The sequence below is a fragment of the Argentina silus genome, assembly GCF_951799395.1.
Source record: "Argentina silus genome assembly, chromosome: 6".
In the NCBI taxonomy this organism is placed as follows: domain Eukaryota; kingdom Metazoa; phylum Chordata; class Actinopteri; order Argentiniformes; family Argentinidae; genus Argentina; species Argentina silus.
This window is the reverse complement of record NC_139660.1, coordinates 13,328,506-13,393,952: the sequence shown is the minus strand read 5'-3', so window position 1 is coordinate 13,393,952 and position 65,447 is coordinate 13,328,506. Positions and strand designations below refer to the sequence as shown.

The 65,447-nt window shown below is 40.5% G+C and overlaps 7 protein-coding genes across 14 annotated transcripts in view; 1 reads left to right on the top strand and 6 right to left on the bottom strand.

Moving 5' to 3' along the window:
* The window catches only part of LOC310805384 (N-acetyllactosaminide beta-1,3-N-acetylglucosaminyltransferase 3-like), a 6,313-nt gene extending 4,590 nt beyond the window's left edge, over positions 1-1,723 (bottom strand). The window contains exon 1 of one of the 3 annotated variants that reach the window (XM_083671049.1): positions 1,667-1,723. In XM_083671049.1, the coding sequence (XP_083527175.1) occupies positions 1,667-1,669 (3 nt within the window). In that variant the 5' untranslated portion in view covers positions 1,670-1,723. Of the gene's footprint in view, positions 102-300; positions 500-1,666 lie in introns of those variants that run through there. The other 2 variants (XM_083671048.1, XM_083671047.1) reach the window with 2 other exon arrangements.
* A 4,228-nt stretch (positions 1,724-5,951) lies between these two features.
* Positions 5,952-8,445, bottom strand: LOC310805819 (potassium voltage-gated channel subfamily V member 2-like; the record flags this gene model as incomplete). The annotated part of the gene is made up of 2 exons (XM_083671626.1): positions 5,952-6,242; positions 7,189-8,445. The coding sequence occupies 2 exons, from the start codon at positions 8,443-8,445 to the stop codon at positions 5,952-5,954; spliced, it is 1,548 nt and encodes a 515-aa protein (XP_083527752.1).
* Positions 8,446-13,926: 5,481 nt separating this feature from the next.
* LOC310805365 (low-density lipoprotein receptor-like) lies at positions 13,927-25,328 on the bottom strand. Of its 2 annotated transcripts, XM_083671020.1 has the most exons (14): positions 25,264-25,328; positions 23,949-24,071; positions 22,319-22,690; positions 21,606-21,725; positions 20,783-20,908; positions 19,908-20,079; positions 19,320-19,535; positions 17,833-17,951; positions 17,496-17,635; positions 17,176-17,317; positions 16,922-17,047; positions 16,099-16,182; positions 15,547-15,704; positions 13,927-15,226 (listed from the first exon to the last, which is right to left on the bottom strand). In XM_083671020.1, the coding sequence occupies exons 1-14, from the start codon at positions 25,319-25,321 to the stop codon at positions 15,191-15,193; spliced, it is 1,992 nt and encodes a 663-aa protein (XP_083527146.1). In that variant the 5' UTR covers positions 25,322-25,328; the 3' UTR covers positions 13,927-15,190. The 2 variants fall into 2 exon arrangements, with proteins under 2 accessions (XP_083527146.1, XP_083527145.1); XM_083671019.1 differs by lacking the exon at positions 13,927-15,226 and having other exon boundaries at positions 15,240-15,704.
* A 3,354-nt stretch (positions 25,329-28,682) lies between these two features.
* On the bottom strand, positions 28,683-30,648 carry ndufa7 (NADH:ubiquinone oxidoreductase subunit A7). Its single transcript, XM_083672500.1, has 4 exons — positions 30,572-30,648; positions 30,295-30,344; positions 29,688-29,825; positions 28,683-29,495 (listed from the first exon to the last, which is right to left on the bottom strand). The coding sequence occupies exons 1-4, from the start codon at positions 30,620-30,622 to the stop codon at positions 29,405-29,407; spliced, it is 330 nt and encodes a 109-aa protein (XP_083528626.1). The 5' UTR covers positions 30,623-30,648; the 3' UTR covers positions 28,683-29,404.
* Positions 30,649-32,162: 1,514 nt separating this feature from the next.
* On the bottom strand, positions 32,163-40,299 carry kank3 (KN motif and ankyrin repeat domains 3). Of its 2 annotated transcripts, none has more exons than XM_083671487.1 (11): positions 40,246-40,299; positions 39,365-39,451; positions 37,175-39,046; positions 36,788-36,890; positions 36,495-36,698; positions 36,092-36,182; positions 35,544-35,763; positions 35,041-35,183; positions 34,055-34,255; positions 32,911-33,009; positions 32,163-32,601 (listed from the first exon to the last, which is right to left on the bottom strand). In XM_083671487.1, the coding sequence occupies exons 1-11, from the start codon at positions 40,250-40,252 to the stop codon at positions 32,539-32,541; spliced, it is 3,090 nt and encodes a 1,029-aa protein (XP_083527613.1). In that variant the 5' UTR covers positions 40,253-40,299; the 3' UTR covers positions 32,163-32,538. The 2 variants fall into 2 exon arrangements, with proteins under 2 accessions (XP_083527613.1, XP_083527614.1); XM_083671488.1 differs by having other exon boundaries at positions 39,365-39,447; positions 40,246-40,295.
* Positions 40,300-57,421: 17,122 nt separating this feature from the next.
* Positions 57,422-60,170, top strand: LOC310805817 (angiopoietin-related protein 4-like; the record flags this gene model as incomplete). The annotated part of the gene is made up of 7 exons (XM_083671623.1): positions 57,422-57,928; positions 58,104-58,214; positions 58,319-58,409; positions 59,042-59,155; positions 59,363-59,458; positions 59,547-59,825; positions 59,960-60,170. The coding sequence occupies 7 exons, from the start codon at positions 57,422-57,424 to the stop codon at positions 60,139-60,141; spliced, it is 1,380 nt and encodes a 459-aa protein (XP_083527749.1). The 3' UTR covers positions 60,142-60,170.
* Positions 60,171-62,304: 2,134 nt separating this feature from the next.
* The window catches only part of dpp9 (dipeptidyl-peptidase 9), a 12,019-nt gene continuing 8,876 nt past the window's right edge, over positions 62,305-65,447 (bottom strand). For all 4 annotated transcript variants that reach the window (XM_083671699.1, XM_083671700.1, XM_083671702.1 and 1 more), the window contains 6 exons: positions 65,206-65,351; positions 64,794-64,940; positions 64,350-64,502; positions 63,837-63,979; positions 63,584-63,695; positions 62,305-63,127 (listed from right to left, as the gene is read on the bottom strand). In XM_083671699.1, coding sequence (XP_083527825.1) covers positions 63,035-63,127; positions 63,584-63,695; positions 63,837-63,979; positions 64,350-64,502; positions 64,794-64,940; positions 65,206-65,351 — 794 coding nt within the window. In that variant the 3' untranslated portion in view covers positions 62,305-63,034. The remainder of the gene's footprint in view (positions 63,128-63,583; positions 63,696-63,836; positions 63,980-64,349; positions 64,503-64,793; positions 64,941-65,205; positions 65,352-65,447) is intronic.

Below are 65,447 nucleotides of genomic sequence, written 5' to 3'. Positions count from 1 at the left end.
TCCTTCTGATAGATATAACGAATTGCTGGAACAGGTTTTGTTGCCTGGGCCAAGGCCACTGGATATAAGTTACATATAAACTCAACAGCAGCGTAGCCTATTGTTGTGTACTGTAGCCTCGTGGGCGTTGCAGTTACTCATTAAAGTTCCTGCTCGGACGACTCTGGCGTCACCACCGCATGGAAAAAAAGAGCTGTCGATTAAATTACCCAATTCAGTGATTTAGTGATACAAAAATTATAACTATATTTTTCCTTTATTTTCAAACATGGTCAAAAGTCTTCATATCAGTGTGCGCACCTGTTGCATGATATGCAGCCATGTAGGTGGGCAACTGGTCCTGGGTTGTGATATCTTCCTCTGTGTGCCATTCTAGCTTTTCGCAACTACTGTATGTCGGGTTGTCGCAGATAAGACCAATGCAGAGTTGTGTTTCTACCATGCACCACATCTGATTTTAATCATCTCACCAATTCAGTGTCTTCGCTAAATGCTTTGACCGAATATTTACTATCAGCATTAACTCCTATTTCTACTGCCAAACTTTGTATCTTTAATTTTAGATGCAATATTTACACTGAAGCATTGAATCATGTTGTCAAACGTTTATATTACATTGTATGGCATTTAGTAGACTCCCTTATCCAAAGTAAGTGAACATTTGTTTAAGTAAGTGAATCATCTATCCAACAGTCATCATAAAACAAAGTGTTGGGGTTAGGATTAGTACAGGGAGGGTAGTGGGGGTGACAGGGACAAACGCACATCATTGCTCAGGGTGCAACAGGAAATTAAGTTATACTAAATATTAAAAGCTGGAAAAACGCAAACAAATAGCGTATCCTACTGTATAGGGTAATTACGTATGGTAACAAGATAAGATCAGAATGCCACATTGTAATCTGTTGCGACATGACCTTTGGTGCTGTTGACAGAAGGAACACTTTGCAAGGTATTACCGTGAAGCAAAAGGAATCGAGCTCTACTGGAAATGAAAGGCTGCAAAATGTAGTACCAGTTTCCATGTCATTCCTGTATTGCAATCCCTTTATAGTATAAAGAGTGTGGTGTATTACCCAATTGTATTATCCTAAAGACATGGTAATACAGTGCCCTCCATAAGTATTGGAAAGAGGAAGAATTTTGTCTTTCAGCTCAATATGCCAACAATTTGGATTTGAAATCAAACAATTACTTTGAGGTTAAAGTAAAGATTCTCAGTTTTAATTCAATGTTTCCTTTTTTTCAGATTGGTTTCACCATTTAGAAATTACAACCCTTTTTATACATAGTCCCCTGATTTCGGGGAACCAGAAGTATTGGAAAATTGGCTTGACAGGTGTTTCTGGTTAGTCAGGTGTGTTCCGTCATATCATTTGTGCAGGTATAAGACAGCTGTATATGTCTATTATTAATTCTAGCCTTTACGTTTTCCTTTGGAGTCTGCTATTGGTATCTGTCAACATAACACCAAAGAGTTGTCACTGCAAGTCAAGGAAGCCATTATTGGGCTGATAAATCAGAAACTATCATAAACATATCCAAAACCTTAGGCTTGCCAACAACAATAGTTTGGAACATCATCCAACAGAAGAAAAACACTGGTGAGCAAAAGGCTTGGTAAGCCAAGGAAGACTTCCCCAGTGGATAACGGAAGAATGCTCACCATAATTAAGAAAAACTCCAAAACGACTGTCCCACAGATCAGGAACACCAGGAGGTAGTCATGAATGTGTCATAGACTAACTATTATAGAGGCTAGACTGCAAGGTGTAAACCACTAGTAATCAACAGAAACTGTATGACCAGATTGCAGTACCTAAAAGAGCCTGCAGAGTTCTGGAAAAAGGTATTGTGGACAGATGAGACAAATGTACCAGAGTGATGGCAAATGTAATGTGTGGAGAAAAAAAAGGAACTGCCCAAAATCTCTGGCATACCACCTCATCTGTGAAATATGGTGGAGGGAGTGTTATGGCTTGGGCGTGTATGGCTGCCACTGGAACTGGCTCAACTTGTCTTCTTTGATGATGTAACTGCTGACAGCAACAGCAGAATGAATTCTGAAGTGTACAGAAACATCTTGTCTGCTGAAGTACAATTAAATGCTTTCAATCTCATTATGCGTTTCATCATACAGCAACACAATGATCCCAAATGTACTGCCAACTAGCGAGTTTTTCAATGCCAAAAAGTGGAAAGTGGAAAGTGACCAACTCAATCTCCAGATTTAAATCCAATTGAACATTTCATTTCATTTGCTGAAGAGGGAACTTAAGGCAAAAAGACCTAAAACAAACACAATAACTGAAGATGGCTGCAGTACAGAGCATCATCAGATAATATATCCAGTGACTAGTGGGGTCAATGGGTCGCAGACTTCAGGCAGTTATTGCATGCAAAGGATTGTCTACCAAATACTAAATATGAGTGCTGTATTTGGACATTATATGATTTTTATGTATGTTTAAAACATGTTGCACTTTCTAAATGGTGCATCTGAGAGAAAAAATAATAATTTAATTGAGTTCATCTTAATGCAAGGATAATAGTTCATGTAATTTTGGAATTAATATCTTTGTTTTTATAGGGTCTCTGATTTGCATAGGAATCAATTACACACTGTGTAGATTAGGATGTCACTACCACAACTACAACTCTGCAAATTTCATAATTTTCTCTTGATCCTGACAAAGTCCCCAGTCCCTGCCAGTGATAAACATACCCATAACTTGATGCGTCTACCACTATTTTTCACACAAGAGATGGTGCAGAAACTGCATGGCATGTGCTGGATTTGCACCAGACTTAATGCTTTGTAGTAAAACCAAATAAACACATTTCCAACCACTTTCTTTGCTGTATCACTTGAATTCATTGTTGCAAACACAAATATGGATATGAGGTTATTTTCCATTAAGGTATTATTTTTGGCCACTTGGTTATAAACCAATTTTGTAGAGTGACTGAGATGATGTTGTCCCATCGACTGTGCTTTTTCCTCTGAACCATTCAACTTTGGAGATTTTTGTAAGTCTCCCCAGGCCTCAGGGTCGGATTCCTGAGCTGTTTTGTTCCTCTCCATTTGCTCAGTTTGTAATGACAACCTGATCCACATAGTGTGTAATTGATTCCTATGCAAATCAGAGACCCTATAAAAACAAAGATATTAATTCCAAAATTACATGAACTATATTCTTTGCATTAAGATGGACTCAATTCAACTTATTGAGTGATTTGTTGATGACATTTTTGCATTTTAGCTCATTTTAAGAGTGTAGCAAAGGTCTGAATACTTATGTACATGAGGTATTTCTGTATTTCACTTTTAATACATTTACAGAAATTTCTAAAAATGTGTTTTCGCTTTGTCATTCTGGGGTATTGTGTGTGGATTGATGGCAAATTATTTTAATTGAATCCATTTTAAACAAAATGTGGAAAAAGTGAAGGGGTCTGAATACTTTCCGAAGGCACTGTATATTTGTATCACAAATAAATATGTTTTCAAAATTCCAACTGTTTTATTTTGTCTCTGAAATTATTCTATATAGACATATACAAGGCTGGGATACATATGCGTACTAAATGTCTTTACAATGAAAGCAATGTCCATTGAACCAAACTGTTGATTGATTTTTAAAATAAATATTTCACATACAGTATCAGGGTGGTTGTCTGGCATTTGAAATTTCCAACAATGGTAATATCAAACAATAAGAATACTGCTGCTAATCTTTGATGACACCTTTAAGGTTTGTTCATTGTTCATTGTGTCATCCACCCACATCTTCAAACAATCATTAGCAACATCACTTATTATATCACATATTTTTAATATGTCAGTTATATTAACATAACCCACAAGTGAGCCAACACATACAGTGCCTGTTAACATAATCACTTCTGGATAAAAGATAATCTAATGTATGCTCATCCTATTGTGAAATTTGGCCTGGTTGTAATCGCCTGGTTGTCAAATACATTAGTATCACTGATTCTCTCTCCAGGACATAATCAAGCTCTTATCTTAGTTAAAAACCCTCAATAGACCTTTCTAAAGTGAAATAGTTTGAATCAGAGATTTGGATTGGTGTCCTTCAGGTCTTAAAATCTTTATGGAAAATGCTAGATTCTCTTATGTACTTAACATTTTCAATCATTAACAATATTTGAAACGGATAAGATCAATCATTCACTTGTATGTACTGTATTGTATCTTTATGTTTTTGCCACAGGCACCATTTGCACTCAAAGCATTGTGTCAAATTGATCATATTCTACAGTACAGTGATCACTAGCCACCTGGTGTGTAGGTTACATTGATGCATTTACAGACCTGTGTCAATGACGTGTTTGCGGAGAAAAACCTAATAACATGTTTTAAGAAGTGGGGAACAACCTGCAGAATCATGTACATTCTGGACTAATATACTGTAACATTTAGCAGCTTTGTCTGTACTGTGTGCAAACAGATTGAGCAAAGATTGTTACATGATACACTTTGTTAGTGTTGCAATGTGGTTCATGACCATCTGTTCGGTAGAGTTTAAACAATGACACAACTATACTTAAAACTGTGTCTCGTGGACTTATACAGGAACTGCTCTATCGTAACAGGAAGTATCTACAGATGGCCCTATCTGTCCCTGACCTCAGGGGCCACGCACATCCTCCACTGTACATCCTCTCATAGCGGTCTATTGCAATTTCCTTGCGCTCTGCGCCTTTTACGCACTTCTGGCTCTGCACTTTCCAAGATTTGGTATTCCCATTTTGAAATGGTGCGCGCATATCTCGCCAAATAGTTCCAGATTTTACGCACGTGGAAAATCACACCCTCTGGTCATAAATTAGTTCAATTCAAGATAGTTTTGTCTGAGGAATGCCTGTCCTATGTCTATAAAACCTTTCTTTTGATGTCTATAAAACCTTTCTTTCTTTGGTAAAATACAAAAACTGGAATCACATAATTATCATTAGGCTAACTAAATATCCTGTGTTTTGCCATAGCCCACCTGGTTTGGAGTGGAATTGAATTGTGGAGAATAATGCGCCTCGTTTGCCACGTGAAACTTCTAATGTGGGGATTAATTGTGCTTGAGGGGGATCTTCAAAGCAGTACAACATGTGTCCTCTCTATCGTTTCAATATATATCGTTTCAATATATATCGATTTCACTGAAATTATCTAAACCAGGCACAGAAAGATGTATATGCTAACAAAATAATGTTTCGTCCATAGTGCTACCAATCAATCATTCATCACCGCTGTCCATGGTGCTTATATTGTGTCGCGAAATCAGTGGTGGAAACATTGCCAAGGTAAGTCTTCAACTGTCTGTTAGAATTGTTGTGGAGCACTCAAGTGTTTGCAAAGATTGTAACATTTGTTCCCAAAAGTAGCTTTGGTAAAACAGTCATCAAACATGTTCAAAATGTACATAACACAACACAGCAGTTCCAATATCCATGGATAGAGCACACCCTTCGTCATCCATAAAATACTAAAAGCAAAAGATACAATTTCGAACCCTGCTAATAGTGTTGCTGGACTTAATACAGCCTCTCCAGCGCGCAGGGAACATGGAGATTTTGCTCATAAAATATCAGATGAGAATGCGCGTATCTATGAAATTCATGAGACACACCCCTCAAATGCGAGTTTCTCCGCCCCAAGTGCACAGGTGGCCCGCTGGCGCATACTGGACTGACATTGGAATACGCGCTGGAGCTCCGCACACACATTTGGCGCTCAAAGCACAGATCTGCGTGCGTAATGTGGTGCACAAGAAACTAATCACTGCTTAGTGTCCATTGTCCCTCATACGACCCCTCCCCATTGTGATGAGATCAGGAGCTCCATTTCACTCCCATTGATCAAATCTCTCTTTACCTGCAGAGGGGGTTCTTGAGATGTCATGTCAGAAACAGTAGAACCTTCCTGAAGCTCAGTGGGTGCACTCCTGCCGATTGTGTTCTTCCGAGTTATCCTCAGAAGGATTGAAGCACACGTCCAGTTTGCCTCGGAGACGAGCTTTGAGCTTGAATCTGCGCTGCACACCGGTGTTGATGTACTCCTGGGCCTTCAGCTTGGCGTAGTAGTCCGAGAACTTGTTGAAGAGAATAGAGATGGGCATGCCGTTTAAGATGATGCCAAAAGAGATGCAGGCGAATGCGACCACACGACCCAGCAGGGACACGGGCACCACATCCCCATATCCCACAGTGGAGATGCTCACCTTGGGTAGAAGAAAGAGACACTCTCAGGGAGACAAATTCACAAAGAAAGCACAGACTTCATTTCTAAACTTCCTCTGTTGTTATTGTATGTTATTATTATTATGTTTGTAATAATCACCACGTGACACAGTCTGAGCATTAACTCAACGTGCGTTTACTTTTTCTAGCTAGTCACAGAACAGAGCAATACATCACAAATCATCACTCAAGCGTCACACAACAATCGCAGCACAATCCAACACTGCTATTCGAACTCTGATGCATCACTGCTAACTCAGTGTGCAGACATAACAATTATGGTTTTTTTGTCGTCACTGACACAGTGATGGAAATGGCTGACATTGTAAAGATAGTGTTTTTCATGAAAAGGGGCTTGTCCGCTGTCTTCATTTGGTCTTATCCTTTGGAAACAATTTTTATTCTTGATGAGAAAAATGCTCCGTGTGAGTACTGTAGCCTGCTGTACTAGAAGGAACTACTGGCCAAATATACTCCAATGGAGATACACACATACTATAGAACAAAGTGAAAGTGAAAAAAATGAGAAGTAGCAATTACCAAAGGACATCTGAGAATCAAGGAAATAATTCACATTTACCTTTCCCACATTCCCAAATCCAAAATGCTGTGACTACAACAGCATCACAAAAATTCAGATTGTATTTCACATGTCCTCGGATTACAATCGAGACAGGACTAATCCCTGAAGTATTTAATTCTGAATCTAAATTTAATGTATGTTGGAGCAACATGCAAACGTAATATAATCCAATATGGTCACAAAAGATAAATACTTGATATGTGACATATATTAGGAGAATTGTATTTAATGGGGCAATCTGGGATTCAAACAACAAAGCAGTCACCCCGCCACTTATTTTGGTAAACAAAGACAAAGGTGGGAGGCAAACCAACTCTGTGTAATGATTAAGTATTGGTACTCACCGCAGCCCACCACCAGGCATCGGGAATGCTGCTGAAGGGCGAGCCCTCTGTGTCTCGCTCTGCAGAATGCAGAAGGGCAGAGAAGGTGAAGATGCCCATGGCGATGAAGAGGAAAAGGCAACACACCTGATGATAGCACTGACGCAGTGTGAACCCAAACGCCCTCATGCCAGTGGAGTGGCGAGCCAGCTTCAGGATCCGGAAGATCCTCATCAGCTTCATCATTTTGAGCACCTTGCTGACACCAGCCGTGGCCTTGGGGTCCTCCTGGGTGCTTTGGTCCTCCGCTTCAGCAAATACTTCAAATATCAGCTGGATAAAGTAGGGCATGACAGCCGCCAGGTCCACAAAGTTGAGGGTGCCCTTTACAAACTGTTTGATGTCACACGTGGTGAGCAGACGCAGGAAGTACTCAAGGGTGAAGAAGAGGATGGAGAAAATCTCCACCCATTCCATATAGGTTTTGTCATAGAGGGTGTGGGTCTTCAGCTCCTTCACTGTGTTGAGTGTCATGGCCACGATGGAGATGATCACCAGCAGGTTGGAGAAAATAGCAAATGCTTTAGCAGACAGTGAGGAGTAAGGGTTTTCCATGAGGTCCCAGAGGTCCTTGCGGATCCCACCTAGGAACAGGTTCTTGTAGCCCTCGTCGTCATGATTCACCTCAATCTCTGCCATCAGCTCCTTCTCCACCTTCATGTAATCCTTCAGCTCGTCCACTTTCTCTTCAAACAGAATCCTGCAGCAGCGCTGGGTGTGCTTCAGGTTCAGGCCCCAGTATTGCATCTCCTCCTCAAAGCTGATGGGGCACAATTCCTGCATGACCCACAGCACTCCGCTGTTATAGAAATTGAAGATGTAGTGAAAGAAGGCAGGGTCACGGTCAAAGAAGAACTCGTCTGTGAGCACTGAGTAGTCATCACACAGGATGAGCTGCTTGACACGGTCGGTGCACAGGACCAAGGAGCCTATCCGAGTGCAAGGGTATCTGATGGCCATTTGCTTGGCGATGTGGAACACTTTGCCCCCTACATTGATGTTGATGGTTAGTTTTTTCTGTCTTAGTATCTTCTTTGCTTTGGAACTTTCTACCACAGGAGGACTGTCCAGGTTGTCCATAGAGTTCCATGCCTTGACAGTACTCCCCTGGGAAAAAGGGAAGGCTTTTTCCTCCTTGACACTCTCTGAAAAACGGACACCAAGACAATTTATGGTTGAGCGGCGCTTCTTAAGTTGCGGAACACGATCAGAATCCATAATGATAAATTTACAAGGCAAGAAGTCTTTATCACAGAACTGAAGAAATATATCGAAAACGCCTAGGAAAAAGGCTTTATCAACCCAGTGTACCAAAGGTGCTGAATCACCTAAAATAGCTCAGCAATCCTCCAGGCATAGACATCCCATTCAGTAGTCAGTCCTCCTGCCATACTCAATCAGCAGTGGCCTCTCTGAGAGGAATAAATCCTCCTCTCCTTGTTGAAGAGAATAGAGAATGGCATGAGAATAGAGATGTGCAGTCAATGACCCGTGTGGGAAAGAGAGCGAGAAGCCATTTGATTCATGAGACCAGAAGATCAAGCGGATGCATAAAGGATTTCCTCCTCCTCTGATCTAATCCCCTGCTCTTTCTTAAGCAGTTATAAATAAAGGAGGTCGGATTACTGCCCAACGTTGATCAGAGATTTGGAAGAGGGAAGGGGATGGTGGCTGACTGCTACCATTTGGTGGCATGGCTCATCAACTGAATGAATCTTTTCTCTTTGCACCCATGACATTCTTCTCACATCCTGTAGAGACCACAGCCTCTCTGAGTTTACTTTCTTTTTCTCCATACATTTCTATCATTCTGACTTGGTAGTTACACCCCCTTTCAAAAGGTTCACCTTTTGTTGCACCAGAGCCTGCAATGGAAATACATTAAATGAGGATGTTTTCCCACTGATCTAGACAGCCTACTGGACACTTTCAAAGTGAAAGAAACATTCTAAAAAAATTATTAAAAATTAAAAACAGAGAAGACCTGTTTGCAAAAGCCTTGCTATGGCTCTCTAAAAAATAGCGTGTGTTCGATGTCACATGTGGTGAGCAGACGGAGGAAGTACTGTACAATACAATAAAGAAAAAGGAACAGATTAAAAAACAAGAACAACCAAAACATTAACAAAGTGCTGTAGAATACAGTGCAAGAGCAGATTAAAAACAAAAACAACTATAACATAATTAATCAATACAATAAAATCACTCAATCTAGTTACATAGATAGTTGATCAATACAATAAAATCAGCAGAGATAGCAGCATAGATAAAATGCTAATTGAAAGCTAAATTGAAAAGATTTAGATTTGATTTCTTGAGGTACCGTATTCCACAGTTTAGGGGCATAGTTAATAAATGCTGCATCACCAACTTTCTTTTCGGTTTTGATAGTAACCTTCAATAAGCCAGCAGCAGAGGATCTGAGTGCTCCTGAGGGTGTATAGATTGTCTGCGAATCAGTAAGGTAGGATGGTCCCAGCCCATTTAGTGCTTTAAATACGAGTAGAAGGACTTTTAAGTCAATTCTAAATGATATAGGGAGCCAGTGCAGAGCAGTTAAGACTGGAGTGATATGCTCTCTCCTCTTAGTTTTTATCAGTAGCCTAGCAGCAGAGTTTTGAATTAGTTGGGGCCTGTCTATAGACTTCTTGGAGGGGCCAGTAAAAAGTGTATTACAGTAGTCAAGTCTACATGAAATAAAAGCATGAATCAGTTTTTCAGCATCCCGCTGAGTTAAAAAAACGGCCGTACCTTGGCAATGTTTCTCAGATGAAAAAAGGGCGTCTTGATCACCTTGCTAATGTGGGAATTAAAACTCAGATCAGAGTCTAAGATAACACCAAGACTTGTAACCTCTGACTTAATCAAGGGAGTTAGATTCCCAGGGCTGTTTAAAAGCATAGCCTGTTTGTCTTTGGGGCCAAGTAAGAGGATTTCAGTTTTGTCCTCATTTAGCTTTAAAAAGTTATTGTTCATCCGTTTATTGACAATTGCAACACTGTCAAAGACTTGCTTAAAGAATGCAGTGGGGACAGGGTCAAGATGAGAGGTGGACGAGTTGCTCTCGGCTACAGTTTTCTAAAGTTTTGCTGCAGAAATGCTCATGAATCTTTCCATTGTCACATGCTTATTACGTGTTTTATTATACCATTTGGTGCCATGGCTCATCAACTGAGTGAATCTTTTCTCTTTGCACCCATGACATTCTTCTCACATCCTGTAGAGACCACATCCTCTCTGAGTTGACTTTCTTTTTCTCCATTTCCCCATTTTCCTTTTTCTATCATTCTGACTTGGTAGTTACACCCGTTTTCAAAAGGTTCACCTACATTAAATGAGGATGTTTTCCCACTGATCTATACAGCCTACTGGACACTTTCAAAGTGAAAGAAACATTCTAAAAAATGTATTAAAAATTAAAAACAGAGAAGACCTGTTTGCAAAAGCCTTGCTATGGCTCTCTTAAAAATAGCTTGTGTTCGTTGTCACATGTGTGTGGCAAACTCTTCAAATTTCGAAGCAGAGGCTTGTGAGAGAAAGTCAGTAGAAGGGGCAGGATTTAGCAGCTGGTTAATAGTTGAAAACAATATTCTAGCGTTGCCAGCATTGTCACTAATCATCTGAGACAAATCTGTTTTTCTTGTTGCGCATGCTGCCTTATTATAGTCAGCTATTGCTTCCTTATAAATGCCACAGTGAACCTGTAATTTGCTTTTTCTCCACTGCCTTTCCGCCAACATGCACCTTCTCTTAAGCTCTTTAACAGAGTTGTTTAACCATGGAGATGTTTTCTCACGTGACCTCTTTTTAAACCTTGAGTGGAGTTTAGAGCACTAGACATGATATTGTTAAAGGCATCCACCATTTCATTCAGTGAATAGGTTTGAATACATGGATCAAAAGAAGAATAGGATTTGAATGCAGTCCACAGTTTCAGCCTCATAGCTCATAACAGAAAGAGCTGCAGACCACTCGTGGAGCAGCCAGCGAGCGTAGTTAGGTGCCCTCCTGCTTCACTTTGCACATTGACAATGGACCACAAACATAGAACTACAGTAACAAGTTTAAAAGTGCCCAGAGGTCTTGGCATGCAAAACAAAAAAACGTTTTTAAAACATTTTTACATAAATCGGTGAGTAGCTTGATTTAATGTGGGGCATACTATTCAGAAAAGAAAATGCAGCTTATTTTTACAGCTTAAAGACTACATTTTGAATAACGCGCTTTGTGTAGGAACATTAACGCATCACCGTTCTTTGCGATAACGAAGCCATTGTTGTTATAATAAACAAAGGACGCTCTACTGCCCTAGAAATCATGCCCCTCGTCAGGCACTCCACCTGGCTGCCACTCGAAATTGTATTATTAAAGCTGAACACACCCGGGCACTTTAACACTGTAGCTGACGCTGTCCCCATTTCAAAGTTGATTAGAGATTTTGAACAGGGAAGGGGATGGTGGCTGACTGCTACCATTTGGTGACATGTATTCCCACTGATCTACATAGCCTACTTGACACTTTCAAAATGAAAGAAACATTCCAAAAAATGACGTGCTTTGTGTAGGAACATAAACGCATCACCGTTCATTGCGATAACGAAGCCACTGTTGTTATAGTAAACAAAGGACGCTCCTCTACCGCAGAAATCATGCCCCTCGTCAGGCACCTTACTTGGCTGTCACTAGAACACTTTTTTAGAATGTTTCCTTCACATCCCGGGGACATTAACACTGTAGCTGACGCACTGTCCCATTTCTATTTCCAGGAGTTGCCCCACCTGTGCACCACAGCCAGCAGTGTTCCAGTGCCCCTTCTACCGCACTCGGAAATGCATCGGAACACAATCGATACTGCAAAAAGCTACATAAGTGATGACCTAGTCTCGCGTACCCATACCTCCAAATCACATTGTTCTAACGCCTCCTTTGGTGGTCTGGAGAATTTTAGATTAACCGATCTGTCTTGGATTGAACTGATCAAACATTACCAACAATAATTAGCAAATAATCCATAGCGCGATTCGAATCAGCACCGTGCGGGTTGCAAAACAAGCTGTTAATTGCACGGCGGTTAGGCAGTATTACGCATTAACTCTGAGTGGTTAAGGCATGTCACTGTTGATCCCGAGGGCAAACAATATCCCACTACATAAAGCAATTATAAAGACACATTGCAATAATCCTGAAAGCAGGATAGAGGCCCTTATCAACAAAAGCGCTTAGATGAAGATGTGAAGGTGTGACCAAGCAAGGTTGCATGGCAGTCAATGAAAAAGCTCATGTATATGGAGGACTATATACAGTGCCTATAGAAAGTCATCATACTCCTTTGAAATAGTTACTATATTAGTCGTACAGCCTGAAATCAAAACCCATTTTCCAGCTTTATGTACAAATTTAGCCATACAACATCAAACTAATGAAAAAAAGGTTCTGAAAATTTATAAAAAATGAAAAACAAGAATAACAGGGTTGGAAAAGTCATCAGTCCCCTGATTTAATACTTTGTAGAGCCACCTTTTGCTGCAATTACAGCCATCAATCTGTTTGGATATGTCTCTACTAGCTTTGCACACCTAGATTGGAGAATATTTGCCCATTCTTCCTTGCAGAATTGTTCTAGTTCAGTCAAATTCCATGGTGAGCGGCAATGGACTGCTCTCTTCAAGTCCATCCACAGATTTTCTATCGGATTTAAGTCAGGGCTCAAGGACATTCACCTTTCTATCCTTAAGCCACTGCCTTGTTCTTTTGGCGGTATGTTTAGGATCGTTGTCGTGTTGGAAGGTGAATGACCTGCCCATCTTCAGCTGTCTAGCAGAGGGACACAGGTTGTCCTCAAGAATTTGGGTGTACTTGGCAGCATCCATTTTCCCTTCAATGGCCAATTGCCCAGTCCCCGCTGAAGAGAAACATCCCCACAACATAATGTTGCCACCACCATGCTTCACAGTAGGTATGGTGTGTTTTGGGTGGTGTGTTGTGTTTGGTTTTCGCCAAACATAGCGCTTGGAGTTCAGTCCAAAAAGTTCAATCTTAGTCTCGTCTGACCATAAAACCTTTTTCCACATGGCAACAGAATCTTCCAGGTGTGTTTTTGCATAGCACAAATGAGACTGACTGTGGCACTTTTTCGGAAAAGGCTTCTTTCTTGCTACCCTGCCATACAGGCCAGCTTTGTGTAAAGCTTGTGAGATTGTTGTCACATGCACAGACAGACCAGTCCCAGCCATAAAAACTTGTAAGTCCTTCAAAGTTGCCTTTGGCCTCTTGGTAGCTCTTGGTAGTTTGGACGGACGGTCTGATCTAGGCAAGGTGTTGGTGGTGCCATACGCCTTCCACTTCTTAATGATGCTCTGAACGGTACTCAGAGGGATAGCTAAAGCCTTCAAAATCTTTTTGTAGCCTTCACCTAACTTGTGCCTTCCTACAACTTTATCCCGGAGGCCTTTTGAAAGTACTTTTCCAACCATGGTGGATTCTTTGCAGAACCATGCACTTCTAGTAGTGAAATCCTCAAGAAACAGCTGGTTTTAATCAAAACCACTACAATTGATGTCAGGTGGGGGGCAATTAGCCTGGTGTTTGATCTGGAAGTTGATTGATTGCACCTGAGCAAGTTTATAATGGTATACTCTAAGGGGCTGATCACTTAACCAAACCAGGTATTTCACTAATTCATTTTTAATAATTGTCCAGAATTTTTTTACATTTTATTTTCACTTCGATGATGAGGTGTAATGTGACAAAAGGTAAAGATTTCACAGGGTATGATGACTTTCTATAGGCACTGTATATATATTTTATTTAATTCAATTTCAAGAGTTACTCTGTCAACGAGTAAAGATTCAATGAAAGAGCACCAAGAAACTATAAGTCAGGCTTCAATAACCTCAAATTTACAGAAAATAAATACAACCTCTTTTCATAATTAAATAATATAGCTCACTCAATATTCAGTAGTTTCAAGGTTCCATGGATTTAAACTGAATTTAGACAACTCATAACCATTTTATCATCAAAAACATATGTACTTTTCACTATGAGAAACAGAAACAAAAACATTAAATAAAGACATTATTTAGAAATTCCTAAATCAAACAATTTCAAAGAACAGCAAATAATTTACAGTTATCAAACATAAAGACAAATCATTATTGGTCAACGAAGGTATAGCAACTTATCTAAGCAAGGCAGACCAGTCACAAGAATTACATTTGACCTGTCACAATAATTGCAGTGCTCTATTACTCAAATGTAAGAGCCACATTGTGGCCCTTAGTGTCCATTTTACAATAAACACACTTTTCACGTGTTGTTCCCATGACACCGGATAAGAGCAAAAAATTGCATTTAACGAAAGGCAGTAAGCACAGCCCATATACCTCTTGAGTCTGCAGATTTAGTTTTTGTGCATATCTAATGGAGCAATATGGATGATGCGTCTGAAATCTTAATACTGAATGTTTAAGGGGAGTCATGGGAACATCAAATATCTGAAAAACAAAGCTCAAAGAGTGCAAACAGACATTAAGATCATGTCACAACTGCCTTTAGAGCTACAGGCCACCATTGAGGAGGGTTGTGTGTCCATCTTGACAGAAGCAAACTGATGATATACAAGGCCACCAGGACTGGAGTCAATTCTCTTTCAATTCCAGTTAAATCAGAAAATCATATACTAGAAAACTGTCCATGTTAAACTCATGAATTCAATTTCAACTAATTTACCTTGACTGTAATTGTGATGGAATTGACTCAGGGATGTATAGGGCACCATTCAAATTAAATCAGATGTAAGAAATTAGGATAGGGATGACGATTGGTCACAGGGAAGGCCTAGAAGACTTATTCCTCTCACATCCTGACCAGGGCTCTCCCCTCGTAAACTCTAAGACAACAGTGCAGGCTGGCATAGGGGGAGGCTGCTGATCACCTGTGGCTTCTTACACAAGACCTGGACTCAGTCACGATCCAAGTCCAGCTTAAGCAGAGTGTCCTGAGGGGTGAAGACAACACAGATCACATTCACTTAAGCCTTTTGATCTGACGTCACCCTGTAAGCTGTGGCAAGGTTGTTGGGATAGGTGTTGTTGGGGTCCATCAAAACATGTTATGCCATTCATAAATAGAATAATTGCAAATTACTTTTAATTAGGATGTTTTTGTTTTGATCATATAATTAATTAATTTAAATAGATTTTCCTTTTCAAATTCAAAGATTCACTCTAACATGTTTCACAGAGGGTAATATTACTCCTACATACACACCACTGCAGTGAAAAGGCACACATGAAACAGTTCATGAGCAGCAGTTACCTGGACAGGGCATGTTTCAGGACCCCTGACTGGCCTCTGAATAAGAGGGTCCTGAGACTCTTTCAGAGACATGTCTTGGAAAGTAAGTGTCCTGGAGGGCCTAAACTCTTCCCTCCACCACCACAATGCTATACCCACCAAGAGCACACTCAGGAACACTGCGCAACACAAAGAAAGACACCATTAAAGAAATTACTTTTCAAGAGACACCCTTTTAGTAAAGCTTGGAAACACTTTACATTATACTTTAATTAATTATACTTTTGCTAATTTGTAGACAGTTAACTATTAGTTTGTAAATAGTTTTAGTTTTTCAATCAGTTATAAACAGCTATTATAACTCACTCATTAGAAGTGTGTGGTCTTCACTTCGATGCTGCCAAAAAGTGGCTTGCTCTAATCCTCTGTAAACCAAATCTATTTTAGTGAACAGAGGATTAGTTCAAGGCACTTTTTGGTATCCCAAGCACCAGAGTGGTGACCACAAAAAAACAAACACATAAGAGGGACAATATAAATACAATGGATGCTTGGCTAAACAACAAAACCCACCAATAAGTGAAAGGATTCCAGCAAATGTTGTATCAGATAGAGCTGGTGCTGGAACTGGAAGTGTTTGAGAAATGATTGTATGATCTGTAAAATGAAAAAAGGAAAGGCAAATGACATTCCAAACTCCAAAAAATGGCATTGTTTGTAAACAATGTAATTGTAAACAAACACTGTATAGCTTCAAAACATGGTTAAAACTAAATAATTTTGATCTAATGGATGGGCAGACCTTGCATCCATAGCTCTGTCTATGAATTTCAGTTATATTCCTCCAGCCCCATCCCTCTACTGTTTACACAAAATAAAATGGTGAGGTGATTGTTTTGTTGTTCTTTGAATCCCAGATTGCTAAATCCTGACTAAATCACAATTGCAATGGAGAATCTCATTTGAAGATGCTTTTTGGTCTAGGAGTAGGCTTACAGTTACTAAGCCAAATGAGAATTTCACGTTGTTCAGTTCACTGCATATTGATAAACGATTTGCTGTTCAATCTAAGTTGTTATGACAGCTTAATCCATCCATCGAATTATTCGTTATACTCAGTTATATTCCATTTCCAAAAAGCATTCTTAAAACATACCACCTCCAATTTCTGTTTGCCAACCATTGTAATTTCCAGTAATGGTTTATGCCACCCCCCCCCCTGATTTTCTATAATAAAGACATAAAGACAATAATTTCAGAATGTCTGGTGCTCTATCTGTGCTTTATCAGAGGAATATGTGCCGATGCAGATATTTCTGTAAAAGGTGAATATCGCCAGAAATATAGGTGTAAGGAACCATCGAACATTGACCTTTGGGTGGATTATCCCACTCACCATGGCCATTATCATCCCCTTTGTCTTGAGGAATGCAGATAAACTGGGGTGTGCGCATTTCAGCAAACAGGTCTGGCACACACTGATGTGGACAAACCATTTTCAAACTTCCACACATGGCAGGACCTGATAGATAGAACAAAACAGAAGGTAGTCAGACTATTGATGGACAACTGTTGACACAAACTTGGACCAAACAATGTGCGACATGGATTTTGTGATTTGTTCATTGCATGTCATGAACTGACACGCACCGCTTGGTTGAAGAACTGGGTGAACCAGTACTAGACCACCTGGGGATGTGAGGCTGGGAAGCAGAATTCTGAAGAGGCTACCATTGTGCTTATCAGCGCTACAGATTGAGTGGGTGGCCTCTTCACTCCAGTACAGATGTCCCTGTGAAGGAAGTGAGAGTCATTCATTCAGCCATATGACTGACAAAAATAGATTTCATCTCAATTAGACTAATCTGGATAAATAAAGGTTAATTAAATATAATGGCAAAGGCGTCCATTTAACAACACTTCAGTTCTGTATTGTATAATAGGTAATAGAGTCAGTTACAAGTCAGTACCTCAAATACTGCCAATCCAAAGGGCCTGTCAAGGTATCCGTTGGACTCCACCACTGTTTTGCGGTGCTGCCCCTCAAACCCAACTCTTGAGATGGTGCGCATTCCTGAGTCAGCCCAGTACAGAAGTTGCCGAGGCATGTCTATATATTAAAAAAATTAAATAATAATAATAATAATTATTGAACATTCGTATAAATCAAATTGTGTTTCAATCAAACCAGCATTTCTGCCTTTGAAAATCCTAAAACAAAAAGGATTGACTATTGATCCCCACACTAACCATTTAAACAATTGTTTCATTTGTGTAGGACACATGTATAAAAACAGCCAAACTTACCCAGAGAGATAGCGACTGGGTTGCGTATGACTGAGGTGACCAATGGCACGCTGCCTTGCCCATCCATATATGCACGCACAATCCTGGGGGAACTGCCACAGTCTGCCCAAAACAGAAGCCTGTAGAAAAAGAGGAGCACTCCATTAGTACAGTGGATATGGTTCTGACATCCTACTTTCTACTTTAAGACTTCCACCAGATCAGAATAGTGTTGGCAGATGGACACAAAGGACCCAACTTTCCAATAGTTTTTACAGTTCAAAGTTCAAACTGTTAAGGGCATTTTACAAGGTCTCCACATTGCCACGTGGTGATGTCATTTTTTTGTACTCGGTGCGTGCGTAGCTCCCAGCTGCAGAGAAAAATTCTAAGTTGCACGCCTACTGCTGGGACCATATATAGTGAAAAATGTATACACTCATTGCACTGTAAGTCGCTTTGGATAAAAGCGTCAGCTAAATGGCATACATTATTACCTCACGAAGCCCTTGGGTGGCACCCTTTATGGAATTTTGGTATGGGAAATGGGAAAGTGAAGCATTTTTTCTTACAACAAGGTTAAAGTAGAGATTATCATCTTTTATTTGATGGATTTGTGTAAATATTGGCTTCACCATTTAGAAAAGACAACTCTTTTTATACATAGTGCCCCTATTTCAGGGGACCAAAATTAATGGGACAATTAGCTTGACAGGGGTTTCTGGTTAGTCAGAGGTGTGTTCTGTCACATACAGTGCCTTCGGAAAGTATTCAGACCCCTTCACTTTTTCCACATTTTGTTGTATTATAGACTCAATTTAAAATGGATTAAATTAAAAGAATTTGCCATCAATCCACACAGAGCTGGTCATCCTAATCTACACAGTGTGTAATTGATTCCTATGCAAATCAGAGACCCTATAAAAACAAGACATTAATTCCAAAATTACATGAACTATTATTCTTCCATTAAGATGGACTCAATTCAACTTATTGAGTGATTTGGTGATGACATTTTTGCATTTTAGCTAATTTTAAGAGTGTCATAGCAAAGGGTCTGAATACTTATGTACATGAGGTATTTCTGTATTTGAATTTTAATAAATTTAATTGATTTTAAAAAAATTGAAATTTCTAAAAACGTGTTTTCGCTTTGTCATTCTGGGGTATTGTGTGTGGATTGATGGCAAATTTTAAATTTTTTTACATTTAATCCATTTTAAATTGAGTCTATAACACAACAAAATGTGGAAAAAGTGAAGGGGTCTGAATACTTTCCGAAGGCACTGTGAGTTGTGCAGGCATAAGAGAGCTGTCAAGGTCTAGTATTGATTCTAGGCTTTGTGTTTGCCTTTGGAGTCGGCAATTGACATCTGTCAACCTGACAACCAAAGAGGTGTCAATGAAGGTCAAGGAAGCCATTATTAGGACTAAAACTGAAAAAACGTATCAGAAAATCAACAATTTGGAACATCAAGAGCAGGCTCTAGGACACTCCAGTAACTGACCCCAGTAAGGGTTCCACAGCCACCCCAGTGGGCATAGCAAGCCCTCCAATAAGAAGGCGTTGTGCAGAGCCATCCAGAGGGGCTACGTTGATGGAATGAGTGTCAGCATTGGTCCAGTAGAGAAGCTTGTGGATCCAGTCCACAGCCAGTCCTGAGATGGAACCATGGCCTTTTAATACCAGAGAAGGCTTCTGGGACTTTCCATCCATGGAGACCCTAGTATGCATGGGAAATGCAGGGGTGGATCAGATGTATGGGAACTGACATATATTTTACAGTGTGGCAGTAATAATGTAGGGCCAGATTTAGAAAATTCTTTTTTTGCAGATGGGGTCATGGAAAAAAAGGGTTATATGACATCAGTAGTGTTCACCAGTTTTTGCAGATGGGGTCATGGAAAAAAAGGGTTATATGACATCAGTAGTGTTCAAAAAGTAAAAAGTATCAGTTGGAGACTATATATTTCAGCTTTATTTAATTTGTATTCAGAAAGAAGGAGAAATCTTCTCAATCGAGCACTGTGTGACAGTGATACGGACTCCCTCACAGTCGAAAAGGGTAGCTAATTTGCTCTCTGAGGTGTGTTACCTATAGATAGAGCCTTGCCCTGGCTTTGCCCAGTACAGAGTGCGGTTTGTAGCGAGGGCGGCCACAGGTCCTGGTCCCAGCAAGTGTGCTGCCAACTCCCTGTACTGTGTAGCTGCAGTGCTGACCTGCCGTACCCCCTCAGAGCTGCTGAAAACCAGCTGAGCCACGTCCCCTGTGAGCAAACACAGAGGTTTAAAAAGCACTCAACCATGATTGACATTTCAATACGATGCTGTCAAGCATGTTGACATAGACAAGCTTACACATGCTGAGCACACATAGGCCCACGTATGGGTCAACATGAAATACATCATGAAATAGATTTGCTATGAACTTGAAGAAGTAAATTCCTCTCCTTTGATGAAAGGGATCAGCAATTAAAGGATAACTGAATACAAAGCAGGAGACATTTTCTAAGAAATTCTCAATGCTCACTATATAATAGCCAGGTCATACTTATACCTTTGATGCTCTTAAAAAGCTGTTTTGCAACTCAACACACCCAAACCCTTGTTTCTCCCCTTGCTCATGCATGATGTCAAGGCCTATTATCATGTCAGGGTTCGGTGCGTCAGCAAAGTACGCTTCTATTCATCCCTACCAACTTGACAGCAAATATTGCCATTGGTTTAGATTGCTCTTCAAACTAGTGTGCCTTCTTTTTTAAGTGTACTGTAATAACACCAAAAAAAAAAAGACAGTTTACAATAAAAATGCTCATCAAAATCTATCCTACCCCTTTGCCTTGACTACTATCAGTTCTTAGCATTTATATCTGTGTGGGAAATGCCAAACATTGAGAGCACTGATGATATATGCTATATATCAGTTAACTTGAGATTTTGAGCAACTCTTTCAGTAGAATTTCACCTCACCTTTTGCCTTGCACTCCCCTGTCCTTGGGCTCATCAGGTAGCCCTCACGGCAGTGACAGGTAAACGTCCCGTTGACATGTACACAAAGCTGATCGCACATGTCGGTGTCTAGGCACTTATCAATTTCTGGGGGAAAGAGTGGGTATTTATTATTTCAAAGGTAATTCTGATATGAAAAACAACTAGAAGTATAGGCTCAATTCAATTCCAAACCAAAGTGTAGTATTTACTTTTTTACTCTTGAATAGTATAATTGTTGTTAACTTTGAGCTAAAGTCACACCTTCTTCCTTCCTAGGTATCTAATAAAAAAATCTAAATAGGTCACCAAATGGTTTCGGTACTGTTAAAGCCTACTACTATTACCAGGAAAACCCTTCTCACAGGTGGTATGCATGTGTGTACAGGCAGAAGTTTGATTGTAGTTTATACATTTTTAAGTAATCATTTGTTGAGTCTCTTGGTTTCACTTCTCTGGCACTAGCACACATTGGCTTGCTCAGAAACAGCGCAATAATGGAAAAGCTGCAACTGAATATCCTGGAGGCTGCCACTAGACGTGGATTCAAATTGTATTTTTCTTTCTTTCTTTTGAGCATTTCATTGAGCCTGCCTGGAGTGACTGATGGGCAGGGCTTACACTTTGGGGACTATTCCATTGTTTCCATTGCGCCAGGCAAGCTTAATCAACTCAAGCATTTTAAAACAAATACTACTTGAATTCCTCTAGCTGCCACATGATTTGTTGACTCCAAGTATAACAAAATACTGAACAACAGATTCATGGTGGTGCACTGGTCCGACTGTTAGCTCTTGCAACTCACCCTCACAGTGGGTATCCCTCACCAGCCTCATCCCACTGGGGCAGTCGCAGAGGAAGCCCATAGGCTGGTCCACACACAGGTGAGAGCAGCCGCCATTTTTCTCCAGACACTCATTCTGATCTACAATGGGAAAGATAATATGGCCAGTGACGGTGGGAAAGATAGGCTTAGTGTGTGACAGTTCAGAAACATTGGACCAATACATCAGTAAGGGGTAATGTAATGTTAGCATCAGTATAAAAGCAGGGGCACAGTTAGCAATCTATATACTGTCAACATAAAAGAAAATCCCTGCAAAACAACAACCATTAGGCTTATACAGTACATATTGTAACAGCTGGTTAATAAGGGTATAACAGAACATTTCTATAGTTTGTTAGTGCCTACCATTGGTAACATTACAGAGTGCATTTTCTTTAAAAGAAATCTTGTAAGATACACATTTGCAATACCTTGCATGCCTGTAACACTAATGTACCAACAAACAGCACTCTCTTTCTCAAATGTTGTTATGCATCAACAAAAGCAACAACTATACTATAAAAAATCTTATGAAATAAAAAAGGAATTAGGTAGGATCACTTTCTGTAATAACCAAAATCCAAATGAAAAAGTGCTACTTGGCGCTCTATCGCCCTCTGTTGGCCTATAAGAACTAGTGCGGCAGACAGGATATATAGTACAACAACAAAGTAACAATAATAGTATCTCACCACAGTTGTCCTCATCGCTCCCATCAGCACAGTCAGGTGAGTGGTCACACCTCCAGGAGTGAGGCACACACTGACCGTCACCACATCTGAACTCAGAGATGGAACATGTGTGAGGAGTCAGAGGATGGGCTGAGGGACACACACCCGCGCCCTCGTCCTGCCCGTCGGGGCAGTCAAACAGGCCATCACACAGCTTGGCCCTGGGCACACAGCTGCTCGTTCCTTCACAGAGGAAGGTGTCAGCTGTACAGTCCTGACAGGAGGCCTCGTCACTACCGTCACCACAGTCGTCAACGCCGTTGCAGCGAAAGTGCAGGGATACACATCGTCGAATACGGCAGGCAAACTCATCCTTTTTACAGTTGAGCAATCCTGAGAAAGTCACATTGAGGGTAATTGGTGTTCAGTCACTTTACATAAAGGACAAGATTTGCATTTCCGCAAAGTTTACACCTGTTATTTTCAGAGGGGAATAAAAACAAATCTATCACATTTAACTTCCTTACTCTACTTATAAGTAATTAAAAGCACTGAGGATGTGACAGCTGACAGTTTTAGAGACGTTTGGACCACATACAACATGCACTCCTCAATAAACTTTGATAAAACTTTGAGCCGCCACAGATTGATCCAGGTCCTGCAGACTTGGCTTTGGTCCAAAGGCTTTAAAGTTGCAGACTGTACTATGGTTCATACCTCAAGGTATTGAGCTGATATAACAGGTTTTTCGTAAGAGGTACCTTTCTCCTTTCTCCTCATTTTTAACAATAAATAACCAACTTTACAAATCTAGGATGCAAAGGATAGACCCTATTTTAGCTTTTTGTGGTCACTCTACTGCTGTAATACCTCTGATGTTCTTATATTGTGCAAATCTAGCATTTGAGTAACTACTTAATAGGCCTGGTCCATAGAATGTTCAAGACTATGAAAGTCTGTAGTTAAATTGGATGAACAGCGAAATCTGTAATTACATTATTTAAGAGAGGAGCAGAAACCATGAAAACAAACCTTAATCCAATTGACACACTATGTTAACTGGAAATACCCATGACTTACAATTAACTTTAAGTTCAGTGCAATTAAATCCATCAATTGGCTGCTCAAGTTCCAATGAATTGACCTATTGAACCAGAAAAGGGCTGGTAGTTATCAAGCCTCTTAGAGTAGGAAACAGCTCATACATGCTCTAAAATTCAGAGAGTGATGCACATTTGGCCCTACTTTACATATTAATAAAAACAAGTTATCAAGATTCTTTAGAAATAAAATAACTCATAACTCTGCAAGTATTTAGGAGAGCTCAGGAAGTGTCCTTGTTATGAGTTACTGATAGATGGCTACACACCATGGTCATATCAATTGATGGTACAATGATAGACAGATGTGTGGGCAAATAGATATCAAATATGACAGCCGTTCACAGACAAGTTTCCCGAAAGCTTTGTAGCACTCATCTTCTGCATAGCCTTCAATGGACTTTTGATGATTCTTGTGCTACATTGCCTTCTGTTAACCGACTCCATAGCGATATTATACTTTGACATCCCTACCCTACACTGATGTGTATTCAGAATGCCCTATGATCTAGTAACCATAAACCAGGGAAATCCTTGCCAGTGAGACTCACTGCAGCGAAGTTCATCCGAGCCATCCTCACAGTCTCTGTCCCCGTCACACACCCATAGGCGAGGAATACAACTCCCGTTCCTGCACTTCACCTGAGACTCCTCACAGGCTGGCAGAGTAAAGCCTATTGTGCATACAAAGAGAGAATCATTCATAGACAGATAATCAAGAGAGATAATCATAACCCTTACAGATACCAATCCTACAAATGAAAATGTCAAATGAATACACATGCGTTTTCAATGTATACATAAACATACATTATATTTTGGGAGTGAAGGGGTGGGGATTTGGGAGTGATATATATATGTTATATAGTCATATAGGGTAGATAGATCACTGGTAAGGGGCAACCCCATCTGTGACATTGGGATGTTGTGTGTGTGAATAGTTTTTGGGGCAGCAGGTAGCCTAGAGGTTAGAGAGACCGGCAGCAGCTGGGCTGTTTCGATCCCCACTCCAGGAGGGAGTGTGATAGAAAATGTATTGATAGCAAATGTATTGGTAGATGGATAGGAAGATATACATAGAAAATGTGCCAGCATACTACTGCCAGCCTGTAATTGCCAGTGTATTTCTGTTTGCTGATGTGTGCTAATGGTAGAAGGGTAAATGGCTGTGTGATTTATTCATTATTAGTGTTATGAGTGTTTTACTGAAGATAAGGTTAAACTGTATGGAGCGGTGTTCTGTGTTACTCCCATGCTTGCAAGCATTTAATAAATACTAAACTCATATTGTGGCGTTACAAGACTTTATTTCTTGATTCTCACCTCCAAGGAGCTATTAGTACAGAGTGGTTACCCTAGAATTTCAACCACAGGAGCCAGATGTGAGCTGGTGACTGGAGGGTTTCTGGCATCATAGCTCAGGTGCCCACACTGCCGTTGTGCCCTTGAGCAAGGCACTTAACCCTTAACTGCTCCAAGGAAAATTCCACATTCCAAACAGTTGATTGACAAATAAAACATTGTTTGTTGTTTGTTTGTATAGGGCCAAATCCAAATGTAAATATAATCCTATAGTCTCACCTGTCTGAAACAAGATTTTTCAGAAGAAAGAAACTGTCCCCCATCCAGTTATGCGTCATGGACCATAAACATGGTATTTCATCAATAATATTCACGTATAGCTGCTCATTATGGCAGCAGTATGTTCTTAAATTGTTGCCACCTCAGGCGAGGGGAGGTGTTAAATCCAGCAAATGTGCACCCACCTTCATGTGTATACTTGACCAAGTAACATTACGTCGTGCAAAAAAACAAATACAAACAAAACACACACACGTAACAATGTGATTGACAAGCTTATCTTACCCCAAATGTGAAGGCAATTTAGCAACTGAATAAAAATAAGTATGCCAAGGTGTCCCATGCTCGGTGTCTTCAGTTGGCTGCACAAGGCATGGCGCATGAGTATGACGTAATACATTTAGACGGGCTCGTTCAAAATGTTAAAAAAGTTTTCCGATCAATTCTGATTGATGTATTTATCCTGTATTTAACCAGATAAGTCACATTGAGATTCTCATCACTTTTTCAAGTGAGCCCTGCTCAAAAAGACATGTACACAAAAGTTACACAGACACAGATGACACAACACAGTGTGTAACATACTGTAGAGTTAAAAAGCGCATAAACAGTGCAAAGCGCATAACATTAAAACATGAGTTAGCTAGTTAACTGGAGATCCATGGTCAACAGCCCTCCAATCTGGTATTTAAAATTATCAATCAAAATAAAATGGTCAAGTTTCAAATCCTTTTGTAAAAAGGTTCCATGATGATGGGACAGCATAGCTAAAAGCACTTTTACCGAATTCAGTTTGTGTGTTTTGGACGTGATATAAAATACAGTTCTGTGATCTCAATCTGTATTGACCATGTCTTGGTAGAGTGAGTAAGGTGCTTATATACGTCACCATTGAGACGTAATAAGGTCCTCTCACACCTCAAGGATTTGGGCGCTAGAATTGCATTCCTCCAGGAAACCCACCTCAAACCAGAGAATCATCTTCGAATTAGGAGTGAGCCAGTTTTTTTGAGTGGGCCAGTTATATCACTCCTCACAAGCAAATCGCGGGGGGCTGCAATTCTGGTGCACAAATCAGTGCCATTCTCTGTCTTCAAGGTCATCCCTGACCCCCTTGGTCGTTTTACTATTGTGACAGGGAAGATTCACAATAACTGTCTGACTTTGGTAAACGTCTATGGTCCTAATTGGGATGCTGAGAATTTCTACAAAAAGCTTTTGTTCTCTTTACCAGATCTTGGAACACACCAGCTCATTCTGGGAGATGACTTTAATTGTTGCTTAAACCTTTACCTAGACCGCACCTCTATCAATCCGTCCACTCTCCAAATCTGCTAAAGTCATTTAAACATTGACGGACTAATATGCTGTCTCAGACCCATGGCGATTGTTGAACCCTAATGTTAAACGTAATGTCATACATTCTCACATATTAATTTATTTCTGTTGGACCATAGGCTCCTCCCCTGTGTTCGACAATGCTCTTATAGTCCCATTGTCGTCTCTGATCATGCGGTTGTTTAGGTTGACCTCTCCCTCTCAGGTGGCTTCATGCCGCGCTCGCCCTGGTGTTTTAATAATTAACATTTGTTAATTTCGTAAACACACAAATAGATATATTTACCTCTTCAATGTTACACCAGATGGAATCTGGGAGTCCTGTAAGGCCTACCTGAGGGGAGGGATCATCTCATACACTTCATATCAGAGGAGAAAGGCTGCAGAGGATAAATCAAAACATTCCACGGTTATTTCTGAACTTGAAACCCAATATTCTTCCTCACCAAGCCCAGATCTCTACAAAAAAATCCTCACTACTAAGGCCAAATTTGAAATCCTAGCATGCAAACAAGCAGCAGAAATGCTATTTTTTATGAATTTGGAGACAAACCTGGTAAATTGCTCACCCACCAGCTTTGCCAAATGTCTGCGTCTCATCTCATCACTCAAATGAACACTCTAACTGGTTCAACAATTGACCCAAAATCAACCAATGATCAATTCAAGGATTTTTACAGCTCCCTCTACACGTCTGAACAGACTTCTGATCCCTCATTGTTCGATTCATGTTTTCAGTCGCTGGACATTCCAGCCATTGATCCGAAGCAAGAATCTGATTTAGAACACCTGTTTACTGATGATGAAGTCATTCTTGCCCTTAGATCAATGCAGAGTGGAAAGTGCCCTGGCCCTCGACTGGTCCAATTGAGTTTTATAAGACTTCTTCTGACAAGTTAACCTCACTCCTGCTCAACATGTCCAATGAATCATTTGATTCTGGACTACTACTTGTCACATTGCACCAAGCTTCCATCTCACTGATATTAAAAAATGAGATCCTGTTTCGTTACTTGGAACCGAAGTTAAGCTGTTGGCAAAAATGTTAGCTCGGCGACTGGAGGCTACACTTCCCTCAATTATATTATATATATATTTCTGGGCTGCCAATCTGCGCTCTATCCTACATTGGCAGAATATTTACTTTATTGTCCCTATACCTGCGTGGCTCCGCATTGAGTCTGCTTCCTGTGCTCCAGCCTCATTGGCAGCTGTCTATTGCTCTCCTCCCTTGCAACCACCACTCAAATTTACTAAAAACATAATTGTAAAGAATTTGGAATTTGGAATCAATTTGCACACCATTATGGGGTTCAATCCCCTCCATTATCATCCCCCTTCATTTCAACCCTCTATACTCTCCCTCTGTACTTGATAATGCATATGTTCTGTGGCACAATCAGGGCATTGTCACCATCAGTAATTTGTGTGTGGATGGCATATTTGCTTCTTTTGAAGATCTGGTTAATATGTACGATATTGGGGCTCTCAGTGGCGTAGCACACTAAGGGGCATACCATATCATCGTAAGGTGTAAGGTGGTCGCCAGCTTGGCTGGCGAAACTTTTCCTTGACATAAACCCTATGTGTGAAAGATGTCATCAACACCCTGCTGATCTCTGTCATATGTTCTGGTTGTGAATACATAGATAATATCCAACTCATTCCTTCACCTCCCAACTGAAGAATAGTAGGCCTGTAAATTCCTGTCCGTTTCTTCCCCTCTTGACCTCCACTGTGACTTCTGATACCTACCTAATTTAAAATATATATATATATATATATTACCTGACCTTATTTTATACCTAACCACCTGACCTCTTTTCATACCTTGACCTTTATGTACCATAATCTATTTCCTGTTTCCTTTTTTGTTTTCTTATGTTTTTTTTTATTTGTTTGTTCAATAACAGTATTTGGTATTGACAGTATTATGCATTGTTATATGCATTGTTATTAACAATATTATGCATTAATTATTAACAGCGTCAGAACCAAAGCAGATTTCCATAACTCTAGAGTAGTATTAAGTTATATGGTTCGGTTAAAAATACAAGATAATAATTCAGCAATAACATTTGCAGCAAGTTTCAGAAAGTGTGGATCTAGATTATCAGGACCATCTGATTTACCGAAATGAATACCCTTCAGAGCTAGCTGGAGTTGTTGCAAGCGATCACTACTGTGAAATCCATGGTGTGAGGTTGCCTTTGTATTCATGCCTTTGCATCATAGATATGCAAAGTTGGTAATTTATCGTCAACAATGAATAAGGAGAAAGATACCTCTTACAAAAAACCTGTTATGTCAGCGCAAGGCCTTGAGCCAAAGCCAAGTCTGCAGGACCTGGATCAATCTGTGGCGGCTCAAAGTTTTATCAAAGTTTATTGAGGAGTGCATGTTGTATGTGGTCCAAACATCTCTCAACTGTCAACTTGGTACAATGGCTATGAATTCCAATTTCTTCATCCTTTACGATGTGTGCAAACAGTGCATAGCATGATCATGTAAATAGAGAAAGTACAGCAAAAGGCATGAAATTGTTACTGCTGGAGAACATGCTTGAATCTGTAGGTTGTCAGGTAAGTGGGAACACTATATACATAGTTCTACTAAGGGGCTAACTCACAGAGGTAGTTTTGGACACTTCTATCTATGTTATGTGTAATGTCCAAGATTTCCCACAAAAGAGTATGTTTTTGATTGATTCCAAACAATGTTTTGCTTCTTTTCAATAAGCAACTGATTTAATCTGGTGTATGGACTACAGTCAATCAATTAAATATTTCAATGAGCAACAGGGAAAAAGTTAAACCAGCAGTAGCCTGCACAGCAAGTACATTGGACTAGCGTTTAAGGAGCCTATAGTGTATTGAACAAGCAATCTGCCATCTCATTTGTAACCACAAACTAACAACAAAGGAAATCAAATCAGATGCTGTGAAGTATGAGTGCAACAAAAACACATAAACCTGATTATAACATGAATAATGGAGGAATGATTAAAAAAAACATACATTACATAATTTATTAACACTGATATTTTACAGGATTAAACTGGTGAATAGCAATATTGTGCTCTTGTTGTTCAGAGGTATGGCTGGTCAGTAGAAAGGGTTAGTTCCCTTGGAACAGCACCAGGTGTAACTGGAAGCTTTGCTGGCACCTCCGGAGCTTGACTGAAAGAGAATAATACTGGTATATCAGTGAAAAAGTTCAACAATAGAGAGCAAAGTAAAAATAAATCTACATAAAATACACACAGATGCTGAATACTAATAAGGTTATATCCAACAATATTATTTGTTTTGCTTTTCAATTGCACATATTTCATATTGAATGAGTACATCAATTCACTGGACTTGACTGACCTGCCAGCAGTAAGGGCCTTTTGAGCAGACATCACAACTGTGGGTGGCAAAGACTCTCTGCGTCCATCTCTGTGGTGGTAGTAATTATTGGCAAACTTGTGGCTGGGGCCAACCGGCAGTTTGGGTGGGGGTTGGGTCCTATACAAAAAGTCAAAACTGTATAAACTGTTTGACACTTAAACCTCACACAAAGCCTAACCTCCAGTTTAAATTACTATCGAACTAGTCGACTCTTCAGTCTTTTGTATATCTTACATTTGTGGATTCAACTCTGATGTCAAAAATAATCAGTAAAGTATCTATCAAACCAACCTGTGGGATTTTGTTAAGTGAAGACACCTAGCTGTACTGTTATTGGTCTAGATTTTTCAAAAAGTCTATTGACGTCTAGTTAAAGGTTCTGCACAATGATCAAGGTCGTTGGTCCAATCAAGTGTGTTACTGCTGCCTGTCACTGTAACTCTGAAGGACCGGGGAGGGTTATTTAGTGTGGGAAAAGAGGATACAGACTGGTTTGCCTCTTTTGAACGGGGCATCAAATAATTGAGTAATGCGTCAACTTGCTACCACAAGGACGCGCCATTATCATTGTCATTTTTTGTCTTACCTCTTTGCTATCTCACCATACCGCAACTGCAGCTTTGCTTGTAGATCGTGCTATAGAAAATTCAGCAGTTGAACAGTGAATTAATTCAACAGTGAACAACAAAACTAGCTAGCCAAGTTGATATCGTGCGATGTTGCTGGCACACTGGTGTCGACTCGTGTCCACAGGCTGTGAACTATTAAAACGAGTTTTGAGGGCCAGTCTAAATACAGGTTACAATTATAACATTTTCACTCATGTGAAATTTATTTTATGTCTGTAGATAGGTAGGACTTACCCCCGATAACAAATTTCGGATCCTCTGAATAATTTTAGTAGCAGACGCCATTGCTGTTGTCAAGGGCAGACTGCCTCTTCTTCTGTAATCATTCAACGAACGACGGTTAGTCCTATTTATGGTATACTGACGCCTACCGTTGTGGAGTGTCAGTGTCAGTGTTCTGTTACAGAATCTGAGAGAACAACTCTCATATGGTAGTACAACGACCATATACTGGAGGCATTAAATAGCCCTTCTGTAGGCATAGAGACCCTTTGCTGTTTCTCTTTTGGCTTCTGTTAAAGTGCTTCAGCTATCATTCAAACATATTTCTTTAGAAATTAGTCGGTCTATAATAAAAAGTAAACATTGTGTGGTTCAATGAATAAATGAGCATAATAGTATATTGAAGCAATTGACCTCATAATATAATAGGAATTGACCCTGCATTTGAGGTGAATCAATTCTCAAATCCAATCCGCATCTATGTTTGCCCAAATTCGTCTGAAGTGTTTAACTTAAAATCTACTTTTAAATGCCCAGACTTGTGTAACTTCACTTGCTTGAAAAAAAACTTGATCGTACCATTTATACTTTTTGAGCTGTACTCGAATTTGTTTGAAATCCTATCAATTCCTATTGCCATTTGCTCTGAATGGGGACATTTCAAAATGTGTCTCCTTTTTCATATTTTAAGCTTGACACCTCAATTCAACTTGTGTAGACTCACTACACTTAAATAACTTTCTTTCAGATTGTTGACACTATTTACAGTTTGTTAACTTTAAGCCTTTTTAAGTCACATAAATTAACTGTGGTTCCAATGAAAAGCATACTGTTGCTATGGTCATACTCAAAATGCTGGTCCTCCTCTTTCATCTTTTAAGCTTGACAATCCAATCCAACTTTAAACTGCATCCACTGCCATCTATTTATCTATCTTTCAATCTATCCATCGATGTATCCATTAATCTATCTAACCATCTCATCAATCTAACCTTCTCTCATCTATCTATCTATCAGTTAATCCATACAGCCAACCAACAAACCAACCAATCAAACATTCATCCATCCATCCAACCCACCAACCAAACCATCTTTAACTTTATACGCTTTGGATAAAGGCGTCTGTTAAATGCCATACATCCGCTACCATAATAAAACTCTCACTTTCTTTCAACTACTCAGTATTTCCAGCTATCGTCCAAACCTTCTTTAAACTTTTTCTACGACCAAAATATCACTTTGCAAGCCCACAAGGTTTCTTCTGGAACTTCTTTTTCTAGTTCAAACACATATTTCTGTATAAATTAGTAACCACCAGCCTATAATAAAAAGTAAACACTTTGTGGTTCAATGAGTAAATGAGCATAATTTACCCTATAATATAATTTGAGGTGAAGCAATTATTAAATTCAATCGGCATATGTATATTTGCCCAAATTCATCTGAGGTGTTTGAGATGGAAGCTGGTAGTGAAAAATTGGCTAAAAATATTCTCAGTGAGCTATTTCTTCTCAACTTCTTAGCTAAAACTAAGAAGTACAGAATGTGTAACACTTGTTATGTAAATATATGTTTATTTTTGTCATGAAAATAGATACATGAATATACAATGCGTAGACAGTTAGTGCAGTCTTTAATTATTTTGGCATGGAAATTGAGGGCAGTTAAAGGAGGGGTGGGGATCTAAAGCTAAACACATTATTGAATGCAAATAAATGCAAGGTCCGTCTTATACTGTATCATAGAAAAATAGATGCGGCTGACCTTTACTTAATCAGAAATATTAAGAATGCAGATTAGTAGAGTATAATACCTGTTCAAGGCATTTATGGAAAATAGCAGTCTTATATCAACAATACAAATAAATGTATAACATATGACAAGATATAAATAGATATTTAAGTAGACAGCGGCAATTCCAGTGGAGTTTTTTCAATGCTCATGTCCAGTAATATTTGTTTGTCCATGTTGATGGATAATCACTCCGCAGGCCATGTCTTTTGAGGACTAGTCGGGCTTCTTGGATGGGTCTTGGTAGTCCCCTGAAAGACACAAAAAGATACATATTTACAAACACTGGTAATACTCTGGAAAAAAACAGTAAATACTCATGGAACTTCATGGGATATGCCCTAGGGGTCACTACTGCTACACAAGTCAAAATCCTAAAACCAGCATCACACATACCACACCCAAACGAAACATTGGAGTGGGGCCAAGGCGCTAATATTACCTACTTCAAATAGAAGTGACATTGCTCATGATACGGATATGTTATGACCTATACTGGATTCAAGGCCTTAACTGCCCGTTGCTTAACAAGTAGGCGTCTCCAGAGTCTTGAAACTCACAGCGGCCTGGGTTTTTGCATAGTTCATGTGGGCGTAGAGCAGCACAGCTGTGTCATTGTGCGAGGCCTCCAGGGCAATGGACAGAGCGTTGCTGCCGTCCTACAGATGGGAGGGAGACAAAAACAGAAGAGCAGACTTATTTGAGACAGAACACTCTTGCCCATTCACAACCAGTTCGCTCTGTAGTATGTGTATACCTGGGATCAGTTTAACCCCCCCCCCCCCGCGCCCCCGGCCCCCATCTCAGCCTGCCTCACAATCCTCATGCATTAACTGTATGTCACAGTTTTGGAAGAAAAAAAAACCCAGTCCCAAATACTTTCCCACCCCCCCCTTAGTCCAGCTGTGTCCTACTGAAACCCAATCCATGTACTCTATGGCTAACTCATTTGGCCCTGGATGTGTTGCTTCAATATCAGTCGGGAGGTTTGGACTAGTCTGAGATAAATCCACTGTAAAAATCAATTTAAAAACGCTGATGTGCTGATTCAAAAATTACTGCCAAGCTGCTGTGATCATGAAAGAACCATTGTGCGACTGACTTATACTGTGGTTTCACAGAGAAATATGCAAGTCACTGGAGGAATATTTTACTTTATGTATCATCTCCTGTGTCACCCCAGATATGGCAGTAAACAACAAAGAAGATTGTTTTTTTTTCTTCTTTTTTTTAAACTTTTTTTTTAATTCAGCCCTCAGGGCGATATTAAATGGTCCACTCTGTTGACTTCCTTTCCTGCATTTGTACAGATTTTAAGACAAAATAGTGGAAAGTAAAAGAGGCCAGTTTAGACTATCAAGAGTGTACAGGAGGTACAGTAGAGATGCTGAATTCCAAATCAACCCCTAGCGCCTACACCCTAGGCCTGGTATAGATCTGAGAGGATTGGATAGACATCAGCCAGGGAAGGCTGGTGGAGATAGAAATCAGAGGATGGGCTTATTGTAATGCATGGAATGGTATCAGGAACAGGATACCAACCTCCACCAGCCTCCCGACATCAACATTATGGTAATAGCTTCATCTTGCCCATCTGACTGGATGCAAATGTTGCCATATTGCCTCAACCAATCCTATCCTCTAAGAGTGGCTAGTAGGGGTTTGAGGATTTGGAATTCAGCAAGCGAAAGCTGAGGAACTCACGTTGTCCACGATGGAGATGTCACAGCCCGGCTGGTCCAGGAGCAGTGAGACGATCTCGGCCCGGCCATGCTCGCTAGCACACATGAGTGCTGTGGAGCCCTCGTCATCTTGTACATTGACATCGGCACCACAGTCCAGCAGTGCTCGTACCATCTCCTGCCGGCCATGGCTAACAGCTAGCATCAGTGCCGTCTGGCCAGCCTGAACACAACCAGACGAGTTAGCATAAGTAAGCATGGCATCAACACATCAGTTAGGGTTGATGAAAGTTGACCTAGGGAATTAACTGAGGTGAGCAAAGTTAGACTTTTATCCCATTTTAATATTCAAAACCCAGTTGAAGAGGTCAAAGAGTCAAAGGCATAAAATGCATACAATATATTACACTTCCACTGACCAAACACATATAAGCCACTTAACCTTCTCTATAGGGTCTGGTCATGCCATTGCATGATTTTCCTCGTTGCAATACAGCTCCTTCTGTGACAATGGTAAGACGCAAAGGTAATCTAATTCATGGCAATGGTTGTTGACATTTAACAAGTGAGCAACAAATCACAATCCTATGACTTGGCAATATCAAAACAGCCAAGTGGGAGCCTTATCAAACAAAAAGACAAATCGCTCAGATTTGCAAAGATGAACAACCCGTACTGTAGGTAACACACCCTATGATCCTTTAGTTAAAGAAGTCTCTGCTAAAATTCAGTTAGGTTATGCTGAAAATGAAGTGGGAGGTGATGCTTTAATGAAGTGGAAAGTGCTAACTGGCAAGATAACAAAACATCATAAGGTCTAATCATCATTTTGTTTACCATGTGACATTAAATCATTTCAGAGGTTTAAGGGAAACAGTTATGAAAGGATAACAAATGTTTGTCAAAATCTTTGAATACACATAAAAGCTAAATGCTTTTGAGAGGACAATGTGTTTTGGTAGACCAACACTTTGGTAGACCACATGAAATTGAACTGATTTAACTTGCCTGGCTGGCCTTGGCATTCACATTGCCCTGACTGAAGAGCTTCTTCACCACCGCCATGTCTTCCTCCTCTTTCACAGCAGAGAGGGCAGCCAGCATGATAGCAGTGTATCCAGCCTTGTTCTGCTTATCCACACAACACATGCCTGCATAGAATATATATACACACACACACACACACACACACACACACACACAGACACAGACACAGACACAGACACAGACACAGACACAGACACACACACACACACACACACACACACACACACACACACACACACACACACACACAGTGAAACCCAGACGACATGGAGAATTCCTGATCATAATCAAATGGAATAACTGATTTGATGTTGTGTGGCCAAACATGAGATACATTAAATAAAAACTTCTACAAAGCCATTATGACATACTGTCTGCTCACATGTCATAAACGATGTACTTAGATAATTAGAATAGCTCAAAAACAACTACCCAGGGATATTGTTGACATGCCTCAAACTGACCTGTGTCCAGTAGTAGCCCCACCACAGTGAAGTTGGAGTGTGAGACACTGTAGTGCAAGGCAGTGTTGCCATTGCCATCTGTCATATTCACGATGTGTGTCAGCAAGGCAGAGGAGACCTCTGTGAACGCCATCAGGTAGTCGGAGACCCGGGATGGCTGGGCCATCTTGGCACTGGAGATGCGGAACCATTCCAGCTGCACAGTATGGGTGCTGGAGAGCTACAGGACAGGAAGAGGGAGAAGACGTACAGTAGTATCACTGTGGAGATCACTGATGAAATACAGCCACTATATGACTATCAAGTAGCCATGCGAGACTCTTTTAAAAAGTGCCTAGCCTATTGCAATTTAATGATTTAAAGTCATAGAGTTGTATTGTTATCAATAATCGTTTATACCTACAGTTCATCAGACTACTTAATCAAGCGAAGACACAAAAATTAACAGACAGTTGATTTGTTTACAAAATTTAAGAGGCGTATGTTGTCTACAGATGCAAACAAGAGGCTGGTCCAAGCAGATGTTAAACAGGCATGTTGGAACCCACCACTTCCTTACTCTTCAGTGTTTTGACATCATCATTCAGGTGGTTCTTCAGAATGAGGCAAGCTTCGCGCATTTTTGCACTCAGCTCAAACCTGTGACAAAGGGGTCATGTAATTAGGCTTGGGAGTTAACAATAGGTGGTGAAAGACTAGGATCTTTAGACAATGTACGATGAGGTTCCAAAATGGAATGTTCATCTACTTAATACTAGAACTACACCATAACATCCTGAGCATAGATGCTAAGTTTTTGCAATTTTGGACTCAACCTTTAAAAAACAATATAGTGTATTGCAGAAAGAAACCCCTGTGAATGTTTGAAAAAGTGGTAAACTATCTATTTAAATGTTTTGCAATAGCCTTCTTTGACATCACTTGGTAAGCTTCAGCTGCAAAAGGGCATACTTTTCTTTCACAGCATCAGAGGCCTGAGTTTCTGCTCGTATGGCCTCCTCGTCACTATCGCTGTCATCCAGATTAATGTTCCTCTCCTCATCAGAGGTGTCCTCCAGAGCCGCCTCTTCCTCCTCACTGCTGTCGGAGCATTCACCGGCTCCACTGCCGCCCGAAGAACTCCCCTCTTCCTCTTCACTCGATGTCGACTCATACCTGAACAGAAGTGTGTGACTGTAATATCACTGGTTATACAGCTCCATCTGTATATCACTGTTTGGTAATATGCTTCAAGCATAACTCACCCTCCATTGAGAATGCCAACAAATTGCAAGCTCTTCTTGCCACCACTGCGAGCCTCGCCTGAGGTACTCCCATCCTTCCTTTTCATGATGGATTTAAGCATTCCTGTGGCCACAATTCCACAAAGGATATAGTGAGCCAAACACAGTTAATGGGTTATTCCTAATGGAACACTACATAGCGCATCACATTCAGACCATTCTAAGCAAAGATGACAATAGGCAGTACTTACACCCATTAGATCAGGAGGTGGTAAACATGTGACTCACGGGCCACAAATGGATTTCGAATGGCAAGTGTTTTTTATTAAAAAAGCTTTTATTTATGCTGTCATTTATGTCACTTCCTCCTTAAAAGGAAGTTCTGAACATGAAATATCTGTCACTCACCACCAACAGTTTTTGAATTGCTGGGCGCCGTCTCCTCCTGCTCCCCATCTCTTTTCTCTGCTACACTGACCATCTCCTCATCAGGGGTGACTTTATACTCTGTGATTGTCATCTGCCTCCTCTTTAATGAGGTGACCAGAGGTTTATGCTCTTGAGTCTCCTCTAACAGATTCTCCCATTGGCTCCCAATGCTGACCAGTGCCAACGGGGTTGGTTCCATCGGGCTCACGACAGCATCAGTTTGCGTGCTCTGGTCATACTGTCCAGCTGTTAAGTCATCACCTATACATGCATCTACAACCTCAGGGCAACAAGAGACAGCGACATGTTGCAAGGCGGATGTTAAGGATTCTGTTTCGACTTGGGCATGCGCTGTGACTGGTTTGGCTAGAACCCCCTTCTCCAACATGACTTTGGAGTTCCTGTCTTCTTCCTGAGCCTTTATGGTTCCTAGGTCCTCGACTGCTTGGCTTAGTCGCTCCTCCAGAGCCAAAATGGACTCCTGCTGGAACTTGATGGTGTCCTGTAAGGTGTCTATCTCCCTCTGTGCCTCACTGGTCACCCCAAGCAGCGACTCCATCACCCACACTGAAGCTTCCTCAGTCTCCACTACAGCCTGTACTCCCTCTTCACTGGTGGCTGTGGTGTCCGTCCCCATGCCTTTCTCACAGACACTGACGTCCGTGCCTTCAGAAGCGTCCTTCACACCCAGGTTGTAGTAGAAGACCCCAGCCTCCAGCGACATGTTATCCCCAACTGCCACTGACTTGGTCTCCACTGACTTAGTTTGAAATTTCTCTGAACGCTCTTCATATTTCTCACTCTTTCCCTCAAATTTCTCAGTCAGCCTTCTGAGGTCACCTGCTTTGCTGGGGCCCTTGCGACTAGGAGAAGGAGGAGGTCCCTGACCCTGTGTCTTTGAGTCTTCTGTAGTGGAATTGGCAACTGTAGTTGTAGCCTGTTGTTGTTGTTGGACCCCCGTCCCCACAGTGGACAAAGATTTCTTCTCCTGCAGTGCCAACAGGAGCATGTCTTTCTCTGCACGTAGTTTGGCCACCTCTCTCTCTAGGGCTGGGACCCCCTTCACACGCTCCTCCATCTCCTTCAGTTGCCTCAGGGCTGTGGCCATTTGCTCTCTCACTGTCTGCAACTGGGTGGGAGGGAGTGGAGCCATTCCAGTGCTGGAGGCTGGAGTGCTCCTACCAGAGGTGTGGGGACTGGGTCTGGTCCAGCTACTCTGAGATGGACTGGGGGAGGCAGAGGAGTGAAGCAGGGGCTGGCCGTCCAAAGTGGCTGTGTTTGAAGGGGACACCTGGGAAGGGACAGGGAGGGAGGCAACAGTTGCCATGTGGCTTTGCTTAGGAGGGTCAGAGAGCTGAAAACGGGCACCATTTTGGTGCTGGTGGGTCTGCTCCTGCTGCAGTCGCAGGCTGGTTTCCAGAAGGGTTCTCTCCACTCTGGGATTACGCAGTGGCGGAGGGGGCGGCACTTTAGCACCGGCAGATAGGGGGGGGCTGAGAACGGATAGAGGGGACAGAGGTTGTGCCTCACTTGGCGCAGAGCCGATGCGGTTCCGTGGATGCGGCGGAGGAGGTGCCCTCCCGTCCTCGCTGGCGGGGGATGAGAGAGACTCAGTCGAGGTCCAACCACTGGCACGTCCCCCCACACTGGTGCTCCGCTGAGAGACTTTTACCCCACGGGTCGACCTGCGTGAGCTGACTGGTGCTCGACGGAGGTTGTGGCCACTCTCTATCTCCTCCACATACTTGAGGAAGTCCAGGTCCAGCTGGAAGCCATACGGAGTCTGGACAGAATAAGATCCTGGTTGATCCCCCTCTTCCTGGCTGGAATATAGAAATGGCGCACCCAGATCTGTGGGGCACATGGTCACATGATTAGAACATTAGATAACACCTTACTTGAATCCTTTGTCAAAATGCCTGCATAATATCGTCATAACAATAGCTGTTATAAAAAGTGATACCAGCTGATATCAGAAAGGTACACAGTCTAGTTACGAGTCAGGTAGCCGATAAACTAACATAAATAATGTTCTGTAACAGTTGTTATTAGCGAACACCAGCTTTCACGTCAATCCCTTATAATGACAGTATCAAGTCTTTATGACAGAGGGTTGAAGCAAAGTGTATCCAAATATTATTCTCAATGAATCATCATAATATTGCTTACCAGGCAGCTTTGGGTTCGCCTGCACAGACTGCGTCATCTTCCTGGACTGAGATCTTTCCTCAGAAGTCCTGACAGAGTCAACTCTACCTGGGGAGAGAAGAAGAAGTCACTGATTTTGACTAGCATGATTAAAATACCTTTAAGCTTGCTTAAAGGCTAGTATGTTTTACATGATAGTTTGAGAGAGAGAAGGATGTAATGCATGTAATTTGTTACAGTAGATCTAAGCTTGAAACGATATTACTCTGTCTGAGTGTCAATGGCACCACACCCTTGAACTAATATTTCAATGGGTTGCAAAGCTCTCTCCATAGGAAAATAAATCTTTACAGAGCTACAAAGCCCATACGGTAAGGAGATCTGAACAACTTTATGGCTTTTGTCATAGCTCATTAGCTAATAGGAAAGCTAGCTGCATCACTGAAGAAGACTCTCCATTGATAAATTTCACTGAATCCACTTTTTGGTGAAAAAAACAACAACTCCCCACGTCAGATTCCATTTGGAGATCAAGAGGTACTGTTGGTAAACGAGGGGTTAATCCTATGGTTTGTTTTTTCTTTGTCAGACGTGTTGAAGGGGATTAACCGTAACATCATCTATACCTCCGAGCAGTATGACTGAGAGCCTTGCACACGTTGCAGATAAAAGAGGTAACAAAAGCAACACAAAAAGATGAACATGAGCCAATACACACACAAGGCAGATATTACATTTCAATAGGATCACCATCTTGCCTATTCCTCTAAACAACACACTTAAAACATTTGTCAAAAGAATTTTCTTAGAATAAACTACCATACTATCAGCAGTAATTATGTTTCATACTGTTCATTTTGAGTTACTGTCTCTGATTGACTGTTGTATTGATATAAGATTACCTCTCATACACTCTCTGAAAGGTTCATAAAGCTGTCTTGATGGTGCAGCAGGAGTTCCTCCTCCTGGCTGTCACTCACACTCTGGGTCCAGGCTCCTTAGCTCCACTGAGAGAGAGAGAGAGAGAGAGAGAGAGAGAGAGAGGAGTCAGAGCAATATACACACACACACAAGTTGTGGGTCATACTGTACTGAGGCGAGAGGACAGACATACACAAGGTCAATCTCAGAGCAGCATACACCACGTACACAAGTTGTTGGTCACACTGTACTGAGGCGAGAGGACAGACATACACAAAGTCAGACTTGTGTAGTATACACCACACACACACACACACACACACACACACACACACACACACACACAGATCTGTTTCCCTATAGCCCCAGGCACATTCCACTATACACTTCGCTCTCACATCCTGCTGGCATGACCAGGCTGGAACATGTAGCCCTCCTCAAGTATCTCAACAAGATAGTCATTCTAAAAACATTGGGGGACAAATGAAACCTTGAAATACCAGGATTTTCTGTCATCTCTAAAGACTGCTCAAGGAGAATATGAGGAAAACTACTGTCACAAGTTCCTTCTATATTCTGTGTACATTGTAAATAAAAAAAACAAACAATTTTAGGTGAAGTGTTGACAAACTAAATGTAACTTACTAAATAAAAATAATAATAAAGTGAAAGTCTCAAGCAATTCTCCCTGTGCAGTGAACTTTTCTTGCCACCACTTAAATACCTAAGATACTAACATATGAACATATTCCATGAAACAACCATTGGATTAAAAATAAACCCTAATGCTGATTGCAGTGGCTGGTCCCTCTGCTTATCACTGAAGAATGGCATTCACCGACCCTGGCCATTAAGTCTGCCTGTGCCTGTAGCGTCAAGTGGAGACTGGGCTTAGTGACTCTGGTTAGCTTCAGCCTGTCAGCCATGCCTCCTGTCACCCAGCCTGAGAAGAAACCCTCATCCTACACTGGGGCCATTGAGGGCTAGGGGTAGGGATACACACAACAGTGTGAGGCAGACATGATCAAGACACCACACATTTACAGATTACCTGTCTGGGCTGAGTTTCCCGATAGCTTCAGAGCTTAAGTAGTTTGTTTTGATGATCTAGTCCCACGACACTCCTAAATCAGCAACGTTCTTCATTTAACAAATTTGGTTTGTTCACGCACAGAAGACTGACCTGCAAACACTGATTTTACAATTGCTACTCCCTTCTGGCTTTGCAGCTAGGTTGAGAAATTATGTACTACTTAAGATAAGAAGCTTTTTAGTAAACTCACCCTGATCTAAACAACTGGGATTCAACTGATACTAATGATGGAAACATTCGGGAAATCCCACAGCATCTAATGTAGCTCAGGATAACCCTGTCATACAAACGGGTGTGTTTCACTAAGCAGGACCACTTTTTTTTACTTTGATAAACACTTTCTTGTCACTTTCTTGTTTACATTGAAATTTACAGTCGTGTGCAACAGGTTATCAAGACCATAAACATACAGTCACTTGTATGTCTACACCAAGTTTGTCTGTCTTTATTAACAAGGAAATAACATTTAGTTGTCTAGAGAATGTCTACAACATGTATCTGGCTAACTCAATGATCTCACTTTGTGAAATATCCCTTCTGGTCTTTGGGACTGTTTGGGCCATGCTATCCTAGTTCCAAATGCCCCAGATGTCTGCACCTCATATCATAGGAGTACAGCTTCAACTACATAGCCTAGCCTTGCAATGCACTTTCTTCAAGGACCCATGAGGACCAAAATGTTAAATTCATCAGAGTATATCAGTTTGGGAGTCAAATAAAAGCTAAGAATATATATTTTTGCAAAATACATTCAGAAATATATTTCTCAAACATCCTCTATCATAAGTATGGCGACAAGCAAAGGCTTTGACTTCTGGTCAAACATATGAAAAACTGTCTAAGAAAACATCTACCAGAAAAGAAGTATTTAAAAGGTGTTTAGAAAAATGTAAAAATTAAAATTAATTTTAAAAGGTGTTCATCAAACCTCATTAATGTTCAAACATAGACACCAGTCAACTAATATCAACACTTAGATTTTGTTTTTAGGAAATGGTTTGGCTTCTGTAAGTTTAAGAATTATTACCCAGTCTCTAGGTCATTCTGTTAAAACCCACATAAGTGTAAGATATATTCAAATTTCTCTGCCTCATGAGGAGCAAGGATAATGAAAGTTAACAAAAGTAAACCAACCACATACTTTGTTTTTAGTGATATTGATTTAGTTTAGGAATTAATTAGTGATTAAAACTGGTCATTCTGTTACCAACAGCAATGTTTAACAAACCATACAGCTCTATGCACAAGGACTTATTCCAACAATTCCAACTGAAAATAATAATAAAAAAGAAAAAAAGAAACACATTAAGAACTGTGTAGATCCAAAAATCTAAATCTAAAAAAAGTTCCAAAACGGTTCTTCCACAGGGACAGCTGAAGAACCCTTTTAGGTACTGTACAACCTGTACAAAAAAGTGAATGTAGCCAATAACATTTCAGTAATTCTGTTACCGATTAGATTTTTGGATCTACACAGTTCTTAATGTGTTTTGTTTTGGGGTTTTTTCAATTGGAATTGTTAGAAGCAACATTGCATAGAGCTGTATGGTTTGTTAAACATTGCTATCAAGGATTTTTGTTTGGCGTACGTTTGAAAGGGAAAAAGCATCATTCTGTTACCGTGGAACTGCCCATCCCACTCTTCCTCCCTTAGTGCCTCCAGCTCCCAGTCAGCAGAAAACAGGCTAGTTCAAATGTTTTTTTTCCAGGGCCTGATGACAGGCAGCAAATTACAGGGCACAGGGGGAGAAGGCACATTCTTGTACACCCTTCATCCTCACCAGCCATGAGACACATCGCCATGTCACACACGCGCACACAAAAATGAAAAAAACACAAAGCTCTTTTCTGCCCTGAAAACACACTGGTTCCACAGGGGCAAATGTCATATGATCCCATAAATGACTGGAGATAATGCATATGGCCGTAACTTAATATAAAACTAATAGCAGGCTGAGGGCTTAACTTTGTAAGGTTTTTATTGAATTCCATTGTAAATTGACACACTGCATTGCTCTACAAATTGAGGCCAAGCTAAGCTATTGCACTGAATTGCATATATTTCCAGAATTGTTGAAGGTTTATGACAAGTTTTCTACTCTCTTTCTGCTCTCTTACGTAACATTTCTCTAACTTTACTGACATTACTGAGACTGCAGTTTCCTCATTTCCATAAATCTAACATTTGGGGGTACTTTTTCAGCACATCTTTTCAACAGGAAATGTTCTGGTCCAGGGCTGGCTACATCACATGAGCCATGTTTTAGAAAAGTGACCTCATCCCCACCACCACCCTTTTCCCTCTAAAGGAAGCAGAGGGTTGAAAAGTCCGGTTGACAATAGAGTAGAGGGGCTTCTAGCTGTACCGAACATTATAAGACGTAGCCCACACACAACGTACCCCAGCTTCTGGTCTCCTTGGGCAAGGCCAATATCTATTCTTTCAACGCACGACCACAGGCTCATTTGTACCATCCGACTACTTTACATAAGAAAAGCCCCATACACTCTCTCACACACACACACACGGCTTCACTTCCTCTCTACTCCCTGTTTCTCTGTGGCCCAGCTCAGCTGCTGGGATAAATCTGCCGTTTCCTGAAGGGAAACAGGTCTTAGGAAAGGCCCCCATGCCCCGAGGGAGACCTCCTATTGTCTCGCAGTAGGAACTCAGGGCCGCTCCTGCCAGGAAACCCATCGCCCTGGCCAGAAAAGCTGCTTCCTGAAGGCCGGAGGAACAAGCCGGGGAGAAGACAAGCAAAAAACGAGGAGCTGAACAAACATAGAGCAGTACGACAATAACAAAGCCCCCTCACACACAGAGGCACGCACACACAATCTACTATAGGGCCGCTGTCCTGTTACGAGGTGCTTCCTGGCACACATTACATGACACATCATGCAGTGCTCAGATAACATACAATTAACATAAGGGAGAAACAGTGTGTGTGTGTGTGTGTGTGTGTGTGTGTGTGTGTGTGTGTGTGTGTGTGTGTACCGTAGGCTACATGTGAAAGCTAAACCCCAGGAAGTTTATGGATACCTGAACATACAGATGTTAGCCTGGCTACTTGGGGACTGTATCATAACTCTTTCGCATATAATTCATGCGCTGATGTCAAAAGTCTGTCTCAAGTTGACACTTCAAAAAGACATTTAACTCTAATCAATCTGGTAAAACATCTAAAACCTTATCTTTAAAAATCTACTTTGTTTCAAACATCACATGTATCCCATAACCCCCCCCCCCCCTCCCCTTACCAGACTCTCATTCAAAACACAATCAAGCACATTCAGGCCCCCACAATGAAGCATTATGCCACTTTGGTGGCGAAACTGTTTTGCAAAGTTTTGTGAAGTCTCCTTGTTTTCCACATCCCCAACCCCTTCACTCTTTCTCTCTCCCCACTGTGCTCAGGATCAAAATGTCACAAAGTTAATTGAATCAGGCACATTGGGGAGGTCCATGACTTTGTATGGTTGGTGTTTTGGAAGCAAACAGTACAAAATGCTATCAGAGGACCTTGACGACTCTTCCAAAGCACCATGTTGGCTTGAAGAACATGCTCGAAGTAAGGCTTTGGATTGGCATGCAGATTTAACAATGCCCTCTATGTACGACTACCCACACTCATTCTAAAACTGTCGCCAGCTAACTCCTCTGTAAGTGTCCTCATATAGGCCTGAGTATAAGGCGAAAATTATGAGATACCTGATATACTGTACAACTTCACTGGGAAAATGTGGAACCAGTGAAGATGGCTGCCATGGTCCACAGATATTTTTCAACTTCAGTTAAGCTTCAGTTAAGACTGTGTTGCCTGTTTTATTTGTGTATTGTCAAACTATTGTTTTTTGAGAGCTGAGGAACCTATGAGGATGAATTGACTGAACTTGGAATGGGCTTAATGATGGAATAAAAACATAATGTCTGCCTAGGTCTGTGGAAACTATGATTTTGACCCATTTTGCATGCAGTGTATATTTCCCAGAGGCATGAATCAGTCATAATCCATTGAGGAACACCCATGCCCGATGGGTGAAATGCCCCACCCTGACACAAAGCAGGTCTTACAAATCGTTTCCAGTGATGACTGCATCAGTGAGCTTCAGGTCAGACACCCATAGCAGTCACATTGCATACCAGTAAATGTTTTCAGCTAGCACAGTGTTTCCCATTGTTTTCCTCTTAGGCAAAACGCCCCGGAAGCAATTGCTAAATTAAACAGTTTTCAGAAAAACTTTAAGCTATATAGCAAACCACCAATCAAAGACTGTATTTGGTTGGTTCAAAACATTTAGCGGTTGCAGATAACAATATTTGACAGATTCCAGAAACTCCAAAACTGAAAATACACTGGTTTACTTGGAACTGTAGGACTGAACCACATGCATCCTTCACAACAGTAGCAATTGAAACGTCCAGACGTTTCATACCTCTAGTAAAAGACCAGATGTCGGCTACCACTGTTGTCTACTACACAGAAACTCAAATACCTTTATTAGTCAGTTATTTCCTTTACTGGTGCAAATTATACTGATTCAACAACATTGCTTTGATTGAAGACAATGGAGGTTGACACGAACAGCTGATCTTGGCCTTTGAAAGGTAGCAGTAGAATGTGATGATATAATTAACATTAGACTTACACTTTTAAGTTAAAACATAGGCCATTAGCCACTTAACTTGGTTAAAAGTGACACTAATTGAGATGTGACTCTTCTGCATGTTCGAGCACAATGCCAATTTCACTCTTCAGAGAAATTGTGAAGATTTCAGATAAGAAGTGATTTCCAATTGACCTCTGTGTTTCCCATCCTGTTAGACATAGTTTAAAACCAGACAGAAAACATTAAACTCCCACTACCTAAAGGACAACACAGTCTTAACATTCAAAGAAATAAAACCTGAGCAATGTTCTGAAGTGACAGTATTATGACATACATTAAGTGTTTCCAAAAGTAGCCTTGGTAAAATTGGTTCTTCCTGTGAGAAGCAGCAGATTACAGTTAAAGTGGGAATACACAGCATCGCAAGGCACTGGATTCAATTAGAGGCCTCTCTTTCCCAAGCCTTGTAAGTGAGTAGACATGGGTATTTTGGGTATTCAGCCAGTAAGCATTCATTCAGCATTTGTCATTTCTCTCGTAGATGCTGTGGGGCCTCGCGTTAAATCAATCTAGTATAAAAAGACTTTGTGCAATGAATTTCCATTAAAAATGCATTTCATATTCACATACTCTATGGACATCTAGCCTAATCCCTCCAGAGCATTAAGACAAACCGGTCCTCTCTTAAATTGTGTGAGAATCTCCAAGTTGGCTCTAATTCCAAAAATGAATAGCCAACCACTGCAGAAGATACAAAAATTCTAGCCTGCATGTCTCTTCACAAACTCTAAATGTAGCTCCTGCAAAGTTAATTCAGAGAGCAATTTGGAAAACCACAAATATGACATTTCCATTTCATAGGATGGATGCCTGCTAATTATGGTGGGAGGTTTCTACTATTGGGTTACATTTAACACTTAACGCTTCACACTAATTGCTGCTTGAGATAGGCTTGAACTTTCTATGCTCAGAGCTCATCTTTGAAAATGCTAGGGTAAAACTATGCTTTGTACCAATGTATCCATGTAGCCTTCTCCTACATATAAGAGTAGCAGTTTTTGCAATCATCCTCAAAGCTAATAAAAAAGAAAAAGAAAAAAGAGTTTATAATTTTGTTATTAATCTATGAACATAGCTTGAAATAGTCCTGATACTGGGAACACGCAGAGTACGGAATATGTATCAAAGAATAAATAAATCCACTATTCTTTCTCTCATTTGTCAGACATGGAGAATGCCCAAAGCATCACACCATTTCACTGCCCCACAACACCCCTCACTAAATTTATGAGGCTTCTATTTTTGACACAGACACTGTAAGTCATACCCAAGTGTACTGTTGCAGGAACCGACCATTTTTTCCCAGTGAACTCATGAATGTTGTTGAAAGCTTAACACATCACCGTCAAACAGACGTAATTGTTGTGATTTGCTACAAGAACTCCAGCCTTTATCTATAGGATAACAAGACGTCAATCAACAGGGTTGACAACAGACATGGACGATAACATTAGTCAATAGCCACTACCAAGCAGAGACAGACAAGTTTACATACAGTATAACTTATTTACGCTTAGCTTAATTTCTGCAGCTCAAGTGATTTGAGTTTAGTTGAATTTTTATTTATCTTCTTTCAGTTGCTTGAGTAATCATCACATTTCTGGAGACATTAGAATTAAAGCCTATTATATTATCGATCAGCCTGGTAACATCCAAGTTCAGGCCATTCGTTTCCCATATATATATATATATATATATATATATATATATTCCAGTCAATTATCACATAATAGGCTATACATATGATATACTCTACTCTACAAGATACGTTTATTAGTATGTGTGTACATTACATCAATGGCTGCAGTTTCACTTCAAAACAAACAACTAGATTCAGGACAGAACTATTATTTTCAGGATTCTGTCCAAAACTTTGTCATCTAATGAAAATGTCTACATTGTTGTTTCAACCTATCAATTCATGTACATGTTCATTTCAACCTATCAATTCATGTACGTGTGTATATGTATGTGTGGTTGGTTTTAAAATGGTCAAATCAACATAACTAAACTAAATTTGTTAAATCACATGTTGCCATGTTGATAGAGACAAATCCTACAGACAAATCACAAGTAAAGATGCAGTGAAGTGAGATGGGCTGTCAGGGGAGATAAGATGGACCAGGGAATCACAGACAGGCAATACGCCAGCTTTAAAAAATAGAATCACATGACGAACAACATGGGGATGGTTAGCAATCAAGTGGATGAATTACAGTCTTTGACATGTTGACCGCATTGCACAGCCAAGCCATAGGAAAATCAATCAAAACAATTCCATGAAAATTAGATTAATCTAGTCATCCCCAAACCACAATATGATTATGTGTATCATTGTGAGCTACACAATTAGTTTCTCTTCTACTGAGTTCATACAATGTTTTGTCCTACTGTTTCATGATGACTTTTATCTGAAACTACAAATATTAACAAAACAGCATAACACTTCCTGTGGCCCAGATGTAATCTGAAATGGTTTAAGCTAAATTTGGCCTTTCACTATCATTATATATTTGCAACCTGTAGGCTACAAATTTAGATTAAGCATTCTAATGGTTTAACTTGCAAATAGTGTGTGGATGTTACATTATGTTTACCATTAAAACTACACAACAATAAATAAAACTACATAATGCACACAGAGATGTAAATTAAAGTCATTATACTATTGTTATCTCACAAAACAATTTAACTTATTTTGCAATAACTTAATGTGCCCCATTATGTTACACAAATAAGATGACATCCAGCTCTATTTGAACAGGGTGTTTCCACTTTTTCCAAAAGATGATTAAGCTTCAGAAAATAAATCTAGAGTTAAATGATGGGCTGCGTATTACAGTCGGGAACACCCAACTCAATTCGTCCCAGCTCTTAGAAGCAAAAACGTCTACATGGACAAAAAGGATATCAAATTTGACTTGAATATCATACGTTTGGCAGTATGATTTGGCAGAGTTTACCTGTACAGTACTTGTTTTAACGCAATAGTTGAGCCCCATTACTTATATTTGAAAGTATAGCCTACTGTATGCATTAAATAATGTATAAATGCAATAGGTTCGTCTTACCTTTCAATTTATTTTCTCTGGCTTTCTTTGAAACAACTTCTCTGGGCATTCTTGAGATAAGGTAATAAAGTTCGGGAAGTAGGGAAAACATACCACCCCTTGCGCTTTCCCACTCTTCAAAGGTTTATGAGTCAATGACAGACGGAGGAATCATCCAATGAGGGGAGGAAATGTGTGGCCAATAGACAGAGTAGGGGAGTGATTGCCAAAGACCCAGAGATGGCGCCAAAATGAGCCGATTTTTTTGAATGCTATGATGTACGGAGTTTATACGATTTTTAGGGCCAAATCTAGTACCAGAGGTCAACAAGAATAACACTTGAGTGCATTTTACGGCCAAACTATACCGACGCCGTTATGTCAGCCGCAGTTTAACAACTCACGGTGAGCTATGAGACAGCATGCGAAAGCAGTACGTCTGCGAAACGAGGCTCGCTTCAAACAGCGTAGTTTTACGCTTCGAGTTTATTCTATTTTCTTCGGCAGCGTGAGCGTTGTAGAGCTGTAGATGTAGAGAAATAAACACATATCAAATATGATTCCCAAATCATGTCAATCATCTTAAACTAAGTAGGAAGATTGCAAAAAGAACCCTGCACACATTAAAAGGTATGGTATCGCATTTTAGGCTTGTATTGAAAAAATATAAAGTGTTGACGCAATTCTTGATGTCATGTAGATATAGGCTACTTCAAATAATTTGAATTTCAGATATTGTTAATGTTTCCAGAATATAGCTTCCAGTTATGAAGTGTAGCCGAAATTATTTTCAGATGGTTTCCCTTTATGAAATATAGCCTATTTTGTCATCAGATCAACGTTTGTGGTAGCGCATCTCGTCTCGCTCTTGGTGCAGCACCCTGAAAACGGTGTTAAGGGAACCATTAGGGTACGCCCTTATTTCGTTGTTGGTGTAGTTTCGACTTGAACACTTTTGATTACATAAGAGGAACCTAATGCAAAGCGATTACCCCCTGGATAAAGACTAATAACACTAGGCCTACCTCTTTATAGTGTAGGCTGTCTAGTTGATTGGATGCATGTTGCCAAATTAAAATGTACTTTTACTTACAAATGTTGGTGGGGCCACAGTTCAGATGCATGCCAGTGGAACCACAGTCAAACAAAACACATCACCCGTCATAAACGCAGTTGGATATAGCCTACATCAATACATAGCCTATTCGCAGAATATATTTTAAGATTAAGACATATGTTGAACTCTTTCTCGTGGGCGCAATCATGCAGCTTCTATTTCAAACATTGTTATCTTTCTGTTTAGCTATGACCACTTGCTATGTGACTACTTTTCCCCGCGGGAAAGCAATAGTAAAGATGCGGCAGACATAAACAATAAACCAGCCGCCTCAGGCAATAGTGTAGCTCATCAACAAGCTGGCTATGCAACAGTGTACTTCGTTTTGTATAATTGCGAATGTACCCTTAAATACGGGCTCCTCATCATAATGTCTTTGGAATCTAGAATCTCCATCACACATTGTCTTAAAGATGCACCTGAATATGCCAGGGTTCAGAGGGTCGACAGACTAATCGTGTCCACAAAGAGCCGATTCGGTTTTACCACACAATTTAACGCAAGCAATTATTCTACCCAGCACTTACCTATTCTCCTCAGTTTTTTGGTGGTGGCGCTCAATGTTGCGTCGGTATGCGCTGTCAAGCTGAGGAACAACGTTGGTGTTCCCTATTAAACCCAGTTTTATTTCACTGTCCACATGAGATCCACAACCCTGATGTTTGGAAAGCCTTTCCAATAAATGCTTTAAGTCCTTGAATCCTGATTTGGACCAAATGCTCTTTCCACCAAAAATAATTGCACAGACAGCAAAAAAGGCTTTTCTTGCCATCTTGGATACACTAGCTGTTAGCCATGTTTTCCTAAAATTAATCTAAATTTTTTCCTCAAAAGTCAAAGTACTGAAGCGAATGGTAAGGTAATACCACCTCATTCATGATATTTGTGGTTATGATGTTGTCAGATTTTGTCTTTTTCTGGCTGCAGCACCTTTTTTAACCACTAGGGACCGTGGGGCCGGTGGAGCTCGGCCCCTTGAGTTTGCCGTTGACTCAACGGAGAGGCATACTTTGAGCAAGGCCCCACTACCATATATGGTGGTGGGTCCAGAACAGGACAGGCCCCTCTCTGTCAATGAAACGCTGAGTGGGGGAAATGGTTGTGCGCATGCTCAAAGTATGCCTCTCTGTTGAGTCAATCTTTATTGCTGAAACGCTTACTAAAATGTTTAATCATCCAACCTATCTATAATTCAATCTATGCTTTTAACAGCCAAAATGTTTACATACATTAACATGGTTTATTGGCAAATTGGTGTAAGCTGGTCATGTTTCCCCTCAAACTAACTGAACCTTCTGATATGAAGCATGAACATATTGGTTATGTGGGCCATAACCTGGGCCACAGTGAAGCTGATCCGATGTCCAATCAGGACATCATAGACAAGTATGCAAGATTTTGGCAAGCATCTATAGGCGCAACTTGCCATATGTTAGCATAATATTATAATTAAGCAGCTGTCCCACTGAGACCAAGGTCTGGGTCTACATCAACTTTCAGAGTGTGCTAGTGGTAACAAGACAGGCGAAACTAAAGGCCAATTTACCTAGTTCAGACAAAATATATTGCTATATATGTTGCCATGGAAAAAATATTGAATGGGTATTAAAAAGAGTATTGCATATTTTCTGTTCAATAGAATTATCTATTTAGAACAATTGTGTGGTATCATGCCTCCATGATAAAGAACAACATCCTAAACAATGAGGGTTTGTTCCCCATTAAATCATTTGCATGATGTTCACTCCATGTGACCTAACAGCATTCACTTCAAAGAGTTTACAGGATTCCACAAACTGCATGCCTATACTGTATTACATGGTGTGTGTGTGTGTGTGTGTGTGTTTTATGAGAAGCTTGTAGTTGTTCCTTAGGCTTAGATTGTAAACAGAAACAGCTACTTAAGATGTTATGTTTTCTAGACAGCAATAAGCCTTTTATTACAACTTCAATTTGTCCTTTCTTTCAATCATTATTATGTCAACAACACTTCTTACAATTTCCACCTCTGACCTGGCTGCAACCATATGGTTTAACAGTAGAGGGCACTATTGCATTAGTTACTGCATTCCCATTTTAGGCCTTTACAATGACGCTACAGACTATTAAACCCTCTGAGGGTTGGGTCAAGATTCATGTGGTCTTTTAAAAACTGTTGTGACAAAGAGAGAGAGCTGTCCTTGACTTACCACTAGTTCTGTAATGGCATCCCTGCTATGTCATGCACATTGAAAATAGCAGCCCTTTGATGAATCAGCAGATGTATTTTTAAGTAAGGGACATTATTTTCAATCTGGGTTTTTACAGTGGAAATAGACTTAAGGTGCCAAAATATGCCCCAGCACACGCAAGGCCGAGGCAATGGCTAAAAGAGGGGGAAAGGAGATACTGTACCAGGGTGAGCACACAGATAGAGCTCAAACTAGACTGTGTGATTAACTTGTGTAAACAGAGCTTGTGGGAGAGTAGAAGAACATCCTTATGGCGGTTATCCACTATGTTCATTCACACAACAGAGGATGCCCCATTCAGTGGGCCACCAGCAAAGAAAACTTCACTTGGGGATGCTGTTTGGTTTCATGTAACAACTAGGCCCATCTCACTCTGAATTTGCTCCCATCAACAAATGAATGGAAGAGCACCTCATCAACCCACATCTTCCACCTACCACTGATTCTCTACTATTCTGGAAGGCACACAGCGGCATATTCCTAGTACTGAGCAAAGATGCCTCAAAGTACCTACATGTTCCAGCCATTAATTGGTTCCAGCACAGTGTACTGATGTAGGCCTCATGTTTTTGTCGTACAACATCTCAACTTTTCCTCAACAATGATGCATAGATTGTGAAGTATGGGCTGCATGATGTTAATAACACGTGAAATAAGACCAGTAAATGTTATATTGATTGTTATTGGAAACTCTTTCCAAATGCATAAAGCTAATTCTAAATCCTTAATTGAAAATATAGTTTTTCGAATACTTAAAGATAATATTTGAAATATAATACATTCCAATACTTTTATAAACATTACATTCAGGTCTAGCATACACACTGGTAAATAAAGGAATACGTGTACAGAGTATCTCAATCCATCGAGGATGCTCTGGTGTGTCAACATCCCGGGGAAGATGGAGAAAGTTACTTGTTTTCCGACTTAAGGTTAATGTGACACTTGAAATAGGTCCTGGTCAGGGTTACTTTGGAGCATTTACCTGACCCAGCGCAAACATAATTTTACTTAGCTAATTGATTTCATACACTAAATACTGTATATATGATATTGACATAAGAACAACAACCACTGACAGAGCATGAGGGGAAATCATGTACTGGTGTCATTTACTACCGTTTCAAATTTCACATGTCTAATTTCAAAATGTCTCATCCATATTTAATCAAAGTTATGTGGGTCAGTTGAGTAACAAAATTCAAAAGTGTCAAGGAAACTGATTTGTGACTTGTGTTCGAGCAAAGTCAGTAAATATCCACGAAAACAAATGGCTGCGTATTGGTTTAGGGGATTCAGTACAGTTAAGATTGTTCTTGTTGTTGTTTTCAGGGAGTCTCTGATAAACAACTGGAGTAGTCCCGTGGCACATGCTGTGGGCCTAAAAAGTACATGCCTTGGGTCTAAAAAGATTTTGAGAGCTAAATGGGACACACTACTTCTACTTTATCCCTATTGTTTCATTACTACAGCACCCTCCTTGCTCCAGGGGATACTGGGAACAGGGCAGGTTTTATAGCTTCTCTTCCTCCAGGTCAAGTAGACCCTCCAGTTCAGATGGTCACACCATGATAGAGGAGAAGACATGCTCTGTGGTAACTACGGTATAACCTCTAAAGTCACACAAAGACTAATTACTGTTCAGTGAGCCATGATTAGCTCATTTGGGGCAACATATCAACTCCAGTTAGTAGCCATAATAACCTTATCAGGTGATGTTGATCAGGCTTCTGAATTGTTTCTGAAACTTTCTAGTAAAATGCCTACTTTAATATCACACAATCTCTCAAGATCATTCTTGGCATGGACAACAACAGAGCTCGGTCTTTTAATTTCAACTGTTCCAAGACATTTGAGACTCTTCACTACACCAATCAACTGAAATCTACCCAACATATCCTTGCAACTCATAATTTCCATGTAGCTTGCATATTTACCTAAAAAGGGGTCAACATAGTGAATCTAAGCAAATTATTTAGGTCTTAATTTGAGGGAATCTTCAGTCCTAATCTCACCATAACTGGTAAGAGGTGATTATACCATGACTGAGATAGACGGTGCATTAACCTGCGTTGAGATGAGATGCAGAACATGGAAGGAAGAAGGTGTGACTCTGGTTCAGAATCAAAATGTATTTTATTCTAAAGTAAAAGAAATGACATCTGATCAAGGTTTTGGATGGCTGCAATATCATGTTTTTTACTCAATAATTCAGTTGGAAATGTTTTACTTTGAGCAAGAGTTAAGCCTTCTAGAATATAAACATTCACCTCCTCTAATAGTAGTTAGACGTCAAAGTCGTTCATTGTCTTAACAATAAGCCATAAAATAATCTACTTAGCTGTCAATGACAATTCTGTCATATTTTACAGGAGGAAAGATAAGAAACCTATCATGTCTGAGGACACACCAAAGTCCGGATCAAGAAAGGAGGTAAACATGTTTTTCTGGGTAGTAGGGCACAAAAAGTACTTTGATTGGTAAGACAGGACATACAGGAAGTTATTATAAACATGTGTGATGTTAACACATGGTCTGGCCTGCCCGACCGTTAAGTAATGGGACAGAGAGCGATGAACCGATGAACTTCACGGGACCATGAACTCAAGCAGTGAAGTAAACATGAATGCATCTACCAGGGCAAGAGGTGATTTCCTATCCCTGGAGATTTGATGCAGAAAAAACATCATCCAGGAGGGCACTTTGGATGTGGCAGGGCAAAGTTTTTGCAACCCCCCCTCCCCCCCTTGGCATGTCATCAATTTCACAAAATTGAGGTTCCAATGAAAAGAGGCATTACACAAGGACAAGGTCATAGAGCAGATAACCGGGAAGATAGTACATATAAGCCAAGCCAAAAAAGTATGTATGTGTAGGATACAAAAGCTGTGTGTTTGGAATCTGGGTAAAGGGTCAACTTGATGTAAGCGAAGGGAATTTCAGCCTTTGCATTGCAAATAACAGCTGTACTGATGTTGCAGCTGGCTCCAATACAAACTGTTGCTGAAATCACCATACATAACTACGCGTTCTCTTTGCATGGTGTGTATGGATAATAGTAGCAGATCTACCATTATCTTGGTATGTTCTGTTGAAATATACAATATAGCAACTTCCAGTTCTATGCTGTTGAATAGTCTGTTTACTGCAAACCCAAATGAAAAATAGGCTACAAGATAATGTACAGTGTATGTCTAAAATCCTTGTTAATTCCATCCTCACAGTCATCATAGCCAGAGATTATGACAATTACCCTTCAAAGCCTGTTATTGTGGGATCAGCGATTGGAACTAACAAGTTGTCCTGCTCCCCAGATGTGCATGTCTGATCAAAACAGTTCTGGAAGTATTCTGCCCCCAAGAAGGCTGATGCAAGATACTTGGCACATGATATCATATTCACCTTTCACACACTAACCAGCATGTGAGCAAACATGCAACAACAGAGCCCCTCTGCTTCCTTTGGGTTTTGTGTGGGATGGGGAAGAGGGATTGTTTGAATGGAAACATTAAAGAAAAGCACACATGCAGTTGAGTCAACTTACACATTTATATATGCTTTTCCCTATAAAAAGATGGTTTAAAAAAACAGTCCGTAAGCTAGTAGAAATATAGTGTGACACGACAGTAGAACCAAATAACAAATACATAAAGTATACATATAGAACCCTAATAAGAAATGAATAAACAGACTAACTAGATAGGATGCCACCTTTCAATCTAATCTAGAAATATAGCTAGCTAAGTAAGTAGCAAGCCAATATTATTCATCAATGGATTTGGTCTATCCTTCTCTCAATTTCAATTTCTTTCAACTACCCAGCAAATCAATCTATATATCGTCCAAACCATCTTTAAACTTTTTCCACTACCAAAATAAGACTTTGCAAGCCCACAAAGTTTCTTCTGGAACTTCTTTTACTAGTTGTCTACTCTCCTTCTCTGACACAAAGAACATATTCAGTATGTACAAGCAGAACATTACCATAAGATGCTACTTTGTAATATGATATTTTAAAACCTTTTCATGACAGTATCTCAAATGAACACCTCAAGTCAAAAGTACCTTTGAAGGAACAACATTACAACTATACTACACTATTGATTTGATCAAGTAAAAACTATCCTATGTCTGATGTAGAGCTTATCAAAACAAAGCATGCATGTCAAATGCTGCCAGCTCTTGTTTTGGGGAATTGATACACAGTACCACAATTCTCTGAGCTTGAAATTTCCCCTACGTCTCACACAGGCTCTGCCTAAATCACCAGTTGTGTGTATACTTTGTAACAAATACAAATATATATATAGTGTTTATATAGTGTTTCTTTATCATATAAATCAACTCTAATTACTAATTCCAAACACCTTTATGAGACTAGAACTGCTGTACCTCATCATAACCAAAGCAATAAGGACCTTATGGAAGGACCTTATGCTCTCATGGAATGTCTGTTGTTCCTGAAGCAAAACAGATGTCATAGAAATCAAGTGCTATTTGCATGTTAAAATCCATGTGCTCCATTGTTTATGTTTTCTAGGTGGCCCTGAATGCAGGAATCAATGACAGTAGCTTTACTTTATAAAGACAATACATTTATGCTGACATTGTTGTTTTCAACATTGGGGTAAGTGCACACTCAATTGTATTAAATTGTACTAAAACAGGGGAGAATGAAGAATTTCCATTCATACATCTGTGTTATCACAGTTGCAAAACAGCTCATTTGCCTCAAGGTCCAAGTCCTGAAAGAGGATAAACTACTGTACTACTGTACTACTGAAAATGTGGAGAGAGTCAAACAGTGCTGTCCAAACCCCACAGCATGAGGAGCCAATCAGAGCAGCCTTTCAACTGCAGCGTGGGGGCAACAGTACATATAAACCTCTAGCCACCAGCCCCAGAAACAACAACACAGATAGCACGAACGGAACCAAGACCAGCAGTCTGGCTAATAAACTTTGAGGGGACACATTTTTTTTTGCCAAAACAAAGATGAAGATACCGTTGCCATATCTGGTGCTGCTAGTGGCCATTTTGGTGCAAATGGCCACCAGTTTTCCATCAGAACGGAACAGAGCAGCTGGGGGCAGAGACAGGCCAAAGTATGCTTCCTGGGATGATGTCAATGTGGTGGCCCACGGGCTTCTCCAGCTGGGTCATGGCCTGAAGGACCATGTGGAGAAGACCAAGGTCCAAATGAGAGACATCTCAGCCAAGCTAAGAGCCTTCAACAGCACTGTGACCGAGCTGGCCAGGCAGAGCCCAGGGCAGGGGGAGGCACTGAGGACCAAAGCCCAGGAGATAGAGGAGAGAGAGAGCCGGGTAGTGAAACTCTCTGCTGAGGTGAGAACAAGGGTGGAGGAGCTGAGGAAGGAGTTGCTGGGGATTCATGCCAGGATGGACAAGCTGGAGGATAGGGTGGATGGAGTGCTGCAAGGACAGGGGTTGAAGAATAGTAACAACAAAAGCAGCAATTACAGTGATTTCCCCTTCATCCAGGTAAGATAAAAGTTCCAAACAATGTAGTTCCGTGAGATAAATCCTATAATCAAAAATCCTAATGCAATATGCTTCAATGGGCTACAATTTTGCCAAATGTAAATACAGTTATGTCTATAAATCTTTGGGGACATATCTTGGAATATCACTTGACATGTTTCACTGTTGTCCTCAGCAAATACTGGGGGCACAGAATAAACGGATAGATGACCTTGTTGAGAGTATAAGGCAACAGCAAGACAAACTAGAGAAACAGAACATCAACCTACAGGCACTCCATGAAAAGGTAAATACCCTAGATTGTGTGTGTGTGTGTGTGTGTGTGTGTGTGTGTGTGTGTGTACACACATGTTTGAAATAGTAACAGATAATTGTTTCTAATTTACTTAGGTTACAAAGAGGAAAGGCAAGTCACTTTTCAAGCCCACAGATGCGGAGACAGCACTGAGGGGAAGCACTGAACAAAGCAATGCTTCAACTGGTAAGCTTCATAAATTATATGTGACTATGGGCAACAATTAGCACTCATACATACACACTGCTCATTCTTCAGTAGCAAATAACTCCTCTTGCTAATGGACATCTTTATCTTACCACATTGATGGAATACATTTTTCCAATACATAAATTTGGCATGTCTCTTTCAATCGTTTAGCTCCAGACGATATACATGGGCTTAGAGCACAGGATAGACACATCTTTTCTACAGACAAACACAAGAGCGTTAGCACAGATTGAGAACTGTATTGTCCCAAAAGATATCATATTTGTCATTTTGCATCCCAAATATGTAATTGTGTTCTTGCAAGGTAATTTACTGTCATAGATTATATTGAAGAGAAAGAAATGCACTTTGGCCATGGAGCCTACAAAATAGATTATCTGCTACAGTAGTAGTACAACCTGTATAGAGTCCAAAGTTCAAGGAATATGAGAACAACAGCATTTTCACCACTCCTACTGTATGTGGATAGATAAGCAGTTAGCAAACTCGTTAACATGACATTGACTGAGTAAACTCACTGTAAAATAGGAGATGGGTGAATGATGCCATCTGCTCTAATAATTTGATGAATTATCACCTAACAAAATTGATTGTTTTGGTCATTTCAGGGTTGGCCTCAGATTGCCATGAGTTGTTTCTGAGAGGGGAAAGAGACAATGGTGTGTACACTATCCAGCCCCCTAACTCACAGCCTTTTAATGTCCTCTGTGAAATAACATCTGGTGAGTGAAACATAAACTAGTCTTCCTGTTTGCTGTTGCTCTAAACTCAGATGATGACATCTGTTTTGGTAGAAAATTGGATACAAGACAGGATATAGTCTCCTTTACAAGCTGAGGCCCTCAAATAAAAGGTGTTTGGCATACGGAAAACCCCTTTTGAGCATTCCTTGGCTAAATCTCTCTCTCCATCTCCCTTTGCTCCTACAGAAGGCGGATGGACAGTCATCCAGAAACGTCAAGATGGGTCGCAGAATTTCAATAAATTATGGGAAGCCTATCAGAAAGGCTTTGGCAACCTAAGAGGTACATCATTATATTTATGTATAGAGACACGCTACACATGTAGTTCATGCACATGTTCATATGAATAAACAGAATTATTTCCTTTCAGGTGAGTTTTGGCTGGGATTGGAAAACTTCCACACTCTGTCTAAGCAAGGCCATCAGACCCTTGAGGTGGAGCTCTCTGACTGGAGGGGAGAGGCACAGTCTGTGCAGTATCAATTCCGGCTAGATGGAGAAGAGAGTGACTACACCCTTCACCTGCATCAGGGCTCCCCTAAGGACCTGGAAAGTGCCTTAACCTCCGGAACCTCTGGTTTGCCCTTTTCTACTTCTGACAGAGACCATGACCTGAGGGCCGACATCAACTGTGCTAAGCACCTTTCAGGTGCAGTATGCCAGTGCTTCTTCAATATATTCCTCTAAAAAGTCGAAAATGTCATGAACTTCTGTTCCCAGTGAATGTTTTTAGCCTATTTATCTAAATATGCACCCTGTAACACATGCCTTCCTCTTCAATAGGTGGCTGGTGGTTCAGCAACTGTGGCAATTCAAACCTGAATGGCAAGTATCCCAGGAAGACCATCCTTATTCAGAGGCAACAGTCAAGGAGGCAACTAATCTTTTGGAAGACATTGAGAGGGCATTACAATCCCCTGAAGACCACTGTTTTGAAAATCTCCCCAACTACAATCAAGTCATAGGGTTTTACTTATAAACCTTCACTAAAATCAATAGCAGACCAGAGTGATTGGCTTGGTGCCTCAGTATTTCCATATTCAACAAAGCTGCATTATTCTCAAGACATAGGTTTGTTGGCTAGAGCATTAATTGCCTGAGGAGCAGGTTACCTCCAATAGGCTGTTAGAATGATAAAATATTGCACATCAACAAGCACAACAATGACGTCTTATCTAACAATTACAGTTGTAGTACATGTAGTACATCCCTTTTATAAAGGACACATGTCTCATTACCTCGGTAGTGGAGTTCAGTCACATTGACTGCATTATAACCTTGTTGAGTCTTAGTTTGGAAAGCCTGGGGAAAAGCCTAGTTTGTGAAGCCTGCAGAAAGTAGCTACAAAGGGGTGAACATTTTTTAAATTACATTGCTTGGGTGGAGCTAAAAACAGAATTCTGTTTTTTCTTTCAGGTTTTCTTCAGTTTTGTTCAATGTTGCAAGCTAGCATAGACAACAACTCTCTGCAAAATACTGCTACCATGTCTGAAAAGGGGTGGGTGGGGTTATTGGAATGTAACATCCAATGAAATTGCGAGCACATTCTCCTATTGCTTTATCCAATCCACGCCAGATCAGCTCATCACGTTGTTCTCATTAGCCGATCTGTCTTGGATTGAACTGGAAGGAACAATAGGAGAATGTGCCTGCAATTTCATTGGATGTTACATTCCAAGAACCCTCCCCACCCCTTTTCAGACATGGTAGGAGTATTTTGCAGAGAGTTGTTGTCTATCCTAGCTAGAAACATGAAGAAAACCTGAAGCAAAAACAGAATTCTGTTTTTTTGGAGCTGCACCAAAGCAAGGTATTTGATTGGTTTGAATGTTGCGAGGCGTCACTCAATTCAAATGGGTTCCCACCCCTTTGGAGCTACTTTCTGCAAAGGATTTCCCAAGGCTTTCCAAACTAGGAAGGCCTGGTCTCAACCAGGTTAATGCAAGACTAACTGCATTATAGCACACATACCCTTTAAAAGGGTTCAGCTTCTGTGCAAATTCTTATGTTGCTTAATAACCGTTATATTTTGTGTCTGTGATATATTTTCGAAATCGAGATGTGGAAATATGTGTTAGATTTCAAATGTTGTAATATTTTGTATCTATTCATTTTTAAAATGATATACAAACAAATGTAAAGGCATTGTATCAGATTCTTTTTTTATTTATTTTTTTTAAAGTTGAGTTGACTTCAATAAATTCCAACCATTCTCTCTTACTTTTAGCCCCTGGATCAAGGTTCATAATATACACTGGGGTGGAAATCTATCAGCCTGAACATCATTTAGCTTTGCTTTACTTCCCTAAATAACTATCAGTATGGACCGGCTAGAATTTTGTAGGTGATTCACTTGGTGACAAAATGATTTTGCATAACCAATAATTAATGACATCGGATCTGCCTTAATTGAAACTGTTTTGCCACACTGACATTCAGGAAAGGTGAAATAAGTAAAATTCTGATACCAGAGCTCCCTCTAGTGAAACAACTGTGATGTACTATATAGTACTTCAAATGATAAGTTGCTAGACATACAACAAACCTTATACCTTACTTCACTTTTCTTGACTTGAGTACAAACTTTGTCTTCCATTAATTGACCTTAAAAATCGGGAATAAGATTAAATAGACACTGAAATTTATTGCGTAATTTAAGTGTAAAGCTGTTACAATTACATCCCAAAAAGGTGAATTAGTATCTTTCTCGGAAAAGTGATTGTTACAAATGAATCACTGTTTTTTTTGTTAAAAACTTCCATTTGAAATAAATCTCATCTCACAGATGGTCATAAATACACTCAATCGTAGTCACGTACATCTATGTGAACTCTTACATCAATTCCATAATGTTGCACTCATCTGTTCCACTGGGTTACTGCAAGTGTCCTACAGTAACATCTTCACAAGGCACAAGATGGCCAAGTATTGGTTTTTAGCACATCATAGAGTGAGTTGCATGTGATCATTTTGATAAATTTGCCTACCTCACAAAGAATAGACCATGAGATTGAGTTACTTCATGTGCAAATGATAGGTTTCAAAGCTAAAGAAGCACCAGTGGCAGCCCCAGTCTTCAGTGGCAGCAAACACAGAGAAGGCTCTCTCGATAACTAGAGATTAAGATGTCTGAGGAGATTGCTGTCTTTTAATGAGTTGCTAAATTTTACATTCATAAAAATATTTTTCTTTTAATAATACACACTTAAAATACCAGTTGTAGGTAGCAGTGCGTGGTTTCTCTCTGCAGTTACCCACAGTGTGGATCACTGCGAGAAACTCAATCAATGATGCAAGACAGTCCAAAATAACAACAGACAAACAAACAAAACAAAAAAACAGTAAGGAAGCAGGGAAACTAGGACTTGAACAACAGAAGGATAAGTGCATGTGTATACTTTACGTGTGGGCAAAGCTTGCATTTCACCATGTGCGGTCTTAAGCCACTGACGGGAAAAGAAAGAAAGACACATTTGGCAATTGAGTGAGGGTTCCTGGAAAAAAACATGTTTGCTAAAGAGGGTGTGGTACAAAAATCCCCCAAACAACAAGTAACTCCAAGATGCTAACAAGTTCAAGATGCTCAGTGTTTGTTCTTTTCTCTCCTCATCTTCCATCATTCTTCCGCTAAAACTGAAACCCTCGGCTTGTGGCATGGGGTAGGTTGGCGGTAGTTGGCTGTTTTTTTCCACCTTTTTCAAAGTGGGAGTGGGGCAGGAGTTGTATGATTGTGACAGGGTGCGAATGGTGGTGGTGGTGGTAGTGGGGTACATGAACTGGGAGAGAAAAGACCAAGGCGACGCGGGGAAATGGGAACAGGGGGAGGGGAAGGCTCTGTCCAATAAACTGCCTCCCTTATCAAAGGTACTGCTGGAGGAAGTGCAGCAGCATAATCTCGTAGTGCTCTCCAGACTCAGGGCAGCGGATGCTGTGTCTCTCGTTGGGGTAGATCTAAAAAGATGAACCCAGAGAATTAGAGTGGGGAGAAGACCTTGTAATAAGGGATCTTTCTTCCTCACTCAAAGATGACGCATTACACATTTTTATACTTGATCATTTAAACATAATTTTTACGTCAATAGTGCAATCCTCACAACATAAATTCACAGTCGTTTTGGACCCAGACAAGAAAACTAAAATACGCTTTATATGTTTTAGTTTTTAGTTTTAGCCAAACGGCAGTTCTGCCACTTGATTTGCTTTAAAGCTGAGGGATGGGGCCAGAGAAATGTGCCCGAATTTTAAACATATATTGAACAGCTCATTAGGCAGCTCATAAGTTATATTCTTCAAGAGTCAATAGGTACACTAATAGTAATGTAAACGGAGCATCAGTGACTATTGCAGATGGCTTTAATATCATGCTATAACATGTTAGTGAGCACATGTAAAAAATAACCTTCCTACCTGTAGCTGATATGGCTTCCCCGCACGGATGAGTTGAGAAACCAGGAAGTTTGTGTGGAAAAAGTGCACATTCTCATCAAGAAATCCATGTAATATAAGTAATCTGTTGGGCCTGTGTGGGGGAAAAAATGCATATTCAGATGCCTTATCTCACAGTCCCTCCCATCTAGACAGATCTTTCAAACAGCCGTTTAAAAATGTGCTATAACAACAAAATGAACCATCATTATCATCGTAAATCATTAGTACTCACTCGTTAGGCAGCTTGTCTACAAGCAGAGCGACTGAGCCGGCCTCGTAGCCCTGCTGGTTGTTCTCAGGCACGTCCATGTAGCGCTCCGTGTAGCCTGTGTCGTAGGCCATCCACACCGTCACTGGGGCTCCTGCTATGGCCACCTGGACACAGGAGGAGGAGGAGAGCTCAAAACCAGGCAGCCACACTTTATTTACATAGTGTCGTATAGATGAGCCCACAGTAGCTCACACAATCAACAAACCAGTTAAGAGATATCAAAGACCTTGTAGTGGAGCTAAAAACTTGTACTGTCTCAAATTCTATTATTAAAACTGTGTTGAATACTCAATAATTCTGTTTCCCCAGATTTTTCGGCTGCGCCTCGGGACCACATTTGTGACTTATTGCCATAGAACTGCAAAGCCCTGTCGTGATAAATGTATGCCTTACAGAGTATGCAGGGGTTAAACTACTTAAAATGTAGGTTGTCTCAAAAATTATTCGGTTTGAGTCTTTCAATGCTATCCTCACTTTGAAGATGTTGGGCCTGTGGATGAGGCCCATGAGAGACAGGAAGCCGCCGTAGGACCAGCCATGGATGGCCACGCGACTCAGGTCCACAAACTTGTACTTGTCAGCCACATACTCAAGCCCCTCTACCTGGTCCTCGATCTCCACCTGCCCCTGAAGATGGCAAGGCATGGCCACCAAAGAGAGGGGACAATGAGAGTTAGGACTGGCATGGACGTGTAATAGACTGGCAATACAAATACTGAATAAACAATACAGAGTCCTAACGGGGGGAAAATTGGTTTGAATTGCTTGGGACAGTACAGATAGACAAGCACACATCAGCACAAGGGACAGAGCACTGATAAAGCTCAACACATTTTCTGTATAACTCATCATATTTGTTTATTCTTTCTCTTAATAACAAAATATTAAAGCCAGGTGGAGATTGGGAGATTAGTTTACCATTTTGTTTTTGAGAGCGCCTTCAAACATCAGTCCCCTCTGACAGGAGCCCCGCCCATCAATGACCACCACTGCGTAGCCAAGCGACGCCAGAGTGTTGAGCCTCAGGTACTTCACTCCTTTGTACGAGTTATTCACTAGCTGGACCTACAACAAACCAACCAAACTATACTCATATTCTCCTCTCAACTGCACCCACAATCTATGAAAATATTATTTATTTTACTATACATTACATCATATCTTTTCAATATATTATCTATGGAAATGCTGTAAGTACTTCACTCTGTAAAGTCTGACGGTTTGACATGGCTTAAATAGCAAACCCAGGTAAGTGTTAATGTAACTGTGTCCTACACCAAGAGAACTTTGAACACCTTCTCTTCTGGTTTGAACAGAGGAATAAACACACCTGAGGACCTCCGTAGACAAAGAGGATTGTGGGATGCTTTTTGCCAGGTGTCAGGTTGTGTGGTTTGTACAACATGCCGTAGAGCTGGAACCCTGACTTGCCTGGAAAATTAAATATCTCTGGTGGGTTGTAGTCTGCTGGGCAACCTGGAAAATAACAACAATAGGCAACATGAATACAAAGCACTCCAACAATTTGGCCAGAAGCAACACTGACAACATTGGATTTGCGGTGCTTCTGTA

Excerpts from the sequence above, each read along its gene's own strand:
- kank3 (XM_083671487.1), bottom strand. Across the intron at positions 36,891-37,174 it reads CAATTCAAAAACTGTTGGTG|GAATGCTTAAATCCATCATG; the intron begins GTGAGTGACAGA and ends TTGTGGCCACAG. Across the intron at positions 35,764-36,091 it reads CACTGAAGAGTAAGGAAGTG|CTCTCCAGCACCCATACTGT; the intron begins GTGGGTTCCAAC and ends CCTGTCCTGTAG.
- ndufa7 (XM_083672500.1), bottom strand. The coding sequence starts at position 30,622 with ATGGCGTCTGCTACTAAAATTATTCAGAGGATCCGAAATTTGTTATCG. Across the intron at positions 30,345-30,571 it reads TCCGAAATTTGTTATCGGGG|CACGATCTACAAGCAAAGCT; the intron begins GTAAGTCCTACC and ends AATTTTCTATAG. Across the intron at positions 29,496-29,687 it reads AAGGCCCTTACTGCTGGCAG|TCAAGCTCCGGAGGTGCCAG; the intron begins GTCAGTCAAGTC and ends ATTCTCTTTCAG.
- LOC310805365 (XM_083671019.1), bottom strand. The coding sequence starts at position 25,321 with ATGGGACACCTTGGCATACTTATTTTTATTCAGTTGCTAAATTGCCTT. Across the intron at positions 17,952-19,319 it reads GCTGTGGAACCCTTACTGGG|GCTTCTGTTTTGGGCAGACT; the intron begins GTCAGTTACTGG and ends CTTTTTCTACAG. Across the intron at positions 17,318-17,495 it reads TTGGATTGGCAGTATTTGAG|GGACATCTGTACTGGAGTGA; the intron begins GTACTGACTTGT and ends CTTCCTTCACAG.